The 72089-nt window shown below is 36.1% G+C and overlaps 2 protein-coding genes and 1 long non-coding RNA gene across 3 annotated transcripts; 1 reads left to right on the forward strand and 2 right to left on the reverse strand.

The window, feature by feature from the left end:
• Positions 1–22234: 22234 nt before the first annotated feature.
• Positions 22235–23613, reverse strand: LOC131026068 (proline-rich receptor-like protein kinase PERK14). Its single transcript, XM_057955843.1, has 2 exons — positions 23259–23613; positions 22235–23183 (listed from the first exon to the last, which is right to left on the reverse strand). The coding sequence occupies exon 2, from the start codon at positions 23180–23182 to the stop codon at positions 22235–22237; it is 948 nt and encodes a 315-aa protein (XP_057811826.1). The 5' UTR covers position 23183; positions 23259–23613.
• Positions 23614–28392: 4779 nt separating this feature from the next.
• On the reverse strand, positions 28393–28992 carry LOC131026069 (uncharacterized). Its single transcript, XM_057955844.1, has one exon. The coding sequence runs from the start codon at positions 28990–28992 to the stop codon at positions 28393–28395; it is 600 nt and encodes a 199-aa protein (XP_057811827.1).
• Positions 28993–54539: 25547 nt separating this feature from the next.
• LOC130987140 (uncharacterized) lies at positions 54540–55760 on the forward strand. The gene is made up of 2 exons (XR_009089585.1): positions 54540–54871; positions 55476–55760. It is a non-coding gene; the product is annotated as an uncharacterized LOC130987140 (long non-coding RNA).
• The last annotated feature ends 16329 nt before the right edge of the window (positions 55761–72089 follow it).

Genomic DNA, 72089 nt, shown 5'->3' on the forward strand with positions numbered 1-72089 from the left:
ATGTATATACACACACACACATACACACACATATATGTATATATATATATATGTGTGTGTGTGTGTTCTTTTAAAAAAATCATATATAAATGATAATGAAGTGTGGTTCAATGGATAAGACGCTTCCCGACCAACCTTAAAGTCAGCGGAACGATTCATGTATGCATGTGTTGTGAAATTAAAAAATTGTATAAATCAAAAAATTTAAGAGATGTTTTTTAGACGAAAATTTTACAAGAGTTAAGAAAAGAGCTTCACGTTTTTGTTTGAAGGTTTTAGTCGTTTCGGATTGATACCCTTAATTAATTTTGGTATTTTATTTTATTTATATTTAAAAAAAAGTTACTTTTAAAGAATTTTTATGCATTAAGAGATCCAAAAAAATATCAAAGTTAAAATGCATTATTAAATTATGTTGGCGATGACTAAATGTAAGTCGTTACTCATATATATTAGTGACGAAACTACACTTCAATTGTAACAATTAGACTAAAGGTGACTTAATTAGTGAACAATTGAATTAAGTTCAAATTTTGAATTACATATATTATAATTTTATTTAAATAATTTAACATATTTAAAAGTAGAATACAAAATTATAAATTTTTATTAAAATAAATTACAAAAACAATTAAATGCAAATATTTACTTAATTAATGATGACTTTGAAATGAAATTTAACAATAAATCACATTCATGAAAAATTTACTCCACTTCTCTGAATTTTCTGTATTCCTCAGTCATATGCAGATAACCTCCACGAAAAAAAGAAAAAAAACTTAGTATGGGCGATGCACGTCTTTTGTCCACCTTCTAAAAATGTACCTCTCATTTATACTCACCACTTGTTACTTCATCATTATAATCATGAACATCATCATCATATTGTACATCATCCCTATTAGCATCTTCACCATCTTCGTCGTGTCATAAATTGTCATAATTCATAAGACTATCATAATCGCTTAATCTAAATAACTCGTACATAACATGTCTAATAATATCCATATCATCTATGTTCACACAATGATTGTGATATCCAGAGATTGAAAATGAAATTCAACAAATTAAAAAATATATATATTTAGATTATATGCATGGAAAACTAAAAAGATTCATACATATTGAGAAGATTGATCAATTGTTCTATTCATTCATGTTACCAATTTAATTCACACCATAAAACTAGTCTGAATTTCAGTTCATTTTTTTAATTAATACTATCAAATTTAATAAATTGTTATTGAAACCACTTATTTACTTATGTACACAACAACAAAAATAATGATTTTTCCTTTAAATTTCAGTCGACAAGCAACGCGATGATATTTTTCTTTAAATTCTGGTCATGTTAAACTAAAAAAAAACGTGATGATTTTTTGCAATACTGCCAACAACAATGTGTGGCTCTATCAGTCAAGAAAAATACTCTCTCTCCTAAATCTCCTTATTTTGTCATCTTTGAGCTCGCCATCACTCCTTAACTTCATTTTATTTTAAATGTGCTCGAGTATTTTATTTGTAAAACAGAAGTTTGTATTGTCCATATATGTGATAAAAATTAGGTTTGCTTTTTTCCTTTCATGTTGCACAACAACCTAATCTTGGGATGTGATGGCTTGCGGCCTACGCTCTCGTTCTCTCTCTCGCGGCCATGATCTGCCATAGGGTTTTCCGCCGCCACTATTTTCGCCGTCTCCACTGTCACGCATCAACGACCGGCGTCTTCTCCGGTTCGGTTCCATCATGGCGTCTTCAACCTCCGGTTCGGTTTTCCCTCAGGTTTCAAATAATTTTGTTCGTCCTTCATCTCCGTTCATTTCGGATAGCTTTCGACAGCCGCTGTCTGTTGAATCCCGTGACTCCCACTCCGACGTTGTTGCCCTTAATATGTTATTTTCGGAGATTCAGCAACTCTCAAACCAACAATCTAGGGTTTCCACGATACAACATACTCACAGCGGAACGGTTTTGTCCGGCAAGTCGCCCTCTGCCGGAGCCTCCTCGGTTGATAACCTTCCGGAGACTGGTATCCCCGCCGTGCTGACAGGTCCGAAGGGAATGGATGATGCCCCGCCTCCCATAAACCCTAACCCTATGAGGGTTTATTTTGCCTCCACTGTTAAGGGACCTTCGGCTAAGCCGATCGATGTGCCGGCACATGAATTTGACGCCCTTAAGCCTTCTTTGATCGATGAGGAATATTGGTTAGATATTTCGCCGGATTTTCATCACCGACAAGTGCGTAGCTTTCATCATGCCATTCACGGACGCCTTCTTCTTCGTAAGGGAGACTCTCCTCGATTTGCTGATGATCTTAAAATGGAGCTTGCCCATCTCTGGAATCCATCTTCTCCCTGGCATATCATTCCTCTTGGCAGAGGATATTTTACGCTGAAATTCTCTTCCGCCGAAGACTCGGCCACCGCTTTTGCACAAGCTTCTTGGCGTCTTCGCTCGGGGATCCTGCACCTTCAAAAATGGGTGCCTTTTTTTGATCCTTACAAAGCTACCTCTTCTCTATCACAGGTATGGGTTCGTATTTTCAATCTTCCTCATGAACTTTGGCACCCGGAGGTGATTTCCGGGATTGCTAGGAGAGTCGGGGTTCCTATTTGCATTGATGGTCAAGCTGCTTCTGCTATGGTTGGTCATTTTGCTAGAGTGCTAGTTGAAATGGATGTATCTACCACTGTTCCGTACTCTCTAAATTTCCGTTGCGGTGTGCATTCTTTTGTGGTTGAGTTCGGTTATGAAAATTTGCCATATTTCTGTCGTTTGTGTAAGGTTGTTGGCCACGCTACTAACGAATGCAGGAAAGCTATGGTGGATAAAAAGGTTCCTGATCATTCTACGGATACTACTAAACCACCAACTGATGGTTTCACTAAGGTGAAAAATCGCAAGAATCAGCCCGACTGGAGGAAAGTTGTTTCTTCCAATCAAGCTCAGCGAGATTCTAGCCATAACTCTTGCTTGGACTTGGCTGCTTCTAGTTCTGGTGATGATAATTCTTTCAAGGTTCTTGCAGCTTTAGCTGCTTCGAAGGGCGAGAATCCTATTCCAGCTTCAACGCCGCCTTCTGAGAATGGTATTTTGGCTGAGGCTTATTTACAAACACCTGGTGAGCAGCATCAGGGTATCTCTAACCATGCTCTGTCCCAAGTTGTGCTCGAGAAACCGTCTGGGGCTGTGTCTCCCACACATGTTGTGCCTAATTCTAGTAGTGGCATACCCACGGCCGCTATTACGACTTCAGCATCTCTGGATGAGCCTGGCATCGTTCGCACCCCTGATCCGCTACCGAAGTCTGGTGCTTCAACCGTCCCTCTGCATGATGACTCGACTCATGCAACTGGCGGACAGCAACCTACACCTGTGGGCTCGGGGAGGCGTGATATTGATCAGGTTCGCCCAGCCTCAGACTCAACAGTCGAGTTCACTGAAGCTCCTACGGCCAAGCGAGGCCGAGGGCGTCCTAAGGGTGCTACTAAGAAATCCGTGAAAGGGGGGTTTCTGATACCTCTATAAAGCACAGGTTACGGCATCCTGATATTCAAGGCTCCAATATTAGTCGACCTTCGGATATATCGGTTTTCCAGAGTAAGATCCAAGAAGCCACGGCCAAAGGTCTTCCTCTTACTGCTTTTACTATCTCCACTCCCGGGGATGCAGCTGGTCTTGCGATGACGGCGGTCTCTTCTCAACGTTGGGGGGACATCATGGATTCTGATATTCATACGGAGGATGATGCTCTTGACTTTTGATTGTCATGGGGTTCCTGCTCTGGAGCTCCTGCACATTTCTTGACTCTGTTTTCCTCTCACGGTGTTTTTCCCTCTGGGTCCTCGCCGTTATAGTGTTTCGTAGCCCGTTAGTTTGCGTCTGATGTGCCTTCAACGGGTTTTCTTTGTTTTTTTTTCTTATTTCTTGTTTTTTCGACTTTCGTTTTTCTTTTTCTCAATAAAATTTCAATTCAGCACAACAACCTAATCTTGACCCAATTCAAAATATAACAACTCAATTTTGAGGTTAGTAAAAGTTAAAACTTTCGACAAATAAAAATATATTATCTCAAAACAATAAAATTGTAACAACCCGCTCTTTTATCAGTATTTAATTCCAGTATTGCGTGTTTATTTATCTATCTGCTAGTAAATGAAGCACCTTATGATTTCAACTATATTTCTGAATTACGTATTTTGGAGACAGAGTCACTACACTAGCAGTATGCATTTTTATTTATCTTCGCGTGTTTAAGACCGCGACGAGAATCTTTGAGTCAATGAATTATTATTACTCAGTTATAACCAACTTAGCGAAGTTGTGTTATTTATTAATCAAGATAGAGTTTTTTTCATGTTGTTACTTAAGTCGTGAATTATTTCCGACTTTGAAGCTAATTAAATCTACGGATTTAATTTAAGTATTAGAATGACGAACGAATTAAATCTACGGATTTAATTTAGCATTTTTCGATTTTAGCAAACACGAAACCAGTATTTCTAATACAGAGAAACCAACACTGAAGGGTTTTATTTAGACCTTTTATGTAGATCACATCACACGCCCACCCTACACCACTCTACGTCTGCCACATCCAAGATTTAAGGAAAAAAAAGGAAAAAGGGTGAGAAAGGTGTGCTGCAGCAGCTTTCCCATGCAACAAACCATGCCCAAGTACACCTAACATGTCATTTCAGCCACACTACAACCATGCTCCTCCCTTCGGCACTCAAGTGCACACCAACCGAGCTCCTAGTATAAATTCACTCTTCAATCCTTGAGCCACCCCTTTCTCCTTTCAACACTTAGAATTTTCAGCAGCAACAGCAGGAGGTTTCATCTCTCTCGACACCTTGCACGAAGGGGAGTAGAGCGAGATTCTTGCTGCCGACTTGAACAAGGTAAAAACTCGGCTTAATTTTCCACCCTTCGCCATGTTTCCTTCCACCTGTTTTGGCCTAAGAACAACAACCATTTCATTTTCAGTTTGCACCTCAACACTCAAAAAAATGAGAGAGAAACCATCGTTCTTTACCCGACCAAAGCACGCGATATATCAAGGTAACCTTCGACCTCTGTTGCTACTCCAATCGGCATGAATCACACTCGCAGAAATCATGTTTTATGGGCTGTAAACGAATGAACAAAAAGCTTGTTAAGTCACGTTTTTGTGGAACCTACAACTTGAAACCTTGATGAACGACGAGAACTTTGGCTTTAAACGTAGACGAACATGAATAATCACAGCATGCTCACATAGGTAGAGATTAAGGTCTGTATACGAGTGAAAATCGAGGCGAGATAAGGACGGAGAATTCTGGTTTTGGAAACTGGAGTCCCCATCGTTCTTCCCAGACCTGGAAATGCCAGACCAGAGAAATGGTCTCGCCAGAGAAGTCGTTCCTCGCCAGAGGAATCACTTCGCCAGAGAAGTCGTTCTTCGCCAGAGGAATCACTTCGCCAGGAATCACTTCGCCAGAGGAATCACTTCGCCAGAGGAATCACTTTGCCAGAGGAATCACTTTCACCAGAGGAATCGTTCCTCGCCAGAGGAATCACTTCGCCACAGAGCTGACCTCTAGAGCAGAAAGCGAAGAAGCAGAGCAGACCGCGAGAGAGAGAGAGAGAGAGAGAGAGAGAGAGAAGAGAACATAGGGTGTTTAAATCATTATTATTTTTCTTTCCCTTGCTTACACGAAGGGAGATTATTATATCTTTACTGGCAGTTTAGAACGCCCTAATGAGAACGAATCAATATAGTTAATTACTTGACTTCATGGGACGGAACCTAGTTGGGTTAATTGTTTAATAAAAAGGAATATGAGCCATGCATAATTACATTACGCATCCTCATTTATTTGAGAATTTCCTCGGACTAAGACCTTACGTTATTCTTTTCCGAATCAAGGTTGAACGCAAGAGTTTAAGGCTTAGTCGTGAGTCTCCACTACCAAGTGGGCTTTCTTACGTATAAACTAAAACCATATAGTAGAATTGTTAAGACTTTATGCTTATGAATTTGAATGATATTGTCAATGCCTAAATGCTTTATGTTTTGTTATTAATTGCCTATCTGATGTTAATCGAATTTGGATTCCGGATGGGACCGCAAATCTCTTCGGAATTAGTGTACACCCTTGTGATCGTGAGTTATCTAGCGGGTTGGCCGATCCTAGTGACCGTAGAGGGAGGCCTCCCTCTCGGCACGAGTTACTGATATGGTGATTAATGATATTAAAATGCCTGCGCGGGTTACTGATGAAAGAAATGATGTTATTTTTGGTAAATACGAGTCTTTAAAGGAAAACCCTCGTATCTTACTACTGTTAAGGGCTTGACAATAAAATATTATGCATGTATGTAAATTTCGGCAAGTGTCCACTAAGTACTCCCGTACTTAGCCCTGCATGTATTTTTAAATGTGCAGGTTGAGCTGTGATCGGGGACGTAGTGTGCAAGCGGAGCTTTTGTCAATCTAGGACGAGAACCTCAGAGTGGAGTATATGTCTTCATACATATACTCAAATTGTTGTTTTTCCGCTGCGAACACTGATTACGAAAAGATGTTATGTCATTCGTCAAACAATATGTATTATTTAACAATGTACTCGAACTCATTGAGTACCCTTTTTGGATAATATTATGTACGGTCCCCTTATGGCCTTCGTTAATATCTAGTTATTTCGATTGTTTCCCTTATACAAAGTCGAATCATCAAGAAGCTAAGCATGCCCCTTTTCTAATCCCGCTCCTAAATCTCCTCCCCTAGTCGCGGTTTCCCCGAATTTGCTATCCTTAGCAAGTGCGGTCGTGACAAAAATAATAATTAGAGTGAAGCACTACAAAAAATTCAAAATTAATGACGAAAATTTCATACTTAAATTGTAGAAATTCTTGATTAACGATGAAATAGCAGGCATCGAGTTATGCTTGATCATACGATTCACCTATGACGCAATATAGTCATTAATGATGGATAAAGCGTTGTTAAATCACAACGACGACCATTTTAGTGTCGTTTATTGACATTTTTCAAAAAAAAATTATCGTAAAGTCGTAGCTATATTTATTTTATTTTTTATTATTTATATTTCTTTGTATAGGAGTCGTTATTTATATACTCCCTCCGTCCCCAAAATAAGTTCCTCTTTGGGGACGGCACGGGTTTTAAGGAAAATGGTAAAGTGTATTGATAGTGAAAAAAAATATGTTATAATTAGTATTGGGAGTGGTGAAAAAGTGAAAAGTAAGAATAAATAAAGTATTATTAGTGGTGGGGTAGTTGTCCAAAAATAGAAAGAAAGAAAGAGGAACTTATTTGGGGGACGTCCCAAAATGGAAAAAGATGAACTTATTTCAGGGACGGAGGGAGTATTATTTTGTTATTTTTTGTCGTAAAGCCTTTGTTAATTATATAGAATATATTTTTTTTTACATTCAGTCGTAAAAGCGTTGCTAATAATTTCGTCATAAAAGCGTCAAATAATATATATTTATTTTATTTTCTGTCGCACAGTCATCGTTATATATTATAAATTATTTTTTTATTTTTTTAATAATACATGTTTCTATTCTACCTAAAATACAACATTACAATAAATTACAAAACCAGTACAATGTTTGAGCTGATGAACTAACAAACTAATAAGAACGTCTCAATAGATACATGTTACTGTAATAAATTTCTAAATGTTGCAACAAAAACAAACTAATAACAATATATAACAAGCACAAATCATGTATTTATGGATGGGAACACTCCACCAAAGTGGAGGGCGGGGGAACACCCCGATGATGACCGGAAGAGTTGCATGATTTGAGCGAGTTGTTGTTGCATCTCCAGCTGCCTAGTTTCCATTTTTGCATCCCTCCGTCATCGATCCTCCACCTTAGTCTATAGAGAAATCTTCAATTGTTGTGTCCGCTCTAACTCCATTTGGAGCTATACAATCTGAGCGGAGAATGCTGCTGAAGCAAATTGAGACGTGCTCATCGAATGAGACCTCTTCGAAATCATGCACAATCCTAGTCTGCGCCTATTCTAGTCTGGCGTCGGCATATTCCTATAAATTTGACTGACCTCATCTGAAGTGACATCTTATCTCTGAGTAGAGCGTAACTCCCCGACTCGCCATTGTATCTCGTGCTATATTTTGATTCACGATGCACAACTTAAAATGTAATAAAAATAGAAGTAATTAAATGATTAGAATAAAAAAATTATTTAACTTACGCCCTTGAGCCTGTGCCCTTCTGTCGTACTGTCATTTCTTACAGTGCATCCTCATGAAAGTATCGTACTGTGGAGTTGTGGTAGGAATGTTCTTCTCTTGAGCCTATAATGAACATATAGAGGTTCATAATTATATTAATGAAATATTGATTTTTTTTACAAAAATTAAATATGTTTGCAAAAACTTATCAACTTCTAAGCGTGATCAATAGCACTACAAGAGCCTCCATAGTGGATAAATATTCTTGTACCTGGGCTAGCAGTCTCAGATAGACGATTTTTGTTAGCCTACTACAACTTAGCCCTGAATTCAGGCATCGCCCAAAATTCCTTCCACTTTGTGACAACGTCTTTATGAAGAAATTTAGGAATATTCCTCATATCGATATTAATTTTACATCTTTGGATAAAATTTTTATAAACAATCTTAGCCTATGCGATCCATGTCCTATGAATGACATTCGAGCTCTAAACTTCCTCGTCCCATGTAAATGTTTTCTACAATATTTGAATTTGAAGTTAGTATAAATTTAGTGATATCTAAACATAATATTTACAATAATATGCCTTGAACTCAGTGTAATATACGTCTATAGAGGTGGACGATAAATTCTTCCAGTTGATGCCATTAGGATCAATGAAGCTTGAAGTAGCTCTACGTCGAATAGGGTTAGTCAACCTCATAATGCTGAATTATTAAGTATTGAATTTAATATTAGTAAATTAAATTAAAGATATCATTACATTTGAATTAAGTTGACTGACAGATATACATACCCATCTTCCAACCAACAGATAAGCCTAGCTACCATCAGGTGCTAAGATTGGACGGGTCGACAATGCTTGCATCTCAGGAACGTGGGTCTCAAGCTCATCATCAGATCTTGGCAAGGTCGCGCCTGAGTCGGTTTGATACGAAGCAGTACTACTCATCATCTTTCTAAAACAATCATTATGAAATTAGTTAATTAAGATGAAAACAAAGGTGTTCGTTTGAGAGTTTAATGAAGATTTAATGTCCACAAACATGTAATGAACAAATACTCTATATCATCTAAATCATTAGCTTCACCGATTATGTTTTCAAAATGCCTTCCTGAATTGCATCTACATCTTCATCTTGATCGTCTACAGTGTCTACCAAACCACCATCAAGATGAACGAGAATTGGATCATCATCTATTATTGTATGATGTACTTGGGTAAATAACTCATCCTGGAAAGGCAAAAACGTTATTGTTGTTGTTTTATTGCTCGAAACTTCTACAAGCGTCCAACCAATTTTGCCTAGTCACATTTCTACTTGGGTAAGTGCACTAATCAACTTGAATGGCTTGTGATGCTAGGACAAATGGTTCATATTTGTTGTATAAATAAGTTTGGTTGATGGAAACCACCTTAAATTTTCGATCCACCAATGTCCAAGTTGGAAAAAGGTCTAACCATTGACACTTGAACAAAGTGATTTGTTTGGTTGGTAGTCCATGATACTTCAAAATCTCAACCTCCAACAAACGTCCATAATAATCTTGTTGAACTCCACCTCACACTAAACCCTTCATGCAAATTCTGCGCTTGTCAGTTTTGTTTCTCGACCCATATTCCACTGTGTGGAATTTAAATCTATTGACATTTGCTCAGTGCCTAGTGAGAAAAGTTATTCTCATGGCCAATAATAAACTTTTGTGACCAAATCCGTGGTGAAACTATTGAAATTAATGTGTGAGAATGCAAAGAAGCAAAGACAAACATTGCTCAACGTGTCTTCTACCCTTGAAGAAGTTGGAATAGATTAAGCTCAAATAGACACCAAATGTTGCTCCAATTGCTACTTGTAATATATATATATATATATATACATATATATATATATAGAAACAATAGGGCCGAATGGCCTATTCAACATACAACATCAAATTTTGTCCACCATTTAAAAAAACATAAATTTTGGCCATTTTTTGTATGTCATGACTATTCTACCCTTCTCACTCTCTTATCTCTCTTTCTCATCTCCCACTCTCTCTCTCCAGCGGCTCCTCTCTCTTTCTCATCTCCCTCTCTCTGCTCCAACGGCTCCTCTCTCTTTCTCATCTCCCTCTCTCTCTCTCTCTCCAGCGGCTGCGCGACAGCGGCGCCGAGCTTGGAGAATTCGTCGGAGTTCTCGCGGCGGTGGTGGAGGAGATCCTCCCTCTCTCTCTCTCCAGCGGCTACCGCTCTCTCCTCTCTCTTTCTCATCTCTCTCTCTCTCTCTCCAGCGCGCGGCGGCGGCAGATCTGGTCTGATGAGGCGGCGGCGGTGGATCTGATCTGATCGTTGCGCCGCCTCCTCCATCGGCAGATCTGATCTCCGCCTCCTTCGATTTCAGCCATGGCAGATCTAATCTGATCTGTGTGCTGCACGTATGGCACTTATGGCACTATTAGTGCCATAAGTGCCATAAGTGCACACTTTCCTCTAGGGTTTAGATATTCCATTTAGGGTTTAGATTATCCATTTGAGGTTTAGATGATCCATTTAAGGTTTAGATTATCCATTTAGGGTTTAGATGTTCCATTTAGGGTTTAAATAATGTTGTTGTTTCTGTATTTGTGCTGCACGTATGGCACTTATGGCACTATTAGTGCCATAAGTGCCCAAAATGATTATTTTACTTGGTTTTATTTTGGATTTCCGTTGGCACTTATGGCACTATTAGTGCCATAAGTGCCAACGAAAATCCCAAATAAAACCAAAGTAAAATCTTGGCACTTATGGCACTATTAGTGCCATAAGTGCCTAACCCGACCCGGCACGCGACCCGCGTGCCTGATCCTACCAGGTCCGCCTCATTAAGGGTAAAAACGTCCAAATCAATAAAAATGGCCAAAATTTGTGTTTTTTCAATGTGTGGCCATAAATTGTGTTTTTTCAATCTGTGGCCATAAATTGTGTTTTATGCTTCATTTTGGCTACTTCAAAATTTTACTCTATATATATATATATATATATATATATATATATATATATATATATATATATATCTGTGTGTGTGTGTGTGTGTGTATTACAAGTATTATAACTTGAGCTTGAATCTTAAGTGGAGAGAGAGGAGGGGGGGAATCATATTGAACGACATGGTGTTGATGGTGTATGGGAGAGTGGGGGGCAGTTTCAGATCGACGGTGGGGAGAAAATGGCAAAGTTCGATGACATGAATTGAAGCGGGGGCGACGGTTCTGAAACGATGATGGGAAAAAGATGCGGAGATCAACAACAAAGCTCTGGGGGTGGAGGTATTGTTTTGTGTTTGATAAAATTAAAAGAGACTTTTGATGTTGAAGAGAAGCAATCATGGCGAGGTTGAACAACTACTTGTTGATAGAACTATAATATTAAAAATTTAATAAATATTAACGACTACTGCATGACAGAATACTAATTTGATAAATAAAATAAAAAATTAAATTAATTTTAGCGACTATTTAACGAAGATTTACTAAATTAATAAATAAAAGAAAAAAATAAATTAATAACGACAACTTCACGACAAAAAGTTAATCTAATAAAAAAATAAAAATAAATAAATTAATTTTGATGATTACTTAAAGACGTAATGTCAATTTAATAAATAAATAAATAAATTAAATTTAACGACATCTTAATAATGATTTATTAATTTAATAAATAAAAAAATTAAACTAATTTTAACGACTACTTAACGGTGGCTTATTTATTAAATAAATATAATAACAAATTAAATTACTTTTAACTACTAATAAAAATAAAATATAAATTTATATTAGATATAATGACGCTTTAACAATAGAATATGTAAAAATTAATAAATATAAAAAAATCAAATTTGATATATTTGTGTCGATAAATCTTCGTTAGAGCATCCACAGTGGGATGACTTGATAGCTTACTTGATAGAAGGGGGGACCACAATGAGTAAGGAGGCCACAGTGGGATGACTTGATCTTTTTAGTTTTGATTTTTGTATTTTTCATTTAAATTTAATTGCACAAATTTAACTATCACAAATTACTTTAAATTTTAATTGCATTAATTTTAAAATCCTAAAAATTACATAAATCTTAAAAACTTAAAAACATATCATAAAATAACTATTCCGGCCCTAGAGGTCCGAAACGTGCCCAAACATGCTCGATCAAATAATGTTGGAGCTGAGCATGTATCTGCCTATCTCAGAGAAGTGCATCTCTTTGCACACATTCCTTGAAACAAAGTGGGGTTGCTCGAGCACTCTCCGTCGAGTCACTGTCGCAGCCCGAAGACCCGACACTAGTGATAGTGGGGTACGAGTATCGATACGACTATTTTTTAAAGAATAAAAGATAAGAAGAATAGGTCGAACATCAAGCGGAAACTCACATCAAAGCATGCTAAGGAAAATATTATTAATTGAACCCAAGGGTAAAATCGTCAACGTCGTTGTAACTTTTCAATTATCAGGAATTTCACGAACAAAAACAATGCAGGTATAGCTTATTTTTCATAAGGAAACATAATATGCAGAGTATCGCAGCAAAAGGTGAACCAGTTACATGTATGGAGACACATAACCGTGAGTATATTACTTGATTCATATTCAAAGTAACTTCACATCAAGACTTTATCGATAAAAAGGAAAATACGATAAAGCAAATACGTCATCTAACGATCCCCCACCAGCACCAGACCAATCTCACTCCTCGCTTAGCCTGCACATTTAGAAATACATGCAGGGCGTGAGTATATAATACTCAGTGGGCAAACGCCGAAAAACAAGAAAGGCGCTCTTAGAGCTATAAGTTTGAAACTTGCCACATCTCAGCAATACACAGAAATAAGTTAGCATCAATGAATCTGTGCATGCAGTTTTCATAATCAACATCATAAATAAGTAACTGCGCAGTTTAAACATTCATCATGTATGTACCACATCCACTACTCATCATCAAAGGTACTGAGAAGTAGGCCTCCCTCTCAAGTACCGTGACCGGCCGACCCGAAGACGGCTCACAGTCACCTCTGTGCACAAAATCCCGCTTGTGGCAGGACCGAATTCGTCTCATCAGTAGAGGGTAACACACAAGCTCAACATCAAAAATTGGCAAGTCAAACAGTTCTCAAACATCATTTATCTCAAAACATTTGTTAATCTCATAACATCATTATATCATTAAATCATTTTAGAAAGCTCGGATAATATTTGTATACTCAAAATATTGCCCACCTGAAGACCTTACTCAAAAACTCCCGTCAAAGCGGAGTTACTTACTTCCTTGCTCTGCTTGTGTCTTCAGGGATCATCGTCATCATCGAAGGTTCATGTCAGAAAATGAATCTCGATTAGAAACTCATTGGCAAACTCTCATGCCTTAACTCATGCTCTATATTATATTCTATCTCCTTAACCAACTCTACATAAACTCTTCACTCATTTCAAATCCTTAAGTCCAAGGATAGGTTTCAAAAAAAATCATGGTTCTAAGTCTCGATTCATCTTTCATATAAGACTCGTCTAATCTCATTCAAACACTTAGGCAACATAAACACATAAGGCACATAAGAAAATACAAGCAAACATCAACAAAACATGCTCTGTTTTCCCACTGACTCAACTTCAAAATTTAACACGTTCTGACTCCGACATCCCCTGGATTCCAGACTCATACCAAAAGAAAGGTATTTGAGTCTAGTTTCATTTAAAAAAAAGTAGAGTCAGAAACTCCAAGTGGTTTGGGAGATATGACTGTTTTACTACAGCCTACCATATTCGGCAGTTTTGAGCAATCGAAAAGTTTGATTTTTCAAAAATAGTAAACGTTGTCAAACTGCGCTCAAATTTGGTGGATATCTAGCCCATACAGTAAGGTTGATACCATAAAATTTGGAAATCTAAATCACACAGGAAGTCACTGAAATGAATGACTTTGTCCCCTGTTCTCTGAAATTCCCGGCAGAAATGTGCAGATTTGGTTTTGCATTTTATAAAAATAGTAAATCAAGTCCAAATGACTTGAAATTTTACAGAGGTGCTCAAGACTCATGTAGGGACATTCTGTAAAATGTTCAAAGCTTTTTGACATCGACAAACCGTCGATCACAGTAGGTCAGTAGCCTACGAAAAATCACCAAAAATTCATTCCCAACTCTTAAATGCTCAAATCAACATTCCTTCAAAGAAAACCAATCAAAGCTCATCCTAAACATATATAACACTTAAAAACATTCAAACACATTATAAAACTCATCATACTCAAATTAACTCTCCTCTTTTACATCTTAACTCAAATCTCAAGGGAAACGTTTCAACAACGTATCAATCAAATCCTCTTCTCAATCTCATGCTCAAAAACACTCAATCATTCATTATTGACTCCATACATCATGTAACTCATTTTACACCTATATTTCCCTTTTTATCATGTAAACTAACTCTAGTGAAAAACTCATATATCAACATAAAATTCTCAACAAAAGCATGACATCTTTCACATAATGGTCATAGATCAAAATAGACCACATTTAAACAATCGATGACTTCTCAAATATGAAAACTCAAAAACTCTCATAAACTAACTCAAGTCAAAATTTTACTTAGCTTACATTAGACTTAATCAAACATATTAAAACACTAATATCATGCTCAATTTCATATATCTTAAGCCAAAACACTTATTAAACACATAGACAAGAAAGTCCTAATTTTTATTAAACTAAACTCTTTGAAATTTTATAAACTCACATGGATCTTTAATCTCATCATATATCTATCAATCTTAACCCATTTAACTCACATATAAACCATCAATTCACCAATTTGAGCATAGATGCACATAGCCCTAATTTTAGTAAACTAACTCATATCAAAATCATCATTTGACAACATATACTCAATTTACTCCATCAATCATCATCATATACATCTCATAGACTCATATACATCATCAATTCATCACCTTGATCATCAACTCAAAAATTCCCAAATTGGGGTAAACTAACTCAACCAAATTTTTACATCACAAAGCATAGCTTTTCAAAACACATGCTAATCATCACCAAACATCACATAGATCACTTTTCTCACCTCAAATCAAGGAAAGAAGAAGAAAAATTTTTGAAGGGTAAGATACCCATTTTTTTCGAAAATTTGAAGGAAAAGGGAGGGGGTGATTTTCTTACTTCAAACTCTCAAGAATACTCATGTACAAACTCATACATGTCTAATCTATGAATATAGAAATCACTTACCCAAGTTTACACCAAAAATCAAACTTTCTCTTTCTAACTTCAAGATTGAATCTCCATGGATCTTCTTGAATCTAAGGAGATGGAAGTGTTTAGTGTAAGATTTAGAGGGTGATTTGTGTTTTTGGTGTGATTTTGTGAAGCTCCGAAGGTGCATCAATGGAGGAAAAATGGTGGAAAGTGAAGTGAGAGATGAGGGAGAGGGAGAGAGATCGAAAATGGGGTGGAGGAAAGGTGAGAGAAATATTTGCAAGATATGAAATTGATCTTGGCTAAGATTTGAAAATCTTAGAGAATATATGCAATTAATGCATCTTCTCACTCTAATCTCTTCTTTCTCTCTCAAATCTCTACACTTTCCTCTCACTAATCTCTACACTCTCTCTAATGTACTCTCAACTCTCTACTCTCTCAATTCTATACTTAGCAAAATTTAGGCATATAACATATGGTATGGGTAATTAAATAAAGTGTGTGAAAGGTGATCAAATAAAATCACAAAACTATGGTAAAGTCACTCATTAATAAAATACCACATCATAATTATTCATGTGACCAAAATAATAATTATAGCACTCATATTAGTGCACTCACATATATATAATATTCCTCTTCGTAGGAAGAAAAATAATTTAAAAAATATTATGCTCGGAAAAATTTTCATAAACCGGCATCATTCGATTTCTCGATAAAAATAAACTGCACTGTCTTTGGAAACTAAATAAAAATTCCAAGTGCTAAGGTCTCAAAACAAAAATCATAACAACTTGGTCATAATGACACATATCACAAAAATCACATAATCATTCAGTCATGTAAATTCACATAACATCACATCAAAATAGTCGGCAGGCTCAAATAAGCTAGACGTCTCTCTGACCGACTCTATATATCTAGGTTTCTCACTCTTTCTTCCTCGACTCTATTTCCAACTCAGTATTCCTATTTTTCTTAATAGGACAGTCAATCTCTAACAATTCAGTATCCGGTAACTCTATTCCCGGTAGTCGGAAATAAAATAAAATCTCAGCTCAATATAATCAGCATCTCCATCTCAACTCATTTCTCAAATCTCATCATTCTAACTCTATCATCGGTTTACTCTCTCGTATCTCTATTTAAAAGACAATCTGTCTTAACTACTCATAAAAAAAAAAAAATAGTCTCGTATTTTGACATCTCGGTACTCTTATTAGTGTTAAGACACTATCTCACAACATGAGGAAAAGTACGGGGTGCTACATCCCACGCCCCTTAAAAAAAATTTCGTCCCGAAATTTGAGTTATTCCTCTTCAGGAAAAAGCTCTGGGTACTTCTCTTTCGTCTTCTCTTCAGTTCTCATGTTGATTCTTCTTGACTGTGATGTCTCCATTGGATTTCCACCAAAGGAATCGATTCGTCCCTCAATTATTGGATCTTTCAGTCCAGCATAGCATCAGGTCTATTTCTTCGTAGCTCAAAACTGGTTCCAGGGACACTTCTTCTTGATAGATGACGTGTTTTGGATTAAACACGAACTTTCTCAATTGAGAAACATGGAAAACGTCTTGGACGTTCGCGAAGCTCAGAGGCAACGCTAGTTTATAGGCTACATGGCCTATTTACTCTAATACATATCATAAGGTCCTATATATCTCGGTTTGAGTTCTTGTTAACTCGAAAACAACATGCTCCCCGAGATAGGGAAAAACTCACATACTCATCGTTTCTATCATCAACAGAATCTATTCACAATTACTCAATTGTTGAGTTTTCTTTTCTCGATTTTGCTAATCAATGCCATAATTCATGGCTAAGTGGTCTCACTTCTATTGTGGAAGTCTCTAATAGGTATAATTGTATAAGGTTGCCAAAGTGGCGCCTTCACGTGTTAACACGTTAAACATCCTTCTACGAATGATGCCATCTCTCGCTTCTTATTCTCCTATCAAAGCGTCGTTTCAGTCTTGGCATATCTTTATACTACCCACATGTGTGGCGTAAGGGGTGTCATGAGCTTCGCTCATAATCTCATTCCTCAACTCTTCTTTATCGGGTATACACACTCTCTTTTTAAACAAGAAGGCATTATCTGTCGTCTCTTGATAATTCTCTACTTTTTCGGTTCGAATCTTTATTCGCAATCTTTCCATCTTCTCATCCACTCTCTATGCTGTGACTAGTCTCGATCGTAAGTCAGGGGTAACGTTCAGCGCAGAAATTATTATTTCTGTCGTTGGTGGTGGTATTACTACCTCCAAATTCATCTTCTCGAATTCCTTGATTGGGTTCTCTTCTCGGGTAAGGAGAAATCCTAACTCTCCCTGATTCTTTCTGCTCAATGCGTCGGTTACAACGTTAGCCTTTTCCCAAGGTGACAATTTGCTCCTCGATCGTAATCCTGCACTAACTTTCATCATCTTCTTTATCGCATGTTCAGATCTTTTTGCTCAAAGAAATATTTGAGACTTTTATGGTCAGTGTATATCTCACACCGTACTTTGTAGGAATGGTGTCTCCAGATCTTCAAAGCATGCACTACGGCTGCTAATTCTAAATCATGCGTCGGATAACTCATCTCGTGTGATCTCAGTTATTGCGAAGCATACGCTATAACTCTTCACTCTTGCATCAGTGCACATCTTGGACCATTTCTCGATGCATCAGTATAAACTGCATACTCTTGATCCGCTTCTGGAATAGCTAACACTGGGGCTATAGTGAGCCTCTTTTTCAGCTCTTGAAAACTTTGCTCACATTCGTCCGTCTGACGGACTTGACTTCTTTCTTTAGCAGATGCGTCAATGGCTTAGCGATTTCTGAAAAGCCCTCAATAAAACGTCGATAATACCCTGCTAATCTCAGAAAACTGTGAATCTCGTGCGGTGTGGTTGGCGATCTCCGCTCCTGTACCGCTTGAACTTTTGTTGGGTCTACTTCAATTCCTCTTCGCAGAAACAATATGGCCGAGGAAATTGACTTCTTCAGGCCAGAACTTTCATTTGCTAACCTTGCTTAAAGCTTTTCAGCTCGTAATCTTTCTAACACGATCATCATACGCTCTTTGCGTTCTCGTTTACTCTTCGGGTAAATCAGGATATCGTCTATAAAGTCTAACACAAACTTGTCTAAGTATTTGCGAAAAATGCGGTTCATGTGATTCATGAACACAGTTGGTGCATTTGTCAAACCGAAAGGCATTTCTTCCAAACATCTTTGAGTTTATAGTAATGCCATATTGCACACGCGATGCCGTCTTTGGAAATATCTTCCGATCGTATTTTCAGCTGATAGTATCCCATCCTCAAGTCAATCTGTAAAAAGGTGCTTGCTCTTCGTAGTTGATCGAACAGATCATCGATCCGGGGTAACGGATATTGATTCTTCAACGTTACTTTATTCAGCTCTCGATAATCGATACACAGCCTCAAGTTTCCATCCTTCTTTTTAACAAAAAGAACTGGTGCTCTTCCACGGAAAAACACTGGGTCGAAAAGAAAATCATATCTGGATATTCTTGGAGTTGCAGCTTTAACTCTTGCAACTCTGTGGGGGTTATTCTGTTCGACGCTTTCGACGTCGGTACGGCGCTAGGTTCTAACTCGATCGTAACTCAAGCTGTCGATCTGGGGAAAACCCGGTAAAGTTTTAGGGAAAACGTTTTTGTAATCTCACACGACTGGCGCGTCATCAACATTTGCCTTGGATTCGTCTCTCTGGTTCAAAATATACAACGTACGCAGTTGTATCTTTTCTTCGCAAGTGATTTCTTGCTTGCAGCGCCGAGATAATCGGCGTCTTCTTCCATTTTCTCACAATACCAATGAAGGAAATTGGTTCTCGGCCAAATGGCTGAAAATATATTCGTCTCTCCGTGCATTGTATCTTCGTACGATTTTCTTCTAACCAGTCCATTCCTCACATTTATATCCAAGTACCACATATGCATCAATCTCAAATTTCTAATCTCGAGCTTAATCGATTCTAACTTAAATTCTAAGTTAGGGCATACGGATAAAACCGTAGTAATTCTGCCTATGGTGTGGCTACTCTGTAGAGGTTGTGGAGCAAGCTCTATGTTCAGTGTCGAACAAACATACTATGGCACATTTTTCAACTCGCCTATATCTGATAAAATTCTTCTATTCTTGTCCGGTGCTTTCTGCTCAAGCGCGAACAGTCTCTGGTGATGCGGTTGATTTGCCTGCGGGGCTGGTAGTTGCCTTCCTGACTGACGTGGTCGATAGGCTGGCTGTCGTCGCTGTGGTAGAGGTGGCGGTAGGATTCCTTTCATCGTCTTGAGTTGCGGCCGAAACTGACTCGGTCGTCATCCGCTTCCACTTTGCTAACGATTCGAACACTGTTTCGAGTAGTGCCCGACCCTTCCGCAGGTGTAACAGCTATTCTGTCTCATCTTGCATTCTCTCAGATGTAATTTATTGCTCTTTGACAAGGCGATAACCCTCGCGGTCCTTGAAAAAAAAACTGCTGCTGGGGCAGCTGGGCCAATTATAAGGCTGTTCATCTCAGTTCTGATGTCGCGGTGGCGTATTTTGACTCCGCCACGGCTCCTTGGGAATCTTGACTTCGGTCGTCCTATTTTCTCTTTTCTTCTTGCCCGCATCCAGGAAAGGATGGATTGCACATTTTCGTGCTCAAAATCGTTCGGGGTGCTGAAGCTTAAATCACGTTCTTTGGCTGTATGACCAGTTCTATATCCAACGCTCTATTTAGTGCTTCAGTAGACATAACCGCACTCTGACTCGTTACATCGTCTCGTACCTCTTGTCTCAAACCTGATCGAAACAAAACTGACATCTTCTCAATCATGATCGAAGCAATTCTAACATTTTTTCGTTCATCTCTCCTCGATATGTGGCATACCGAACCAAGTCGCGAAACTGACGTTCGTATTCAGCTACGGTTTTATTGCCTCATCTCGTATCATCAACTCTATTTCTTTCTTTATTCGGTTTCTCTTTCTCGGCATAAGTCTAAGGGAACATATATCAACCTTAGAACTAATTCTCATAACTCACGAATCATAAGACTCTTACTCAACATCATGCTATTTTCTCAATTCTCATAACTCATCGTCAAAGACATATTTCATGTCTATCAATGCAACATTAGCTCAAAACTCTACTCAAGCATAGAGACTCTCTGGTCATCGTCATATAGACATATAAGAAAATTTTCTCTTTCGAGAACTCTTACTAATTGCGGGGCGTAACGAAAATAAAACATCCCCTATTATTACGACGATGCTACATCTATACTAGTCGTCATCCCAGTCTACTATCGTGGAAAACATTATCTGCTCTAACCCATCATCTCGATCTTCTTGAACCTGCTATTGCCTATTCTGGCTTAGCATCACTTCTTCTCGTCCTCGAATTTGTTAGCTTGTTGCATACTTGGCTAATATAAGAAAATCCATAATCGAAAAGTTGTGCTCGTCCCGTAATAATTATATTCTATGGCTGCTCCCATATATCGTGTTTTTTTCCAAACACTCTTATTGTTATACCATCCTAGTTACCTAGACATTCCTAGTTCTTGTCGGATGTGGTAGGGTAATAGGATGTGATGAATAAAAATGCTTGATTTTGAACAAGACGAGCTCAAGTAATGGAATGATTCCATAATAGCCAGTGCTATTTCAAGGATAATGAAGAAGTTACAATCAAGGCAAGATCAAAAGCTAGAACACAATCTAGAATTAAACTGAGATATAATATGATTGGGGTAAATCAATACTGGGAGTAAAAGCAATCCACTAAGTGGAAAATGAATGAATAAATTGTCCACTGTTAAAGCAGAGGGGTAAGGATTTCCAACACAAACGGCTCAGGCTCAAATACAGTGGATCTGGAAAAATTTCTTAATAGCAAATAATTCATCTCCTGTTGGAGTTCAAATGGATGCAGAAAAATTTAAATACGACCAAGCGGGATAGGGACTCCATAAGTCTACTCTCACGACTACTCTAGCGATGAAACGCGCGGTCCCGGTGAAAGTACCTCTATTTCAAAGTACTATTGGTCAATAGTATCTATGCATCCCATGAAGTCTCCATAACACGTTCGTCCTATTAGGGTCGTGTCCCTAAATCGCGATGAAAACTCTAACTCTCGTCGTATTATCTCAACGGTTGGTTTCTCTGTTCCTTTTCTTCATCTTCTTCATCTTCTTCTCGGTTTATGTTTGGTTCCCTCTTCTTTTCGGGGGTATACTACAAAAGGAAAAAGAGTTATATAACTATCAATCTCTAAACTAACCGTTCGTCTTTACAAAATACAAATCCTCGTTTCTCATTTCACTTCTATATCTCATTTGTGATCTCAAAGTTCTCAAAACTCTCATCCAGTCTATTTCTCGTCTATCATCGTTCGAAATCCTCATCAATCTCTATTTCTCATTTTTCATCATGCATCAGCATCATCATCATTCTCAAAGCTCTGCTAAAGATAGTGAAACTCACTAATCATAAACATCTCTTGTATATATATATATATGGAAAATTGCCTCTCTATCGAGGTCTTTTACAAAAGTAAGGTCTTATGTACAAAAGCCCTAACTCCAAAATGATGCTCTAACTATACAAGCATCATACATACTAAGCATATATAGATCTAGGCTATACACACATACACACTATACTATGCTTCTCTACCTATATATATATATAACAACTATGCACCTATACATATATACGCGCCTGCGAGACACACGTGATCACTAGGCATCATCTCTCGAGATCCAGCTCGTCGCCTCAATCAATACGGGCTGTCATAATCTGACTCATCCACTATCGGAGTATAGACAGGTGTCTCAGGAATAGGTATCCACGTATCAACTCCATCGGCAGTAGTCTGACGCTGCAGTGGCTGGGTCCAACCATAGCCGACCGTCATCTCGGGAGTCTCCTCCTCGGGGTCCTCCTTATCACTATCGGAGCGTGCCGGCCGAGATCCTCCCTCCTGATCGTCTCGGTACGGTGAATATAAAATCGGGTGCATGTACGTCTGGAAGGCCAAAGTGCCAAGCTCAGGCAGCGGGGCAACCCTCGGATATGGATCGGAAGGAACATGCTGCGTCTCAGACTCAGTAGAATCAATCGGCTGTGTCGACTCAACAGGTGGCAATGGCAACGGTGTCGTCGCCGGTGTCAAATCCCAAGGCGGGAAATCAGCACTGGGAGAAGGAATAAGTGATACAAACGCAAACGGATCACGCTCAATCCCAGGTGAGTACGGCTCGAAAACCATCGGCTCTGGATCATCAGACTCGAGAGAAACTGAAATCGGATCAGCTGGGGGTAGAGGTGCCATCAGAATCGGCTCCTCGAGAGGTGGAGGCACAACAACTAGCTCCCTTCCCTGGGCTGGTCCCTCAAGCTCTCCATACGGCGGTGAAGGCGGATCGCCATAACCAAAATAACGGTGGCTCAGCGTCGCGATGAAGCCACTAAGGTCTCCGTACCTGATGCCCTCCAACCAGGTAGTATCTACGTACTGGGGCACTAAAGATGTCGCCCAGTCTCGCCACAAAGGTGGCAGTAGTGGAATCAAAAGCGTAATGGCCTCCGCGCCATCGATCCCATAGGGAATAGCCCTCCTCCATCGTCGGTGATAGTGTGCCAGAAGTTCACCCAAGGTGTCATCCTCGTCCGGGATATACTCCCTGAACCATCGCTGCATCGCTGTCTCGATATGACTCGGCATCCTGTAATATAAAACATCATATCCATTAGAAAATGGATGACGAAACTTACTTGGTACATCTCAATCAACAACATACTCGTCCTCGTTTGGTACGGTGGGGCATCGGCTATACTAGCCTCAACATTCCTCCTCATATTCCACATCAACTGCCTCATATCAGATTCCATCATCTCAAATAATTCCGTCATCAAAACAATTCATAACTCATTAGTAACCCAAACTCAGCTTTTAACAGAAAAGCAATAAGAAACAACATCAACCTCTTACCTCGTTAAGCCGGAGGAGATGGGGTGCTGGGGTTTCGTTTCAAACTGACTCTCTCAAACTAGCCTAAGAATTCAAATTAGACTAGTACTCAAGTTAAAAAGATACCAGTAATCAAAGGTTCAACTCAGTCAAGCAATAGACTCAGAGCAGATGACCTGCTCTGATACCACCCTGTCGCAGCCCGAAGACCCGACACTAGTGATAGTGGGGTACGAGTATCGATACGACTATTTTTTAAAGAATAAAAGATAAGAAGAATAGGTCGAACATCAAGCGGAAACTCACATCAAAGCATGCTAAGGAAAATATTATTAATTGAACCCAAGGGTAAAATCGTCAACGTCGTTGTAACTTTTCAATTATCAGGAATTTCACGAACAAAAACAATGCAGGTATAGCTTATTTTTCATAAGGAAACATAATATGCAGAGTATCGCAGCAAAAGGTGAACCAGTTACATGTATGGAGACACATAACCGTGAGTATATTACTTGATTCATATTCAAAGTAACTTCACATCAAGACTTTATCGATAAAAAGGAAAATACGATAAAGCAAATACGTCATCTAACGATCCCCCACCAGCACCAGACCAATCTCACTCCTCGCTTAGCCTGCACATTTAGAAATACATGCAGGGCGTGAGTATATAATACTCAGTGGGCAAACGCCGAAAAACAAGAAAGGCGCTCTTAGAGCTATAAGTTTGAAACTTGCCACATCTCAGCAATACACAGAAATAAGTTAGCATCAATGAATCTGTGCATGCAGTTTTCATAATCAACATCATAAATAAGTAACTGCGCAGTTTAAACATTCATCATGTATGTACCACATCCACTACTCATCATCAAAGGTACTGAGAAGTAGGCCTCCCTCTCAAGTACCGTGACCGGCCGACCCGAAGACGGCTCACAGTCACCTCTGTGCACAAAATCCCGCTTGTGGCAGGACCGAATTCGTCTCATCAGTAGAGGGTAACACACAAGCTCAACATCAAAAATTGGCAAGTCAAACAGTTCTCAAACATCATTTATCTCAAAACATTTGTTAATCTCATAACATCATTATATCATTAAATCATTTTAGAAAGCTCGGATAATATTTGTATACTCAAAATATTGCCCACCTGAAGACCTTACTCAAAAACTCCCGTCAAAGCGGAGTTACTTACTTCCTTGCTCTGCTTGTGTCTTCAGGGATCATCGTCATCATCGAAGGTTCATGTCAGAAAATGAATCTCGATTAGAAACTCATTGGCAAACTCTCATGCCTTAACTCATGCTCTATATTATATTCTATCTCCTTAACCAACTCTACATAAACTCTTCACTCATTTCAAATCCTTAAGTCCAAGGATAGGTTTCAAAAAAAATCATGGTTCTAAGTCTCGATTCATCTTTCATATAAGACTCGTCTAATCTCATTCAAACACTTAGGCAACATAAACACATAAGGCACATAAGAAAATACAAGCAAACATCAACAAAACATGCTCTGTTTTCCCACTGACTCAACTTCAAAATTTAACACGTTCTGACTCCGACATCCCCTGGATTCCAGACTCATACCAAAAGAAAGGTATTTGAGTCTAGTTTCATTTAAAAAAAAGTAGAGTCAGAAACTCCAAGTGGTTTGGGAGATATGACTGTTTTACTACAGCCTACCATATTCGGCAGTTTTGAGCAATCGAAAAGTTTGATTTTTCAAAAATAGTAAACGTTGTCAAACTGCGCTCAAATTTGGTGGATATCTAGCCCATACAGTAAGGTTGATACCATAAAATTTGGAAATCTAAATCACACAGGAAGTCACTGAAATGAATGACTTTGTCCCCTGTTCTCTGAAATTCCCGGCAGAAATGTGCAGATTTGGTTTTGCATTTTATAAAAATAGTAAATCAAGTCCAAATGACTTGAAATTTTACAGAGGTGCTCAAGACTCATGTAGGGACATTCTGTAAAATTTTCAAAGCTTTTTGACATCGACAAACCGTCGATCACAGTAGGTCAGTAGCCTACGAAAAATCACCAAAAATTCATTCCCAACTCTTAAATGCTCAAATCAACATTCCTTCAAAGAAAACCAATCAAAGCTCATCCTAAACATATATAACACTTAAAAACATTCAAACACATTATAAAACTCATCATACTCAAATTAACTCTCCTCTTTTACATCTTAACTCAAATCTCAAGGGAAACGTTTCAACAACGTATCAATCAAATCCTCTTCTCAATCTCATGCTCAAAAACACTCAATCATTCATTATTGACTCCATACATCATGTAACTCATTTTACACCTATATTTCCCTTTTTATCATGTAAACTAACTCTAGTGAAAAACTCATATATCAACATAAAATTCTCAACAAAAGCATGACATCTTTCACATAATGGTCATAGATCAAAATAGACCACATTTAAACAATCGATGACTTCTCAAATATGAAAACTCAAAAACTCTCATAAACTAACTCAAGTCAAAATTTTACTTAGCTTACATTAGACTTAATCAAACATATTAAAACACTAATATCATGCTCAATTTCATATATCTTAAGCCAAAACACTTATTAAACACATAGACAAGAAAGTCCTAATTTTTATTAAACTAAACTCTTTGAAATTTTATAAACTCACATGGATCTTTAATCTCATCATATATCTATCAATCTTAACCCATTTAACTCACATATAAACCATCAATTCACCAATTTGAGCATAGATGCACATAGCCCTAATTTTAGTAAACTAACTCATATCAAAATCATCATTTGACAACATATACTCAATTTACTCCATCAATCATCATCATATACATCTCATAGACTCATATACATCATCAATTCATCACCTTGATCATCAACTCAAAAATTCCCAAATTGGGGTAAACTAACTCAACCAAATTTTTACATCACAAAGCATAGCTTTTCAAAACACATGCTAATCATCACCAAACATCACATAGATCACTTTTCTCACCTCAAATCAAGGAAAGAAGAAGAAAAATTTTTGAAGGGTAAGATACCCATTTTTTTCGAAAATTTGAAGGAAAAGGGAGGGGGTGATTTTCTTACTTCAAACTCTCAAGAATACTCATGTACAAACTCATACATGTCTAATCTATGAATATAGAAATCACTTACCCAAGTTTACACCAAAAATCAAACTTTCTCTTTCTAACTTCAAGATTGAATCTCCATGGATCTTCTTGAATCTAAGGAGATGGAAGTGTTTAGTGTAAGATTTAGAGGGTGATTTGTGTTTTTGGTGTGATTTTGTGAAGCTCCGAAGGTGCATCAATGGAGGAAAAATGGTGGAAAGTGAAGTGAGAGATGAGGGAGAGGGAGAGAGATCGAAAATGGGGTGGAGGAAAGGTGAGAGAAATATTTGCAAGATATGAAATTGATCTTGGCTAAGATTTGAAAATCTTAGAGAATATATGCAATTAATGCATCTTCTCACTCTAATCTCTTCTTTCTCTCTCAAATCTCTACACTTTCCTCTCACTAATCTCTACACTCTCTCTAATGTACTCTCAACTCTCTACTCTCTCAATTCTATACTTAGCAAAATTTAGGCATATAACATATGGTATGGGTAATTAAATAAAGTGTGTGAAAGGTGATCAAATAAAATCACAAAACTATGGTAAAGTCACTCATTAATAAAATACCACATCATAATTATTCATGTGACCAAAATAATAATTATAGCACTCATATTAGTGCACTCACATATATATAATATTCCTCTTCGTAGGAAGAAAAATAATTTAAAAAATATTATGCTCGGAAAAATTTTCATAAACCGGCATCATTCGATTTCTCGATAAAAATAAACTGCACTGTCTTTGGAAACTAAATAAAAATTCCAAGTGCTAAGGTCTCAAAACAAAAATCATAACAACTTGGTCATAATGACACATATCACAAAAATCACATAATCATTCAGTCATGTAAATTCACATAACATCACATCAAAATAGTCGGCAGGCTCAAATAAGCTAGACGTCTCTCTGACCGACTCTATATATCTAGGTTTCTCACTCTTTCTTCCTCGACTCTATTTCCAACTCAGTATTCCTATTTTTCTTAATAGGACAGTCAATCTCTAACAATTCAGTATCCGGTAACTCTATTCCCGGTAGTCGGAAATAAAATAAAATCTCAGCTCAATATAATCAGCATCTCCATCTCAACTCATTTCTCAAATCTCATCATTCTAACTCTATCATCGGTTTACTCTCTCGTATCTCTATTTAAAAGACAATCTGTCTTAACTACTCATAAAAAAAAAAATAGTCTCGTATTTTGACATCTCGGTACTCTTATTAGTGTTAAGACACTATCTCACAACATGAGGAAAAGTACGGGGTGCTACAGTCACTGCTAGACGCTCCGTGTCCTGCGTCGTCATCTCTCCAATGGGTAGCTCCTTCACCTTCGTTCTCCACAATCATGTTGTGGAGAATGATGCAACACATCATGATGTTCTTGAGATGCTCGACGTACCAACTCCGCGTCGGACTTTGAATGATTCCCCATCGAGCTTGAAACACTCCAAAGGCACGTTCGACATCCTTCTATGCCGATTCTTGCATCTTCTTGAACCTCGCCTCTTTTGGATTGGTCGCCATCGATGGACTCTTGACGAAGCAACGCCACCCCGGATATATGCCATCGCACAAGTAGTAGTCGATCTGATAGTATCGCCGGTTGGCCTCAAAGATCACCGGCACCGACGTTCCTTCCAAGATGTCGGAGAACATGGGCGACTGGTTGAGAACATTGATGTTGTTATTCGAACCGACGACACCGAAGAAAGCATGCCAATTCCACAAATCGTGGGATGCAACGGCCTCCAAGATCAAGGTGGGCTCTCCTTGATCACCGCGTGTATATGCGCCATGCCACGCCTTTAGGCAATTCTTCCACGTCTAATGCATATAATCAAGACTCCCGAGCAGCCCGAGAAATCCGTGTCGCACCTCGTGCATCTGAAGAAGGCATTGGACGTCCGCCGTCGAAGGACGTCGAAGATACTCGGCACCGTATGCCCGGACGACAGCTCTGCAGAATTTCTTTAGGCATAGACGCTCCGTCGTGTCGGCGACGTTTAGATACTCGTCGAAAGTATCCGTACTGACGCTGGTGGCTAATTGGCGAATAGCCACCATGCATTTCTGCAAAGGCGTGAGAGAGTCCCGGCCCACAGCATCATGGCTCATCCGGAAGTAACCATCTTCACCTTGCATAGCATCGACGACGCACAAGAACAACTCCTTATGCATTCGAAAATGCCGTCGAAAAAATGTAGGTCCGTACATCGGATTGTCGTTGAAGTAGTCTTGCATAAGACGTAAATGGGCAGCCTCACGATCACGGTAGACGTAAGACCGGTAGTGAATAATACGTTCCGACTCCGGTTGGGAGATCATTTGAGCAATCAATTGCTTCTGCTTATTGATCTCATCGACGATTTCTTGCGCAACCCTGTCGGACGAAGACGGCGAAGTATCATCGAACCATTCGGCCATTTTTTGAGGAAGAGCAAAAATTGTAGTAGAGAAAGATTGAAGGAGAAAATATTTTGGATGTGAATGAATTTGAGAAATGACGGGTATTTATAGAAAGGGAAAAAAAAAGTTGAAGAAAACGGCTAGATAGCCGTTGGAAAAAAAAAAAGTTAAATCGACTATATAGCCGTTGCATTTCAAAATTTAATTTTTTTTAATAGGCGGGTGTGGTGCACGCGGTGAGATAGAATGAGATCAGACCTTACTCGAAAAATCGGGTAGGCCTCGAGTAAGCTCGGCTTGCAGTGGGATACTCGATCCCCAACTTACTCAAATAAGTGGGATCGAGTATTTCACTGTGGATGCTCTTAAGACCGAGAAATTACTGGCGGCTTCATTGGCATAATTAAATTTAGTTGGAAATTTTAATTTTTCTTCTAGTAAAATAATCTAATATACAATACTTTTTTCCTTTTCGAATATTTTAAATTAATTTGGTAATTTTTTTACACTATTCACCTAATTGGAAAGCATCCGCATTCTAAAGTGGTTGAAAGAATCAAAAAAGTCGAAAAGAAATAAAATACTTACTAGTTTTCAATAGATAGGACATACTGCAACTAGATCATGACAATATTAAATTTCATGACAACACAAATTTTATAGCAAATAAATATCACCGAAATCTAGAGATTACGTGTAAGTTGAGAAAACAAAAATGCGCGCCCACGCACACACAAAAACGGGATGAGATCCAGTGTTCCATAATTTTATGTGTGCCATTATATTTCATGCTTATATACATTATTTTAAAAATATTTTTTGTAAAAATAAAATTTATTATAATACTATAAATTATATCTAATTTTTATATCAAAATATTAAAATTTTTAAAAAGTATATACCATGACTTTGATTTTATCAACCTATTATTAGCTAATAAAAGTGAAATTTAAATGAAAAAAAATAATTATATACTCTAAATTGATGGAATAACCCCTAATTAATAATCACAAAATTAAAATAAAACATACAAAATTGAAATTGAAGAAAAAATATATTAAAAAAAAATTGAAAGCGGAATACAAAGTGAGACATAGACATTTTATACAATATTTTTCATACTTGTTTTTTTTTACATTAAAAAAAAAAGAAAAAATATCTACTAATTTTTGAATTGTACTTTACTGCATATAAATATCTCATTTACTTTTACTTTTCACTTTTTTACCACTCTCAATATTAATTACAACACATTTCAATCACTTCTAATACATTCAACAATCTTTTTTTCACTACAATCCACTGAACAATTTTTTTTTATCATTTTTCTTAAAATTCATGTCACTCTCTCCTAGAAAGTTTTTTCATGGATGGAGAGAGTAACTGTAGGGTAAATCTATTTGGATCAAATTGATCTGGATTAATAAAGATAAAATAGTCATAATATTAAAAGTAAAAGTATATTTCTACTCCTAGTAAAAGTATACCTATATATACATATTAAATTAAGTTTAAAATTTGTATTATATATACTACTCACTCCGTCCACAAAAAGGAGTCATACTTATTCATTTTTTGGTCCACCAAAAAGAGAGTCTTATTTCAGTTTTTGAATCATCACACCATATCTCATCTCCTATATTTAACTATAAATTGTACTTTAATTCTATTTTAACTAATAATATACCTTTATTCTATTTTTTTTGTACTAACACTACCCCTACAAATTTTACCTTTATTCTACTTACAACAATTTTAACAACTTTATTAAAACTCGTGTCTACCTTCAAATGGAACTTTTTTTCGTGGACGGAGGGAGTATAATTTTAATTTAAATAATTGAACATATTTTTAAAATAAAATGAAAAAAAATTATATATTTTAATCAAAATAAATTATCATTATTTTAAAATAAAAATATTCATTTAACGTTGACTTTTAAAGAAAATTTAATGATAATTTTGTCAAAATTCTTAGTAAAAATACAAATATTTAATGAATTTTTGGTTCCCAGTATATATATATATCTTAAAATTATGAAATATAAAATATAAAAAAATAAAAATATTATTTTATATTAAAATTGAATATTTATTGCATCTGATCCGAATCAAATTGATGCAAAGGATCACACCTTTAATAGATTGAAAGGAAAAAAGGAATCATTCTGCATCAATATTAATTAATGATATATATATATATAGAGGGAGAGATAAGAGACATCTTTTTGCATTAGTATTTTGTGCATACTTATGAATCTATAAGAATAGGAATATAACCACATTATTATATATGAATATTATTGTGCATAAGTTATGAATTTATAAGAGTAGGAACATTATTATAGTATACCACTTGTAGGATGCGATGAAAAATCAATTGTCATTTCATAACAGAAGGTTTGGATATGATCGGTGATAAGGTAAAAGTATTTTTAGATGGCCAACCTATCATAATTAAATTGTAAATAGGGTTAATAGTGTTTTATGTCCCGAACTTTTAGCGTTTTTCACAAAGTGTCCCGAACTTTCATTTTCTTCTAAAGAATCCTGAACTTTCAGTTTTTTCCATAAAATGTCCTATTATACAAAATTGGGTGACAAAAAGATGAATTATCTAGCCAAAAGAAATATTTTGGGGACAGCCATTATTGGAAAATCATATTAGAAACCACCATTATTGGAAAACGCTGAATGTTCGGGGTTTTTTATCATCTTTCTGTCATCGAATTTTGTATAGCGGCACATTTTATGGAAAAAATTAAAAGTTTAAGTTTTTTTAGGAGAAAATGAAAGTTTGGGACATTTTGTGAAAAATGCTGAAAGTTCGCAACATAAAACACTATTAACCCTTGTAAATATTAAAATTAGAAATGAATAAAAAGCATAATACTGTTTAACTCATATCATAATGTACCAGAAAATATTAAAAATAAAATAGGATCACCACATAATATTTATATTCTATGCTAGTAGAAGTAATCTTCCATAAATTTGTTTTTCTCATACGCCTTAATATTAATATATCAAAGAACTAAATGCTTTTTACTAAAATATTTAATTTTAGTAACAAAATCAGTAATTGCTATAATAATTAAAGCAATTCAACATAAAAATTAAATCACAAGAGTCATCTTCGAAATTAGCTTAGAATTTAAAACTCAAAACTTGAATAATAATAATATTATTATTATTAGGAGGAGGAGGGGATTTTCTCCTCGATCAACCCCTGAGTGCTTGTTAATAGTCTTGTATATTATTATTAAAAAAACATATAATATATATAACATAATTTTTTAATAATTATAGCATGCACATTAATTGCTTAACATTTTACAATGATTGTTATACTCCCTTTTCTGTGTATATAATATAATTTACTACTTTTTTTTTAGGACATCCATAAAATTTTTTTAATTTTATTTTTGGACTATACCCCACTACTTAATTATAATACCTCATTACTTTTACTTTTTACTTTTTCATCATTCTCAATACAAATTAAAATAACACAAGTACACAACAATAATTACAACATATTTTCACTACTGCAATATGCTCAACAACTTCATCTTAAAACTCATGTCACTCCTCCTATGAAGTTTTATCATAGAAGGAGGGAGTATTAATTTATTAAATTTATGTTATTTTTTGTCACGTTTCCCTTTCTTAGTTAATTTTTCAATTCTAAATTTGAATAAGTTGAAATAAGATTGTGAAGTATTAGTAATAAAAATTAATTTTATTATAGATAATAACATTTTTTAAAAATGTGTTGTACTTGTTTTTAAATCAATTGAAAGATAATACTCCCTCCGTCCCAATTCAATAGGTTACAGAATTTGGAAACAAATGTTAAAAAATGAATAGTTAAAATAAAATATGAGAGAAATAAAGAAGAGATGATTATATGTAAGGTACAATGACATTTGATGTAAATAATAAGTTATGTGCGGATATTTGTTATGTATTGCCTTTTCATTTTAAAATGTGGCCTATTGAAATGAGACGTCCAAATAAGGAAACATGACCTATTGAATTGGGACGGAGAGAGTAATTATTTATAATAGCAAGTGACTGAGCCATAATCCTAAATTCAAGATTTCACTTTAGTCGAAAAGACGCATTATATTCATTACTTAAAAAATTAGCTCGGGAGCTATCACCGATAAACCTTCGTATAAGTATATTCAGGCTTCATAATTAAATAAGTTCAACAATTTATCGATAATTTATGAATATATAATACTCCATATATTTAGAATTGAGAGAGAGGCTTAGATAGCTCTGACTCTAAATATGAGTGTATAAAAATCTTGCAATGGCCGACTGGTTATAAGTTAATTTGTGTGTTTAATTTCCTACTAAAACATTGTTTGAAAAAAAATACTCAAACTGAAAAAATAATATATTTTGATCATTTTAAACTTTCAAAATTCAAGGAAATTAATCTTTTGCCCAAAAGAAGTTCAAATACAGAAACCGAAAACCATGTGAAAACCAAAATGGCGTAAATATTTTATACAAGTATATATACGTAATGCAAGAAAAGAGTTGTGAAGGGTTGTGGTTTTTACAACAAAACATTTTAGGTGATGGAATCCATATCCAAAAAAAGCTAAGATTTCTACTTTTAGCCGTATGAGAACAAGTAAATTGCGGGTTTTGGGACTTGAAATTCGGCCTAAATTTATAGCCATTCAATTTGCATGCAAGCCACTTGTGCTCTCTCTACGTAAGTATACTTATCATAATTCAAATTTTAATTTGCACTCTTCCAACTTCAACTCTCACTATTTATTGCCAATGACGAATGCTTCTGTTTCTATACTCAAGATCTTGATATTTCGAAAATGGCCCCCATCAAAATCATAAATTTTAAATAAAAAGGAAACGATTTATAGTAATGACTAGAGAGTTTCTCCTGAAAGAATATCCTAATCCATAAATCTTATCATTTCATGTTTCACTATTTATAATTGAAAAGTGTTTACATTTTCTAGATCCGTGTTTAATCTTATTAACAAGCCTCGGTGAAATAATAGATAATTTTATGGGAACGCTATGTCACGATTCAGTCGTGAGAGAAACGCTTTGACATTATTAAAATTAATTCATGGTGAAAAATAGGGGTATTATCGACAATTATTAAAATGTAGTAGAAAAAATAATTGGTAAAGTATGAGTTATTTTTTCATAGAATCAACTTTTGAGATAGTCATATTGAGCAATGAAACTCAATATTTGGCCTCTCATCTAAAAACCACAAATTTTGGCCATTTTTATGTTTAAGAACTGTTTTGCTCTTAATTAGGGCGGACCATGTTAGGGTTTGCGCACTGGTTGGGCTTCGGGTTCGCCGGTTCTGGTTGGAGTGTGCGGGTTATGATGGTACAGTTGGTACAAATGGATAAATTATATAAAAAAATTACCATGATTTGTGTTTTTAAGATGGATGACCGAAAATTGAGTGTTATTGCTCAACATGACTATATGAGTGCATATTCTCTTTTTCATAAATATTGTCTCACACTTTCGGTAATAAACATATTAGTATCCACTAAATTGAATTTATTTTCAATTTTAGGATCGTTCCACTAATAGTAAATCGAGATATATTGCAGTGTTGACAATTGAAAATCTAAAAAAAAATGGCTTTTGTTTGATTACAATTTACATACTTTTTGATTGCTAATCTGTTCCGAAAGAATAAGTACGTCCTAAATTTGAAGATGAAGTAAATTTATTCATTGCTAACTAGGCATTATCGAGAATATAGGATATATCAAAGATAAATGCATACTTTCATATCTTCTTCTTCTTCTTCTTCTTCTTCTTCTTCTTCTTCTTTTTTCTTTTTTTTTTTTTTGAAGCCTGATATCTTCCTTTCTGCTATTATTAACAAAATCGTAAATGGGATGGCCGCTTAGTTAATTAGGTATACATGACATGCACATTTTACATCTTTAAATACAATATTATTTCACGCACTAAATAGCAAATTTGCAATAATACAATGCTGTTGGTAAAATTCTAAAAGTATTGATTAATATCAAAATCCTCTAAAATGATGATTTGTAATATAATTAGTTTATAGCTTACTTGTTCGGAAGCTATGTTTGTTTTTACAGGTACTAAGTTAAGAGAGAATTCAAGATCAAAGTTGAAGTGCATGAAGATTAAAGCCTACTGATCAACTTAATTGATGAACAAACACTTATTAGGAGGGGTTACTTTAGAAGATTAGTTTTAATAGATATAGATAGTAAGGTTAATCCATTATTTACTCTGATGGATTAAAAGTTTTGAATATCCCAATGTTCTTGATTATTTCTATTATTTAAGCTAGTTTTCGAATTCCCATATATATACATTGTTTCTGTAGTAGTTTACCTTGAAATAAAATTATTCTTTTTCCATTTACGAAAATCGTGACCATGCATATACAAACCCATTTTAACCAAATAGTGACTCAAAGTTGAGTAACTTGAGTCAGTATTCCTTTTTTCTTTAATTGGGAAAACTTGAGAAAATATTGTAATTGTTGCAATTATAGTAGATTTTGACGATCGTTTAACAGAATCGACACAATTGAAATAATCTCTTCGAAATGGATTGTAACTAATAAATAATTTAAAATCCCTAACTTTCCTGCAGATACTTTATCCCACAGTTGGTTACTGCAACCACACACACACACACAGAGTGACGTACATAAAATTGGCATTTTGTAAATGTTCCATATTAGAGTTGTGGAGAGTAACATGTTGGTGTGATGAGATGAGGGCCCTTTCTGTTTTATTTTATTTATTTTTCTATTTTTGGGATTTGATTAGATTTGGAATTTAATTTGTGAAGAAATAGAAGTGGAGAGAACGTGGTCGTATACTGCTTCTCTTCGATCAATATCCATAAAAGCGGGTGAATCTGCGGTGCGCTTTTTTGTGAAATCGACACTCGATATTTTTTGCGTTTTTAATTATTTAAAATCAACTCTTTCTCTCCCTCGTTTTAAAATTTAAATCAGCAATTAAGTGTCTAATATCTTTATCGAAAAAATTGGTCCGCAAGACACAACAATCATTTATTACAATCCGACTTACAATGTTCGACTCTTAATTTCTATCATATATATATATTTTTTTTAAATGTGTTATTTTATTAACTCAATAACTTATGTAAGATTGAGAGACAAGTCAAAATTCATTTCTAAATATTCATAATTAATTAGTATTTGCAGTTTTAAATTACAAATAATATACTTAAAATTTTATTGACACATCTTACTATGCGAGCATTTTTCTTTTTATTGATTGCGTGTTGTTAGGTTCCAGAGGGTCACTGAACTGGTATATGCGGGGAATACACCAGTAGACTATTTTTAAAACTGAAGTGAGCATCAACTGATATTGAAAAGTGTAGACTGAAGTCAACAGTCAAAGAGATTTAGGAAAGGGTTTAGACTGATACTGAAAAAGTTTCAGTATTTGATTTCAGTTTAGCAACAACTCAATAAACTGATAATCCACGTAAGGTTTCAGTCTAGAATTTGAAATCAGATAAGTGTTATAAATCTTACTGACTATCCAAGGATTTGTCAGTTAGACTGATAACACCAGCAGCTAAAATTAAACTTTAAGAAATAGCATTTGATTAACACTTAGTCAGTTTTAGGTTTCTCTTTTCAGTTAAATAGTTTCAGTTAGATAAAGAGTTTGAACACAACGGAAGAAAAGAAATAACTGAAAGCGATAATCAACACAACGAATTTTACGTGGTTCGAAAAATGAGTTCCTACGTCCACGGCCAACTAATCAAACTAACAAATACTCTGGGCTTGTGCTTACGGTGCACAACAAACCTTAAACTAAAATAGCAAAGGTTTCAGTGCCAATACACTGGATTAGACTTCTCGTCTCCTTCTCAACTCGCAGTTGCTATGACAACACACGTCTAGCTTGCGGAGGCCAAGAACTCTTGAGTTCAGACAATAGTCTAGAACTCTCTCTCTCAAACTCTCTTTTCGCTCTTTTTGAAAAGGGTTCGAATACCAACTAGATTACTGAGAACAGGCTCTCAGTAATCGAAGCTTAGGCTAAGGGTTTACAATGAAAATGCCTAAGAATGTAAGAGAATTTTAGTAATCAGTGAACTAATATGGGCTTTAGATATTCTCTTCTTCAATTCAAACTTTGGTAAGCAGTGAATAGGCTGAGTCGCAAATTTGGCAGAGCTTCAGCTTGAGTGTTTGAATCGGTGAAGATTGAAGATGATCATCGAGCTCTATTTATAGGCGAAGTTTTGAATAGATCTGTTCGTGAGATGGTCTTCAAGATTTATGTCGTTGTGAGACAAATTTGAATCTTCGGCTGAGGCTTCAATCTTCAAGGCTCCTGATTGGTTGAGGATTGGGCGTCCTTAGCAGTAGGAGCATGACGTTTCTGAAAAACACGAAATAGGAAAGCTCTGCTCAGACGAGGACGATCTTCGTATCAAGTGCATTTAATGCAGCTGTACTTGGCTTGAATACGTGGCTTGTCTTCAACTTAAGTCTTCAGTCCGAGCAAGAATGTCTACTGATACTTGATTCAAGTATCAATCCGCTTTTTCCACGTGGCAAGCACAAGTATTCAGTAATAACTGCGTCTTCAGCGAAAGTTTCATCCTTCAAATACTTCAGTACTTTGTCTTCAGCCTTTTCAGTTCTAATCTTCAGTTCAAGCGTCTTCAGATCTTCGATCTTCAGTCTAGCAGTCTTCTGTCTAGCTAGTAAACTGAACTCTAACACATGAGTTCAAAAAGTTCTAGTCTAGACAAGAAAAATCTAAGGATTTTGGTATCATCAAAACAAGGACAATGATATTTCATTAATTTCCCAATATGTGTATTTAAATGAGAAACAAGAACAAGTAAAAATGCCTTAAAAAATTAATTACGTTGCAACATGAACATTTTTTAGATGCAAAAAATAACATTCGGATAAGAAAAACTGACATCCCATTCCATGCAAGTTTATGAAAATATTGCATAATTCAAGGGGGAAACTCGTGTGAGACCATCACGAATCAAAATTTGTGAGGCAGACGCCAGTGAGACTTTGTTTTAATGACAAAGTTGAGGCACTTAAAGACTCAAAATTTTACTTAATTTTATATTAATAAGAATTATAATATTAGAAAAGAAATAATAAAAGAATTATGATATTATATAATAATTGATAATTTTAAAAAGGAAACATACAAAGAATCATAATGTACATACATTAAAGTCATTTTTCACAATTTAAAAAGTAAAACTTAATATTTTATAAAATTAAAAATTTAAATTGAAGTCATTCTTCCAATACAAGTCGCGCTTTATCATTGCGATTGCGAGCTAATCAAATAATTCGTATTCAATTCGATATACGAATTTTGATATTCGTATTAGATAAATATTCGATTCGAAATATATATATTCGATTCGATTCGATTAGTATTCAAATACGAATATAAAATCACGATATTCGATACTACTCGATTTGTTTACAACCCTAGTGTTGTATTCCCGTCTGCGTGTAGTGTTGTATTATTTGGTGTTGAGGTCCCACACGCAAGACGTTTCTCGCCTGTGTACGGTGATGTTTTCCCACCGTTTGAGTGGTGGTGAGGTCCTGCCTGCGTGCGGATTGCATAAGTAATTATATTCAAATGTCTCTTGTAATTAAAAAAAAAATGTGAGGCAGACTAATTATGATGAGATTTAAAATATCAATAAATTTATAAATATATCTTAAATATGAGTTTATATATATATATATATATATATATATATATATATAGATCTAGATGATCTAATTAAGGACTGAAAATTATTTATATTTTATATTTTAAGAAGTGTTTTTATTTTAGCACTTCCACATATATATATATATGTATATATATTGTTATGAATTATGATCAGACGGCTATTGGAGATCATATCGTGGATTTTTTCTCTTCTTTGTTTTCGACTAGCAGCCATACTAATACTGATATTACGGCAGTGGAGGCGGTTATTGAGGAGATGGTTGAAAATCGTTATAATAATTCGCTCATTCGTTTGCCGGATGAAGAGGAAATTTCTGCTGTGGTTTTTCAGATGGAGCCGAACAGCTCACCAGGGCCAGATGGTTTCTCGGGTAAGTTCTTTCAGCATTGTTGGTCGATTATTAAAGTGGATATTTGGTGTGCTGTTCAAGCTTTTTTCAGGAATTCTTATCTTCCTCAAGGCTGTAATTCTAATACCTTGGTGTTGATCCCTAAGAAAGATGTCGTCAATTCGGTCTCGGATCTGAGACCGATTGTTTTGTCCAACTTTCTTTACAAGATTATTACTAAGGTGTTGGCGTCTAGACTGAGTCAGGTTGCTGCTGTTTATGTTTCCCGTCATCAGTTTGGTTTTATTAGCGGCCGTTCCATTCACGATTGTATTCTGATTGGGTCGGAAGGAGTGAACTGTATGCATCGTACGAGCCGTGGTCAAAACATGGCTTGCAAGATTGACATCAAAAAAGCTTTTGATACTCTTAACTGGGACTTTCTGCTTAACGTTCTTCGTGTTGCTGGCTATGATCCAAAGTTCATTAGTTGGATTGAGATTCTGCTTCATTCGGCTAGGATTTCTATTCTGTACAATGGTCAGCTTAAAGGCTATTTTGCGTGTTCAAGGGGTGTTCGTCAGGGCGATCCTCTTTCTCCGATTCTTTTTGGAATCGCCGAGGATATTCTTGGTAGGCTCTTTGCAAATTGTGTTAGCGCGGGCACCCTTACACCGATGCAAATGAGACAGGGAATTAATTTTCCCACTCATCTTTTATATGCGGATGATATTCTGGTTTTCTGTCATGCCACGGTCACGAACGCTCATACCATTCAGAAAATTATGGAGTATTATGGTCAAATTTCTGATCAAATTGTTAGCCAGGATAAGTCGCAAATTTTTTTTACGAGCAAAGTTCCATCTCAGACCTGCAGGGCTATACGAAGAATATTGAGGTTTTCTCAAGGCAATTTTCCGATTTCTTACCTTGGGGTTCCTATCTTTAAGGGCCGTGTGCGTGCTTCATATCTTCGACCGATACATGATCGTGTGATCAACAAGTTCGCGAGATGGAAGGGATTACAGTTGTCGATGGCTGGGAGGATGTGCCTGATCAGGTCGGTTATCCAAAGCTCCCTGACGCACTCCATGATGGTTTATAGATGGCCGACAGCTCTTATTAAGGAGCTCGATGCGTGCTGCCGTAATTTTCTTTGGACTGGCAACATCAAGCAAACGCCGTCTTGTTCTGTGAGTTGGAAAAGGGTCTGCTCGATTAAGGAGGAGGGCGGTCTCGGGGTAAGGTCGTTCGAGCTCATGAATAAGAGCTATCTCATGAAAATGGCGTGGAAGGTGGTTGGTGGGCGTGAGTTCGGATATGATTTAATTAGAGATAGATATCTCGATCGCTTTGGGCGTAGTAAATCTCTGGTGGCTGCTTCTACTATCTGGATGAGCTTACGTGAGGAAATTGATGGTTTGGTGGCGGATTCGTACTCGTATATTGGTGATGGCGCTTCTACTTCGTTCTGGTATGACGACTGGCTTGGGTATAATCTTTTGAATAAATGCGGTATTCCACATTTCATGCTTCCGTTTCTTACTCAATCGGTGGCAGATTACTTCTATGATGGGGTCTGGCATTTCACGCAAGCCTTTGTTAATGCTTTTCCTGAGATAGTGTGTGATATTTTGCTCACTCCTCTGGGCACTGACGGAGATGTGCGTTTCTGGAAACCCTCGTTGCACGGGAATGTCACTACTGCGCTGGCCTTCAACAAGCATTGTCATCATTTTCCGAAGGTGTCTTGGGGTTCTTGGCTTTGGGAATCCTTTGTTCCGATTCGACGTTCCTTGATATGTTGGCGTCTTCTTCATAATAGAATGCCGACTTATGATCGCCTTATCCGCTACGGTATGATCACGCCTAACGTTTGTTTGCTTTGCTTAAAAGGAAGTGAGTCTCAGGATCACCTTTTCTGGAATTGTGAGCGTGTGAAGAATATTTGGGTAACGTTCCTTGGGTGGTTCAATTTCAATCAAGGGTTGCAAGAGAGTGATATTCATAGTTTTTTGGTGGTAGCTTGGCAGTATAAACTTAGTCCCCTCATCGGTAATTTCTGGAAAGCGGGTATCATCACGGTCATCTGGGCCATTTGGATGCAGAGAAACAATTGTATCTTTGATAATCAAAAGTTCGAAGCACGTCGTGTCATCCACACTGTGAAAGTAGCTTTCAAAGAGATTGATAATAACTTTGCTAAATTAGGCTACATGTGGAATTCTTGGTCGGATTATCTGATTCTCCGGGCAGTGGGTGTTAATACCAGGAGTGCTCCTCCTCCGGAGTTTGTGGAGGTACATTGGTGGCCACCGGTGGCGCCGTGGATCAAAGTGAATACTGATGGTTCAGCGACGGGAACTCCGGGCACTATTGCTGCAGGTGGGGTGTTTAGAGATAACTGGAATGTGGTGCGTGGTTGTTTTCACTTCAAAGGTGGCTCGGGTTTTGCCTTTGAAGCAGAGCTACTGGCAGTTATCTCGGCGATTCAAATTGCTCACAATCGTGGATGGCACAGACTTTGGATTGAAGCCGATTCCACCTACGTGATACTCATTCTTAATTCTCGTTCTTTGAATGTGCCTTGGCGTTTTAAGGCGGCGTGGAATAGGATTTTAAAGATGTTAGATGATTTCTCGCTGCAGGTTTCTCACATCTTTAGAGAAGGAAACAAGGCGGCCGATTTAATGGCTAACCAACAACGTTCGGAAGGGTGGTGGCCGCACGAGATTGAGGAGATTAGGGCTGCGGTTCGTCTTGACATGGATTCGCATAGCCATCTGCGTAAGAAACGGTAGTTGGGGCTGATGTGTGGATGTTTGGTTCTAACCGCCCGTTTAGTTTTTTTCGTGGGGTGAGAGCCGGGCTAGTTTGGGGACGATGGTTACGCCGGAGTTCCGGAAACTTTCCCTTCCGCTCTTCCCTACTTTCGTTTTGTGTTTAGACGAGTACTCTTTTTCCTTTTCACGGTTTTTTCCCTCTGGGTTTTCAGTGAAAATGTTTTAATGAGGTTCGGCCCTTAGTCTGCTCCTTCTGTGCTTTCAAGGGTTTTTTTTAGGTTTTTTCTTTCCTTTTTTTATATAAAATCGTCATTTAATAAAATAAATATATATATATATATATATATATATATATATATATATATATGGAAAGGCTACCTTGAGATAACATCTTAAAATAAGAAATAAGAACTAAGAAAAATGTATGAATTTTATGTAGAACACAATGAATTCGCTGTATAAAGGTATGAATTGTGAAAAATAAATTTTTGCTACTTTTGAGATTCGAACTCAGGACCATGAATTCATCCAACAAGATGATGAATCAATCGTAGATCTTGATGATTTAAAGACTGAAAATAATTCTTATTTTATATCTTAAGTAGTGTACTTATTTTATCCCTCCCCTATATATATATATACTTATCTTACTAAGTTTGACATGTAAGACGATATTCAAATAAATTTGTTTAATTTAAATGATAAAGATAAAATATATGAAGGAGTAGGGGGATATATAGAGAAAACTTTAAACAGGAAGTATATCCGTCCTAATTAAATTTCAATTGTAATTAATAATCATAATTGAAATTAATATATTAGAATTTAAAATTAATAAATTATAATTGAAAATTATTACCTTCCATCTTCAAATAAGTGTCACAATGTAGAGTTTTCTTTGTTCACTTTTAAGAGTCATATTGTGGAATTTTAGAGTAAAATTGAGCTAAACTTTATCAATCTATTCATGTCTTAATATTATAATTAAATAAAATTTTAAAATTACGAAAATTAAAAATATGCATGTAAAATTATACTCCCTCCTTAGTACGTGTAGTTTTATATATCATATGATAGTTATTTAAAGATGGAGGGAGTAATCAAATTGAAGTAGATACATGCATTGTATATTTGTACACTTGAGTATACTCAAATTAATTTTTACGGGTGGTGGTGGTGGTGGTTCTAGTTATATATAGGATAAGAAAATGTTAAAAAAAAAAAATCGTTTGCATAAAATATAATTTCTTTTGGCACTTTAAAGTCTGAAATACTCTTACTTTGGAATTCAATAATTTATTTTTCTTTTACTTTATAACTCTAGTAAGCTATGGTTGAATCTCATATATATTACGCATATCGAAAACCCTAATCATAGCATCAGAAATTGACGCCCAACCCTCAATGCTCATCATTATTCAGCTCAACAAATTAAAGGTTAGAATTCCATCAAATCTTTCAAGTTATTACTCAAATCAAGCCAATATTTCTCTCTAGCTAACCTAACTTTATGCAAAGCTTTATTTGTAGAAATTATCGGAACTTGAGTCGAGTGGCAATGGATCTCAGACCCGATCAAATCGTTGTACACAAATTAAGTTGCGCGACAATTCAATACGTTTTGTTGCACAATAAAATGTATTCAATGGCTGAAGACAGTGAAATCGTCGCGTCACAAAGTTAAATAAATATGTTGGATGGAATATTCAGTGTCAACATCGTCGACTTCCCGGCCCATCATAGTGTCGATTGCCTTTATTTGAAATGAGAAATTTTGTTCGGCGATTCCATCAAATGTAGAGCAGATCAAGACGGATCCATGGTGGCGAGAATATACAAAGTAATATTATCTATCAGAAATAGTTACCACGACTCAGATAAGGTATTTTGTGTGAATTATATTTTGTGTGAATTATTATTATGCATCCATCCATTCCTTTCACAACAAAATCGAGGAAAAAAATTAGCAAATCAAAATCCAGAGCTCAAATCATAAAATTTAACTCACCCATAACTTTTTTCTACCTAGCTCTTAAAGAAACATCCAAAGTCATGTCTCAATCATCCAAATATTCTCGGGACACTTGTCAACTTTGTTTCAATCAAACAAAGTCAAATGGTGGAAAATTCGTGATTTAGAAATTAAGTTTAGCTAAAACATGTGTTTTTTATTCGGATTGATTCCTTAATATGAGAAAGTTAATATTAGTCATAAGATTTAAAATTTTAATTAACATTACAGATTCATCCTCATATTTCATCATATTATTATTATTATTATTATTATTATTATTATTATTATTATTATTATTATTATTAATTCAGTAGATTAATACAAACTTTTAATTCATTAAATTTGAAAGTCAATGTCTACCAAGGTGTACGGACAATTAGCTTGGCAGAATCATTAATCAGTCTTTATAATTAAAAAAACATTTGCGTGCTTAAATCAGTTGACTTCACTAATTAATTAAAGTTTTCGAAAGATAGAATCTAGGCCATGACAGGACAGAAGGTATTTATAAGAATAACATACAAATTAAAAAATAATAGTATAATATATTTTTATCCTCCTTTTTATTAAATTAATAAAATAAGGGTTGGTCTCCTGTGCGGTTGACCGCATCCCATGCGGTGGATTATTTTTAATGAGCATAAGATATACATTTGTTTGTACAGATGTATACTTATGTAATAGTACAAGTTCACATAAATAAAAGTAACATTTATCGTGAATAAATGTAATAATTTAGAAATATTATACATTTCATTGTAACAATAATTATTTTTTATTACGACACTGATTACTCGACCAAATAGTTAAAAATAAAAGTATTAATGAGTGAAAATAACTAAAACTAAAAGTTCTTATGAATAAAAGTAAACATTATTGTGAAGAAATATAAACTTTCAAATCATTCGCATCGTATGCGGTTGACCGCACGAGAGAATTTGCCATAAAATAATAATGCAACATTCCATTCTCAAAAAAAAAAAAAAAGATGCAACATATATTCCACCCCATGTAACCTATATTTTGACATCCCAGCATTTTCCCATGTATTATTTATGTAAATTTACTTTTTTGATTTTCCCAACACGAGCAATATTAATCTCAAGCCCACATGTCTTTATTATTTTCCTTATGCACATTCAATTTTAATGAGTCAAATGGATGTCCTTAATTTTTTCTTTTAAAAAAAGCGCAATATACATAATTTATAATTCATAATTAATATATAAAAAGAATAGGGATGGTTAGTGTGTCTATAAATGAAAATAAATAGGACGAAATGAATTTGGAAGTAAAATGATGGTAGAAAGTAATTTAGTTATAACAATTGCTAATGAAAGATGGAAGAAAATACTAATACTTTTTTCTTGCGACTTCAATGAGATTATAATTTCTAAATTAATTTAGTTATAACAATTGCTAACTAGTAATTAATTAAATGCACATATTGAATTAAATTTGTTATCTAATATAGGAGTACAATTTAAGATATTTACTGTTATTACTAAATCACTTTATTCAATAAATTTTGCGACTTTTGTCTCATATATGGACGCTTTGAGGAAATTCAATCATCCTTCCAATAGTTTTAAACTTTTAACATTTTCCGTTAAGTTGTTTTATGAATTGTGCTTAGTGCATAAATTATTAACGAGCTTTTGCAAAGTTTTATAAACTATTCTATGATTTACGTATTTTATACCTTTTAATTTTCAAATATATTTTTTTATATCCAAAAAGAAAATCTTATGTTTGTTCATATCATATGGAATAAACCTTTTCACATGAGTTTGCTGATTTTTTTTATTGACTTTCTAAAATTTAATTAAAAGCTTATTTTTCATGTGTTTTTTAGAAATAATCTCTTATAAATTTATTGTCACTTTTTATTTAATTTTTTATTCTTGTCGTCCTGTTAATATTGAGAAAAAAAATTATTTACTAATGATTTATGGCCTATTGAAGATTTAGATTGTTAAAATGAAAAATAAACAAGAATAGTTTCATTTTAAAAAAAGGTTATTAGTGCCCACTTTGGATGAAATTTGGTTTTTAACATGAACTTTAAAAAATGTCAAATAATACATATGCATGAACTTTAATTTGTTTGGAATTTATCACGAAGTAAAATTTGCCCCAAATTCAAACTAACGTGACATTGACGTGGCAAATTGAAAACAAATTAAAAGTTCATATATTGTTTGACGCTTTTTAAGTTCATATTCAAAATCAAAATCCGTCCAGTACTGTTGATGTATTTGCATGCCAATAGCTATAATTTTAATTTGTCACGCTAGTTTCAATTTGACGAAAATTTTACTCCGTGATAAATTCCAAACAAATTAAAAGTTCATGTATTATTTGTCATATTTTAAAGTTCACATCAAAAAAACCACAATTCGTCCAAAATTAGTTCATTTACACGCCAACAACCCTAAAAAAAATAAACTTTATTTAAGGATGATTGATTATTTCGTGAAAGAGTGGATGAATGACTAATCTCAACCTCATGCAAACCGACATTTCTTTAGAAATGTTATGCATAATAGAAAAGGCATATCAACCTAACATTTGAAATGAACATATATAAAAGTCATTCAAATTATATTTTCATTTTATTTTGATGTACCAATCATCACCGTACCTATTATTAGTGAAACACGCTGCGTAACAATCAATTCATTCTTTCCGTAATTTGCTTTAGATATTGGTTTTATAATATACCAATCCCATGTGCCACACAAAACCAATTGGTCTTGTTGCAGTTTGGGAAAAACCAGATCAAATTGTATAATAATATTTGCCAATATTCTAATAATAAAAGCAAATCTTATCGATCTGCATATATTCATTTTTTGGCCGAAAACCGTCTTTAAATATGACGACTACATGCATTTAATATAAACTACGTTCCTTCAATGAAACAATTAGTAACAATATTTGTTGTGGAGGTGGTTGCAGCACGATTATTTCCGAGAGGTAATGTCATCGAACTATCGATATAAAATCCATTTGCATTTTCTTATTTTAGTCCATATATAATTTATGATGGTTAAAATGAAAAGTCACAACGATACATAATACTCCCTCCGTCCCACTCCAATAGGCTCAGTTTCCTTTTTGGGTTGTCCCACTCCAATAGGCTCAGTTTCCTTTTTAGGTAAAAAAATTGTACTTAATTGGTGTGGACCACACCACTTTACTACCACTTTTCTACTAAAAAGTAAGTTTTCTTAATCTTCGTGTCCAAATGAAGTGAGCCTATTGGAGTGGGACGGAGGGAGTATAACGCTGATAGACGATTGGATTTTTCCCATTGAGTTTTCTCCGTAGAGGTTTTAACGATAGTAAATATTAGTCTTAAATATATAATTAAATGAAAAGGTTTGATAGGGTGAAATATTATAATCCCTCCGTCCCACCTCCATAGTCCCTTATTTCATTTTTAGATGTCCCACAATATAGTCCACTTTCCAAAAATTTTTTTTTACCAAAGTAACCTTATTTAAATATAGTCAAACATAGAATAAATAAGGGCAAAATTGAATAATTACATGTATTTTGTATTTTTTTAAGTACTATTTGAATTTTTCAAGCACTATTTATTGCATTTTCTTAATATGTGTGAAAAAGTGAAGTGGATTATGGAGGTGGGACGGAGGGAGTAATAATTAATTAAGATTGTACTATTACAATTTTATCTGTATTTTCTTTTTTAAAATTAAAATGCTTTGAACATATTCATGAATATGGAGTGCAGATAAGTTAAAATAAAGTACATCATGTATGATGTAAAATGTGTAGAGAGAGGCAATGGAATCCACCCCGGATGGATGTGAAAACTCCATGCCTAATGAAAAGACCAATTGAATCCAAAATCTATATAGTATAAATGAAACAATAAAAAAAAAGTAAAAAGAAAATAAAATCATAGTTCCTTGCCCCACAAATCTTAATAATTCATTTATTTGTTTACAGCTAATTTTTTGCAATTTGTGGAGTGGAAACCACTCATAAAATCACCTTTCTTTTTTATGTTACCAAACCCTTTTCTGAAACAAATATAACATGTTTGGAGTTCATTAGGCTGCTTGTCTGTATGATTTTGGTAAATAGTTAATTCGCTATCAAAATTTTCTTTCTTTTTGTTTTTTCCCTTTAATGCTATGAAAAAAGTACAATTTGATTAAAGAAAAAGATAGTACCACTTACACTTTTTTTTTTTTTTAATCTAAAATTTGACCTTATCGAGATATTCGGTGGGGATGATGTAATGAGTTTGTTAGAATTAATTATTTTTTTAAAGAAAGTCTATTTTAAGAAAAGAGTATCTCAAGTCAAGCAGTAGCTATGGCTGAATTTATAATACTTTATCCTTCCTTTCATTTTGTTATATAGTACTTATTATCTTTTTACACATATATGAAATTATTTTATTTTATCTATATATTGTTTTAATTTACATATTATCTGCATCAATATTAAATAAAAATAATAAAAACAATTAATACAATTTAAATTTAAAAATAGGCTATATCTTAAGGCATTCCAAAAAAATATAAGGGATTTTCAAAATGGGAAAGAGAGGTTACCATTTTGATATTTTGCTTTTTTGTGATAAGGGCGACCTACATCACCTATTAATTTATTGTTTATTTAGGGTAGTCTACATGCAACCTAGCTACTAAGATATTGCAAACCACATAAAAGAAAAAATAATTGAACTAATTAAACTAACCACTACAAATTCCAAATATGAAAGAGCAAATACTTCTATCAACAGCTTCGTAATTGAGATACCTTAATTACGTGTATGCGAGGTTAAGGTCGGCTAAAATATAAATATATCTTAAAATATAAAATTAAAATTATTTTTAATTCTTAAATTATCAAGATCTACAATTGATTTATCACTATATTAAATGAATTCATGTTCTTGAATTAAAATCTCATAGGTAACGAAAATTTTATTTTTCGCAATTAAGACATTCACACAACAAATTCATGCGTGTTCTACATAGAATTCATACAATTTCTCGATGATTAAATATCAACTGTTAGATTATTATTAGATCAGTGATGCAAATCTATTCATATTTTATACTCTAAGAGTGTGTTCTCTTTGATGGAAAAATATGAAAAACAATATTTTGCCCATTTTTTCACTAGAATGTGATAAATTTTTTTTATTTTTCTCCCTTATTTTCTAATGATAAACTCACAACTAAAAAGAACACGCCCTATGGGTGTGTTCGCTTTTTATCTCTCTAAATAGAGGGATAATATAATGAGATATAAATTTATCACTTAAAGTGGAGATCACATTGTTTAAATCTTGTTTGGTTTGAATGATGATACATTTATCCACGCCTCACAAGGTAGTATAAAATTATGCCACCCTCCCTTAGTATAATATTATTCATTTTCCAAGGGAAAATGTGCTGCCCGAAAATTTATATCATTTGTCCAAATTTTTTATTATGTTTAAGCAAACGATGTATAAGGTGATAAATAGTATCCCTTCTTTATACCTCAAAGCAAACACACCTTAAGAGTTGTTTTTAGCCTAATCCTCTATGTGAGCTAATGTATATTCCCTCCGTCTCACAAAAACATGAACATTTTTCCATTTTGGGGTGTCTCACAAAAACATGAACATTTCCTTTTTTGTACATTACCCCCTTACTTTGTACATTACCCCCTTACTTTTTTGTACATTACCCCCTTACTTTGTATCCCTCCTTTTTATACTTATTCACAAAAAAATCATCATGGCCCACCATTACTTTTTCTTAATTAATTCATTACTCTCACAACACTTTATAAAGTGGGACTCATTTTTCACTCACAATAATTTCCAACTAACATTTCCTAAGATCCATGCCACTCCCAATTGTTCATATTTTTATGAGACGGAGGGAGTTTGTCTCATTTATTTTGAAACATTTAATGGGTAAGGACCACTTATTTAATGTATGTAGAGAAGATATGAATCACATATTATTTTTAAAAAATATTATTATAAATAGGACATATTAAAAAAAAAGTGTATCAAAATAAATGGAACAAAAGGAATATACATAGGAATATATACTTACATTACGTATAAGGCTAAATGTGTTTTCTCCCATTAAATTCCTCGCCTTTTATTGCAAGCATGATTTTAGAATAACTCAATAACTTCCTTATTAAATCTAACATACTCATTAATCTTAGGTACAATAATCAAGAAATAATTATGAAATTAATTAATTATGTATCCATTGAAATTTTTTATCAGTTAATCTATGTATACATAATATGTATATACATAATACCCCTATAAATTTCTACTCTTTTAGTATTCCTTTTCTATCCTCATTCATCATTTATGGTAAGTATATATTTAATCTAAATCTACTATTTATACTATATTTACATCATCTAAAACCTTCCAATTTTGTTTTTTGACATAACATCTCAACTTTAGTGATCACACAAGTGAATAAATCTATTTTCCATATGCATGCAGGATATATATAAATAAAATAAAATTAGTGAGTCATGCAATCCTTTTATTATTCTTTATTCCAACTTTTGCATTCCATTTTTTTTAATCGAAACTTTTTAATCAAAAGGAAAAAATAAATTGAAATTAATTAGTAAAACATAATTAAACTTAGTGAGTTATTTAATAAATTAGTACAATATATTTATGGGGAAAAAAAATCTTTAATTATTATGGAAAGATAGAACTTTGACTTTTACTAATTTACCTAAATTATCGGATGAGGTTAAATAGGTAAAATACTATATTAGTTAATTAACATTAATTAAGTATTAATCATTAATTAAAGAAAATTACTAAAATATCCTATTATGTATATACATAATATGTATAAATAGCACTACTCATTTTTTATTCGCTAATTTCTTAATACACTGCAAGTATATGTGTATAATTGATTGATTACAATTAATTATACTATCCTAAAATGTCTTTCTCTATTTGGAGAACAAATAAAGATTGGTTTGGTTTAACGCAAAGAAAATAAATAAACAGAGAGAAAATAAATCAAGTTGACAGAGAAAAACTAATGGAAATATATTATCTCAAGGTAAAAGTTTCAACAGATTCAGATAACCTAATAAATTCAATTCAATAAATCAAGATAAATTCTTCTAAGACAATCTCAAAGCTAGTTTATACTCATTCTCGTGGTATACAAACAGTTAATTACATGCAAGGCTACCGTCCTTGGATCACTCTTAAACATGCAACTCCAAATAGTCCTTAGGATTAATGTCCTCACACTTATCTCAAGCCCTCACGCTAATATTGACAAGTGTGTTTTATGTTCTTAATTCAAGTAATAATTATCATCTTCCGATATCAAATATAAACCTAAAAACATGCAAAATTGGTGGCCAATCAATTAAGCAAACAACATGTACAAGAACATAAAAATGATAAATTAAATCTTGATAAGTTGAATCAAAGAAAGTTAAAAATTCAAATTTGTTTACTACCTAAACCCTAGGATAAAAAATGTTCTAGCCACACATAGACATATGAACTAGGATAAAAATATCAAAGGAATAGATGAATATTCAACAAATAAACCATAAGGAAATCTGTGAATCTTCAGTTCTTGCTCTTCAGGTCTTCTCCTTCTGTCTCTCTCAGCTCTTAAAAAAATTAGAATAATGTAAAAGTCTCTTCAATATATTTCTGAGGAGTATTTATATGCAATAGGTCTCAAAATATCAAAACCGTGTAGAATCGAAAAAATAGTAAAAAAAACTCAAAAAATGCGCAAAAATTGAGCAAACACGTGGCCTGAGACGCGGCCACGCGATCAGACCACGTTCGTCGCCGAATTGCCCGCGGTCAGGCCCGTGGCCACGGTCGGGACCGCAGGATCCTGACAGTTTTGCGCAGCGATTTTATTTTGGCCAGTTCTCCCTCGTCCGACGTCCGATTTTCGATCCGTTCACGCTCACGAAATCGTATAGAGATGAACTTAGTAATAAGTTTTCGACAATAAACCAATATATATTCAAATAAACCATAAAATACACAAAATTCTCATAAGTAAGCATCAAATATGACACATGTTTATCATTTTTACACGTACACCAAGAGGCAAAAATGCATGTTTATCATTTTTACATGTGTACCAACGTTTTTTTTTTGTTTTTTTTAAAGAACAATCACTTTCATTCCAAGTCATTTGTGGGCTTTACAGATAATTTGTAGTTGTTTTATTGCTATAGAAGTGTCCCTTGGTACTCTCGTTTTCCTTATATATATGACAATACTAATTTCTCCTAAATAAATAGTTCATCGACTTAAACATTAATAACTCCGAATCATGAAAATGGGTATTTTCCCCTTCTTCTTTTTTTTTAACAATTGATCGGCCTAAATTGTAGATATATAATGCTAGTTTTATAGACTACATAGATCAATAGTATCATTCAAATTTTGTGTCTTGGACTACAAGGATACGTGAATAAGTTACTATAAGGGTTAATTACGTGAAAAATCATGAATTTTGGTGCGATTTCCAAACTTTCCATGAACTATTTTTTTAATATTCCCTGAATTTAAATGCCTGAACGGTTTTTCCACGGTTTTTACCTCCGGTGAAGGTCCGGTCTTAGCTGGCGCCTACGTGGCAATACCGAGCTGACATGGCGCCTATGTGGTAATACCGAGCTGATGTGGCGCCTACTTTGTAACACCCCGTTTCCTCGTAGCTATATTTAGAGTATTTTTTAACTTAGATTTAAGAAGATTCACGCCGGATTGAGAAAAAGAATTTATTTTAATTCCAACGAAAATGATTTACAAAAGCATTTGTAAATTTAATTATTAAATTTATATACATTGCATATTTATTTAATTTAACATTCAAGCATTTTCACGAGCTTTTAATTAGCAAACCCTGAAGTAGTATTACAGTTACGACAATTTTATCCTGAGGAATTTAAATTGTCCAATCATAGCCGCCCACCCTATGCCTCATAGCCGCCCACTCTACAGCCCAATTCCAGCCCCAAAAGTCAGGCTGTGTAGATCCCAACTTTTCCACCAAATCAAATGCAGATCCCAACTTTTCTACCAAATCAAATGCGCCATATTAGTTTGACATTTCCCACACCCACCTGCTCCCTCATTTTTGCAAACTTAATATAGCTGGGTTGATCCGAGCTTCCATCTTCCATCCTACACAATCATCCAACATATTGCATCTCTCTCACAAGAAAATCCGAAGCTCAAGAATTTCAGCAACTAAGCATATACAGAAACTGATCCAGCAGAATCCTTATAAAGGTTTCACTTCCAAATTCTACTCTATAAATTGTAATGTTTCCTTTCGTTCATTCACAGAGAAACACATATGCATACATTCATTTATATATATATATATATACATACTCATATATGTGTTTAAGCAAACATATCAAATGTTTTACAATGATGAAAATCGAAAATGAATAAAAAGAAGAAGAAAAATAGTCTTGAAGCTTTGTCTTGCTTTGATTTCGAACCTTGATGTGGTTGTTGGCTGTATGAGTCGAGATGAGGGATGCGGCGGTCCTCGCTGCTGTCGGCCGGAGGGAGCAGAGGGTAGGGTGCTGAGACGGCTATGGCAGCTTGCTTCATCTGCTGCTGTCGGCCGGAGATCTGAGGGAGAGGCGGCGAGGCAAGGGCTTTGTCGCCGCTCTGAGCCGGGTTTGGGTAGAAATGAAGGCGGCGTCCTTCATCGACTAGAGGCGGTCGGCGATGGCTGGTTGCTGTCGTCCGTCCGACACAGAGTGAGAGGAAGAGAGGCAGGGGCAGGTCACGGCGGCGGTGCCGCTGCTGCCCGGCCACGGCTGGAGAGAGAGAGGTGGTCTGGGCTGGGTATTGCTGAGGGTGTCCGCGACGGTGGCTCGGCTGCTGTTGCCGGAAGGCCGAGAGAGAGATCGCGAGGGAGGTCAGCAGCGGCAGTCCACTTCTTCGGCTGTCGTCGGGCGATCTGTGAACGAACGGAGAGAGAGAAGAAGGTGACGGTGAGGGTGACCGGAGACGGCGCTCTTTGCCGGAGATGGGCCTCGGCGGCCGTGAATTCGGGAGAAAGAGAGAGATGGTGATGGCATGTTTCAGTGTGTGTGTGCTGTCGTGAGAGAGAGAGAGAGAGAGAGAGAGAGAGAGACAAGGGGGGGGTTTAAGGATCGAGCGGCCGGCGACTCTACCGCCGCCGGAGAAGGAAGAAGGGGGGAGGGGGAAAGGCTGCTGCTGCGCCGCTGAGGTGTGTGTGTTTGCGTGTGTTTGTGTGTGTGGGTGTGTTGAAGAAGGGATTTAGGGAAGTTTGGGCCTTAGAGAGCTGGGCCGAATTTTGTAAAGGAGTTGGGCTGAGATTATTGGGCCTGACTTAATTATTAATAGCATGGGCTGTCCCTTATACAATCAAGTGGGCCGATTTCTTTTAATAGTTTGGGCCTTTATTTTAATTGCTTGGGCTGCGAAATTTTAAAAACTAGCCCTACATTTAATTATTTTGGGTAGTCCATAATTTAATTAATTTGACTATAATTAGTTTGATTAATTATTTTAAAGATGATTTGCATAATAATATTATATTATTATTATGTGCATATTTTAAGTGATTACTTATTATATGCTAAGCATGACATGTATTTGCATATGCATTTTTGCAAATAAAAGTACTCATGATTTAAATTGGTTTTCATTAAATCAAATTTTCAAAAGAAAGTCGAGTAAGAATATTGTTGGTGTTCTTAACTCAAGAATTTAGTTTTCAAATATTTATTAAATTTTGAAAACCCGGCTAAGTGAATCATAGGATGATAAGCACTTCACCATGACTTAAGATTAGATTGAGAAAACCTATTAAGAATAGAATTTCTTGTAGGCTTTATGAACCAAGGGGATTAGCGCTGCTTTCCCAAGACGAGTTTATGTGATTATGATCTTCAGGCTTTGCCTATCCAGGTGGGCTTACTTTCCAAATGTACAAAGTATGATTGAGTTATTAAGCTCTAAATGTTTCAATGAACTGCAAATTGTTTATTTAATGTAATGAAAACTGTTTATCCAATAAAATGTTTATGTGCACTCTGCTCCGTTTAAGGCTCGCAATTCATGAATCGATCGAGGTTCTCTCTTGACCTAACACGTTATTTGAGAATTGTGTACACCTATTAGCTAACTCGGTGGGTTGATCTCCATTCGGGCACTAATCATGTATGTATGAGGCGTTATAAGGGTGCTCGACGGGATGTGTTCCGGAGCATTGGGTCCCAAATGGGAACTTGACTGGGTTACGCCCTCAGTTCAAGTAAGAAGGAGAAATGGATCCGTCGGTGGCTAAAAGGTCCGGGATCACAGCGAGTAACGGAAAGGGAGTGTGACATGTGCGCACAAATGAAAGAAATTATTTTTAACATGCTTAGAAGTTATTTCACTTTAAAACCTTCTAAGTTATGTCAAGTATGATTGGATAAACTGCCTTTATTAAAATATGAGATGTTTCAGAAAATGCATGCCCACTAAGTACATTAGTACTTAGCCCAAAAATACTTTCAAATGTTTTCAGGTTGGCTGGCCGGTGCTGACGGGACGGAGCTGAGGCTAGAGTTAAATTCCTATGTTAGACTTCCGCTGTAGCAATTACTCATATCAGTCTTTTGTTTTCCCAACTTAAGATCTTTATCATAAATTTCAAATGATATACCTGACCGAGCTTAGACTCTTTACTATTAAATTTATGCCAATGAATGTCGGTTGTCAGAAGCATGAAACAAAACTTGTGATCCAAAGGGGCATAGCCCGACTTTCTATCCTATTTCGGGTTTTAACAAGGTATTTCCCTTGTTTATTTCTATGAATTATTCACACCTCGATTATATTTATTCCTTCAAGAATTGGGGTGTGACATACTTGGAAAAAAAATAAACAAAAAAATAGAAAATCGATCATTTTCCTCCCCTTCCTCCAGGTCGGCCGGTGGACCGCTGCCAAAGGACCGTCGCTGCCTTCCTCCGGCGAAGCAGCACCAAGGGCCACCACCTCCACCTTCCTCCTTCACGACGATCACCTCCCTCGATCTCAGACACGAAGGCCGGCCTCCGCCAAAAACCTCACCCCCAAACTGCCGCTGTTGTGCTCACGCCGTTCCAGACCTCGTCCACTTTCGCGAACCGTCCACCGCAGACCTCCACCGCTGCCGTCCACCGTAGACCTCGCATCATTCCAGAAATTCTTCTTCTCCCCAGACCTCCACCGTCGCCGTCCACCACAAACCTCGCGCCGTTCTTCTTCTTCCCCAAACATCCATCATCGCCGTCCACTTCTTCTCCCTAAAAAATTCTTCTTCTTCCCCAGATCTCGCACCGCCGACCTCACACCTCACTAGGGTTTGCACCCCCTTTCGCGCGGCGCCACCACCCGACCTCACGCCACCTAGGGTTTGCGCCCCCTTTCACGCGGCGCCACCACCCGACCTCACGCCACCTAGGGTTTGCGCCCCCTTTCACGCGGCGCCACCACCCGACCTCTCGCCACCTAGGGTTTGCGCCCCTTTCACGCTGCGCCACCACTCGACCTCGCGCCGCCTAGGGTTGCGCCCCTTTCGCGCGGCGCCACCACCCGACCTCGCGCCGCCTTTCATTGCTCTGGCAAGATTAAGGAATGAGAGATTTGGTAAACTAGGGCTCTGCAAAACTGAGGGCAGGGCCGCAGGGGCGGTCCGGTGGGTGGCTCTTCGCCGGAGTTCAGAGAGGAGAAGACGGGGGCTAGAATTTGAGGTAAAACGACGTCTTTTTACGCCCAACTAAACGACGTTGTTTTGGTTCCCGTCCGGCGGTGCCATATCATTTTTCAGGTCACTCAAAAATGCCATGTCAGCACTCAATTTGGGGATTTTCGAAAATCATGGAAAAATTGTTCAGACGATTACATTCAGGGAATTTTTGATAAAAAAAAAATCATGGAAAGTTTGGAAATCCGACCAAAGTTTATGATTTTTGGCGTAATTAACCCTTACTATAAATAAATAAGTGATGTGTTAATTTAGTGATAGAGTAATTAATATTTAAAGTCAAAGGTTTGAAGTTGGAGTCTATTATATCACGATCTTTAAATTTACTGTTGGTATTATCAAAAAATTTACTATAAGCAAATAATACAGTTGCAATATGCTATACTAGCTAGTAGCTATGTAGTAGTAATTCGTTTTCTTGATATATACGAAAAAAATAGTTAGACGTGTCTTAATGGGATTAGTGATCAAGTATAATTAATGACATTCATTTGTGTATAAATAGATAGGTATGTGTATCTACATATTTTATTGGATGACAGGCGATTTTCTGACTTTAATTGAATTTAATTCTATCAATTCTTTGTTTCCTAGATAATAATGATATAATGTCATTAGATTAGACTCATTAATTACCATATAATATGCTTCTCGATATATCTTAGCAACTTTTGTGTTTTTTTCTTGCAAAATGGCTTATTACATTAATGCTTACGTGCAATTTAGAATTTATTTTACGTGTTTATCCTTTGGTCGCATTAGCATACCTTTCTTTAATTGAGGCCACTTTTTATACTTTTTTTACATATACTTGATAATTAGTTAGTGTCTTTATATGTATTCTCATAGTCTGGTGATTTTATTTGATTATATATCAAACAAAGCTCAAACTGAAAACTCAAACTTATACTGTAAAATTATATATACATCATGACTTGTGGTTTAATATTCGAAATGGCGCATTGGTCACATTGCAACGAAGTAATTTTTATCGAAGTCGGAATCAATATGCATGAGACTAAATTCATGACAAGTAATTGGTGATCGAACCAAAAAACAGTAACCAATAGATCTCAATATTTTATAATGTATATTAGTCTATCCAAGACACCCACAAATCTTATCTTCGTAATAAAAATCCTTAAGATCAATCATATATATATATGCATTAATTCAAATGAGTTTAGGTGTTTATCATGTAAAATATGGACCATTTTCAATCTTTATATCGTGAATGTCTACGGCAGATTTATCACTTTGACGTACAAATTTATAATTCAGTGTTCAGATCCCCTAGGTATAGCCAAAAAAAAGTTGAATTAGTAACTTTTTACAGGCAATTCATGATAGTATCATTGGGACGTGGTAAATACATTAAATTTAAGAGTGAATTCATATATGTATAACATTGAAAAGGACAGTAGAGTTGGAATGAAGCACGTAATAAACAAGAATATATGCCAGCTAAGCAGCATATAAATTGTAGTAGTTTGAAAAATCCATGCAACCTCTGATTTTGATGTACGTGACTAGACCCTTCATTCTAATTGATATATACTATATTTATTCATCATTTTCTCTTTTCCACATAATTGAAGTTCATCTCAAGAACTATATATTTGTAGAAAGGTATTGATTTTACGAAGATTCTATAAGTGCAATGCGAGAATTTAATTAAATTAATTTGATCGGTGTGTGAAAAGGCATGAAGATTCTAATTTGATCGGTGCACTATATTGTGAAAATGTGCAAAACTGAACTTTTGGAAATTGAAAGAGGAAACTGGAGAAACAAAAAGATTAAGGTTTCAAACTCTTTGATCTCATAATAAATTTTAAATACGAATTGAGAAGCAACTTACATGCATGCCTAACATTAACAAAAAAGGTTAAAGAGAGAAAATTATGGTTTTAGATAATAACATAAATAAGCCCATTATCTTTTTAGTCAATCAATTGTTAGATAATAATAATAATAATAATAATAATAATAATAATAATAATAATAATAATAATAATAATAATAATAATAATAATAATAATAATAATAATAATAATAATAATAATATTGAGGGCATTAGTAATTATCAATTTAAAACCATGCACATATAAATGCATCCTTCCATTATAATGCAATTATTAGTAGCAGTAGCAGCCATTCATTCGTGATGATGTAGGAATTCGAATCTAAATCTTGTATCATTTTTTTTTTGAAGTTAAATCTTGTATCATTTCAGTTGCATATAATTTGCCGAACTCCTCGAAAAATTTGCAAACATCTTTGTTGGGTTTGAGCTGAATTATATCTATCAAACATCATGACCAAATTTTCATTTAATTAAGTTTAAAAAAGGGAATTTTTGAACAAGCAGATCACTACAACTTAGCTTTGAGAAAATAGATGATAATTTATTCTGAGAAGACCAATTCAACCTTTCAAAATTTAATTTGAGTCTACCACACAACTTCTTAGAATTCTAAAAGTATAATTGCAATGAGAAATTATTATTAAGATTTTAATTTGGGGGTTATATGGATAAAATAGTATACAATTGTTAATATTTTTATAATTATTTTAAATAAAGGACTACTAATAAATAAAATAAGAGGTGTGTAAAAAGTTATCCAACATTGAAACAACTTGAAGCCCAACGTATCCAAAAAATTCACAACTAACCATTTTTTAAAAGGAAGCAGAATTACATAAAATGGGCAGACAGAAACGGCCCAATTACATAATGAAATATATAGTGCTGTTTGGATTGACATCAAATTATGGTATTTAAAATAAAATTTGTGTACTTTACAATCAATATTGAAATAATATAACTACTATAATATATATATATATATATTATATAATATATATATATATATATATATTATTTTAATTATAATTATCATCATGCATCGCACGGAGAACAAATCTAATGAAACTGTAAGCCTAAACAGCGTACAATACAAGACTTTGAATATATTGTTCTAGCGCGTCAAATTTATACATAAAACTCGTTCTAATATATATATAAGGAGTGGATCATGTAGATCCCACCCCTTATAATAGTATATAGATCCTAACTAAGGACCGCATTATGTGTACATGACGCGCTAGGAGAGTGACACGTGACGGATGCCTTCCAAGGTAAAATACACAAAATGATAAAATAGGAATAAAATTTTGGAAATTATAATATATATATATATATATATTTATTTACCAAAAATTCATTTTTTTTTCACGACTTTCGTCAAAATTATGCATGTAATTGAACACCAATATGCATAAAGGTAAACACAAATATGCATGACGCTAGATAGAAATATGCATGGTCCGTATGTGACCCATCTGAAAAAGTATGATCCGTCAAATGACCAGCAGCGAGAGCTACCTGACGATATCGCATAATACTATGCATATAGTTCAACACGAATATGCATAAAGAAAAATATAAATATGCATACCGTTACACACAAATATGCATAGCATTATTCGACGGCGAGAGACACCAGAGGGTTTGCATACTGATACTTTCTCATGCATATTTCTATCCAACGTTATGTATATTTAGATTTATGTTTATGCATATTGGTGTTCAATTATATGCATAATATATATATATATATAGGGAGAGGTTCAAATAAGAACCACTAAATAAAATTAGAACAGAGAACCATTTTAAGCCATTCGATCATCAAGATCTACGGTGGATGCATCATCTTGGTGGATGAATGCAGATCCTGGGTTCGAATCCTCAAGGGAGCAAAAATTTTATTATTTTCGGATGCATTAAATTTAATAGCGAATGCATTAATTTATATAGTAGATGCATTGATTTTAATGGTTCTTATGTTCTCACGATAAGTGTGGTTCTCACTATAACCGCACCCTATACATATATATATATATATATATATATATATTAATTTTTTTAATTTTTGAAATGATTATTTTACCCGTCCGTGTTTTTTTCCTTGAAATGCTTTGGAAGGTCTCGGGAGGCTGCTGCCACGTGCCGTGCTTCTAGTGAGCCACGTGACCCCATTATGTGGTCCAAATTTGGACCTATGTACTATGAGAGAGTGGATATTATAGGATCTCACCCCTATATATATATATATATATATATATATATTCTCGAATAGGGGGCGGTTATTCAATAAACCACCCTTATTTTAAGAATTACGAACCAGCAAAAATGCATGAATTTTATGTATAACACGCATGAATAAATTGTATAAAGGTATGAATTGCGAAAAATAATTTTTTGCTACCTTTGGGATTCGAACTCAGGACCATGAATTTATCCAACAAGGTGATGAATCAACCGTAGATCTTGATGATCTAAGGGCTGAAAATGGATCCTAATTTATATTTTAAGAAGCGTTTTTATTTTAACCTTCCCCTTCTCGAATATATATATATATATATATATATATATATATATATATATATAGGGAATGACTATTGTGAGAGCACCTCTTAAATTAAGAAATAAAAACTAGGAAAAATGTATGAATTTTATGTAGAATACGTATGAATTCGCTGTATAAATATATAAATTGCGATAAATAAATTTTTGCTACCTTTGAGATTCGAACTCAGGACTATGAATTCATCCAACAGGATGATGAATCAACCGTAGATCTTGATGATCTGAGGACTGAAAATGATTCTTATTTTATATCTTAAAAAGTGTACTTATTTTAGCCTTCCCCGCTTTAATATATATATATATATATATATATAGGAAGAGGTTCTAATAAAAACCTCTGTTAAAATGAGAACTAGGAACCTAATCTTGACCTTTTAAATATTAGATCTAATGGTTAGGATTTAGTCAACAAAAGAAACTGTGCATCTATTATATTTTACTGTGCACTTAAAAAATATGCAATTTATGCAATTGAAACCAACAATGCAAAATACTCAAGCAAATCGAAATTGTGCATCTATGCAATTGAAACTGTGCATCTATGCAATCGAAATTGTGCATCTGTAGTTTAATCTCAGCCCTCTATTTTATTTAAATCAATGGCTTTAAATTGGTTTCTAGTTTTCATCTTAAGAGGGGTTTTTATATTAACCATACCCTATATATATATATATATATATATATATATATATATATATACCTATATATATATATATATATATAGATATATTGGGGAGGACTACGGTATAAACACTTCTTAACATATGACATACGAATTATTTAAAATGTATGGATTTTGTGTAGAACACATATGAATTCACTGTGTAAATATATGAATTGCGAAAAATAATTTTTTTACTACCTATGAGATTCAAATTCGGGACTATGAATTCATCCAGCTAGGTGATGAATCAACTGTAGATCTTGATGATCTAAGGGCTGAAAATTGTTTCTTTTTTATATTCTAAAATGTGTTTTTATTTTAGTCCACCCCTATATAAAGCACTTATGAAATGTTATCAACGTATCAAAGTTTATCGAATTAAGAAAAACAATTACCCCGAAATCCTGAATTACACATTTTTTTCTTGATACCTCGTACATCCTTGATCAGCTCTTAACTACGTACTTATTCATTCGTCTCAAATTTGATAATTATTTTGAAACTAAATGTGACATTCAATAATTAATTTGCAACTAAATAGTTAGCTCATTTTCAGCTCCTTTGTATATACTTACTTTTTTTTTTCTTTTGAGTCTAGTTCGATAATAAAATAATTTAAAAAAATGTAAAAAGAAATAATAAATTCTAAGAATAGTGTAAAATAATCAAATTAATTTTAAACCAGATTTTCACAATATTCTTTATCAATCAACTTCAACTCATATTGGTCATGATTCTCTCGATTCAATAAGTTCAAATGAATTGGTGTAGGCCAAAAAAAAAAGGGCAAATGGTTTTTAATACCCACTTTTATAATACATCTATCAAATCTACCCACCTATATAAAACATCTATGAAAAATACCCACTTCATTGTGAAATACTCCCTCCGTCCCAGCCCAATAGGCTCGTTTTCCATTTTGGGACGTCCCAGCCCAATAGGCTCAGTCTTAAATTGGAAATAATTAGGATCTTCTTAATTTTTAATTAAGGAAAGATATACCCTTTAATTTCTCACTCTAATATTCATTTCTCCCCACACTCTCTCTCTCTCTTTCTCTCTCTCTCTCTCTTCGACTTCCCCTCCCCTCTTCAACAGCCAGAACGTCGCCGCCGACACCAGAGCTCCGGCGACACTCTCTCTCTCTCTCTCTTCGACTTCCCCTCCCCTCTTAAACGGCCAGAGCGTCGCCGCCGACACCAGAGCTCCGACGACACTCTCTCTCTCTCTCTCTTCGACTTCCCCTCCCCTCTAGAATCCGGCGAAAGCAGCAGCAGACGGAGCCTACCGGCATCCCCCTCAGATCTCGCTTCCCTTTCGCCATTTCCATCACCGCCGCCCCCTCCCCCTTCTCTCTCTCTCAACAACGAGCGGCGCCACTGACTCTCCAGAGCTCCGGCCACACAGATCCGCCGCCGCCTCAAGACTACAGCCCCTGCTGTGCCGCCGCCGCCTCTCCTTTGTCGGTGGACGGTTCGGAGCCCCCACCGCCGCCGTTCTCCGTCTCCACCGCCGCCTCTAAGCTTTTGATTTAGGGTTTTTTGATTTGGTAGAAAGTTTCTGAAAGTTTGATTTCTCAGTTCTTGATTTAGGGTTCTTCATTTGCAAATTCGATTAATTGAAGCATTTTGATTGTTGCTGAATTTCGATTGTTGCTGATTGTTTGATTTTTGATTGTTGCTGATTGTTTTGATTTTCTCAGTTCTCTGATTGTTTTGATTTTTGATTGCTGATTGTTTCATTTCGATTGTTGCTGAATTTGCAGATTCGAAAGTTTGATTTCTCAGTTTCTGTGAAGCATTTTGATTTAGGGTTCTGTGAAGCATTTCTCAATTTGATTAATTGAACAAATGTGATTAAGGAAAATAAGAGAACACTTAAAACATTAATTGTTGGTGGACCACACCATTTACCTACCAAAAAGTGACTTTCTTAATCTCCGTGCCGAAAGCAACTGGGCCTATTGGCCTGGGACGGAGGGAGTACCTTTCTTACCCCTAGGCTTAATCTCTAAAAATAAGCTTAATTGGTATATCGGCTGGAAACTTTCCTCGTGCCCGATAGGTTACTCTGTAATCTGGGTCTGGACTGTGAGACAACGCCACGTACTGTTAAGCAAAAAAGATTAAAATTGAGTCTTGTTCAAATTGATCCCGCGCTTCTCAAAATGGTATCAGAGCGGGTTTTTATAGAGGAATTATATAATTTTTAGTTTATTTTATTATTAACCCATGTGGGAGGAGACTCCATTAAAAGTTCATGAATCCGGACGAGTGTCCGAGATGTGTACACTACAGGAACTCTCTCCAGAATCTGGAGATAGAAACCAGTCGCCTATTAGGCGATCTCAGATGGAACAATCGAGTCCTCGTTACCAACCTACGACGAGGAGGAGATATCGAGTTTATTCGCGAGGTCATCGCGAGTATCCAATTCTATCATGAGCACCTCATGAGAATGGCGGCAGCCAGAACAAGAATTGAACAAAACATGGACGAGGACCATCAGTCACACGATTGATGGAACAGAAAGACAAGGCGGGAGTAGCTTATCCGAGCTACCACAAGATCGAGCCAGACTCTTCCGACAACGTCAACTTGCGGGAGATTCAGAAAACGGTGGAATATTACGGCAACAAGCTGTATGAACTACCGATGGAGATAAGCAGAATATCACTCAAACAAGAGGAAATCCTTACCCTCTTGCGTGATATCCAGAAGAGAATGGAGGAGATCGAAAGGCGAAAACCATGTTCCGGAAGAATTCGGAATCAATGGTCCAAAGACCCGACGAACCCACTCCTATTTGATGCAGCGCCCAAGGAGTTGCAGCCGGAGGACATAATCCGAATCATGAAAGGCAAATATCATGAATAGCCTTGACAGAATCGGATTAGAAGATCTACAAGAGTTAGCAGAATCTTTTGTTAACCTCAATATGGTGGATCTAAAGATGAACCAAGGAGATGAGGGCCCCAAAATTGAGCCTCAAGGAGAAGAATCGTCAGGAAAAGGGATAGCCCAAGACGATGCAAGCCGGTTCCAACGAACCCGACGACGGAGGCCTCAGATGCAGAATACTCCTGTTGGGAAAGTCACACTGGAACCAGTCCATCCATATGGATTGATCCTCAACCTTGACGAAGCCAGCTTCAAAGAATGGGAGGGTCTCATCGACGAATGGGCTTCATCATTGAAAGTCGTAATCGCTACAATTGATTACGATAAGAAAGAATTTGCCAGAGTCTTCGAAGCCAGTTTGGCAGGAATGGCAAAACAATACTGGGACAAACTTGAGGTTCCAGTAAGGGAAGAAATGTTTAGTAGTACATCCATGTATGACATCATCAAGGAGATTACTAAGCAGATTAAAATCCATTTCTTAGGAATGGGTTTTTTCGAAGGATCCGCAGAGGAGAAACGCAAGAAATATCAACAGGCACTACACAATCTAAGATTGATGGTGCTGGAGCCAAAAGCTCTCGATGAATTTCTGCGACTTTATACCCTATATGTACATATGGGGGAAGTTGAAGATCAGACAGCCATGGACCTCTTTTTCCCAAAATTTCCAAGTCCATGGAGGGAAATGCTCATCAAGGAGTATGTTTCACCAGGAAAATATCCCCTCGATAGTGCTTCAAGGAGGATGTCTTATGTTCATAAGAAGCTGTCCGAATGGTGCCAGAAGGCAGCGGACCAGAGGAACCTCAAGAGATTGAGGAGACTCAACAAGAGATCCCCATTGATGTGCGACAACATTGATCTTCCAACAGAGATTGGTGCTGAGTTGCTATATCAAAAAAGGAGCCGAAAGAAACATAGGTACCAACCCTATGAGAGAAGGTCCAGAAGAAGTTCTTGGAGGCCAAAAACTATGTGGACCAGACAGAAGGCACGCTCCTACAAATCAGGCCAACGGAGCGGACCCTCAAGAAACCGATTCTCAAATCAAAAGAGAATCCCGGCGAGAAAAACTTTCAGGCGTACTCAGGCCAAAGTAAATGAAAGTTTCAAGGATTGCAACTGCTGGTCGTGCGGTGCAAAGGGGCATATTTCAACCAATTGCCCAGACAACGAGAAAAGGGAGATAAGAAGATTCGAATCCACACCGGATATCGAAGACGCTGTCTACCACCAGAAATTGATACCCGTGTATCAATTTGAAGATATATCCTCTGATGAGAGTATATATGAGCAAGAAGAAGTCTTTAGTTCTGAAGATTCGGAGATGACCGATGGATCAACCGGAGCCGAGTCAGACTAAAGAAGAGCACGAGGTTCACCACACCCAGAAGGAGGATCAGAATGGATTTACTAGCCATTTCCTGATTCCACAAGAAGAAGTGGTGAAGAAGCTCGTGAGAAAACTCAAGAAGGAAACCGAAGAGGTTCAAACCTACCAAGGGTTTTCTAATGGAAGATTGAATCGAGTTTTAAATAGCTTGATTCCAACCAAGAGGAAGCATCATGTCTATTTTGGCGTCACAAGCCAAGAAACGGCGCTTCCAATTGAGATCACAAGTAACCAGGTGGAGATCCAGCTGGTTCCGGCCGAAGATATTAGGCAGGATCTCAAGAAAATGAAGCCAGAAGTCGCAAGTACGATGAAATGGATTCATATTGGAGCAATTCAGTTGGTGATCAAATCTTCCCTCTTCCCAGGGACAGACCAACCGATTGACGTCGCACTCTGCGATAAAAGGGTCAAAGATGCCAGAGAATCAGTTCTTGGAGCTTTTTCAGGCAATCTCTATGCCAAGAAGATTATAACCGAGTTCTACCCGCAAATCGCTTATAATCTGCAAGATTCATCCTTCAGCCGAGCCCTGACTCTCTATCAGGACTACAAAAAGAAGGAGTACATGACAGATGGAAACAGGCCATACTCACTGACTTATCAAGTCTCGTATGCCCTATCAAATTCCCATCATACAGAATTATTTCTGGGAAAAGAATTTATTGAAATCCCAGAGATATTCAAGGAAGTAGCCAAGGCAGCCCCTCCAAACCGAGTGGAAATTCCCCGGATCAGGGAAATCGACATCGATGTTGGAGACAAACCGGTGCTTAGCCATACCCAGAGTCTCAGACTGGGAGCACCAAGGCTATCATTCCAAGGAAATAGGTTAACTTCAGGGCCTATTACAAGAAGTTTCTCTCAGTCATACGAGAGAAGGGCAATCCAGGAAACACTTGCTCCGGACATGAGAATCAAGTTCAAATGTCCCGAAGGATGGAGACAGGTTTCCACAAGATTTGATACAACAAGCATGGAAAACAAGTTTTCTTGTAGTATGTTGTATTATTTGGCGAATCCAGGCGACAACCGATACATCGGAACTCTGGAGGTTGGAGGTTTTGAAATCCAGACCGAAGGCCAAGCCGGACAAGAAGCAGATGTCCTGTTCTTAGGACGAAATTTCCTTGACAAATACAAACCATGGTCATGGAAATCAGGAGGAATGGAGATCACCATTGGACGCCAAAGAGTGATGATCCAATGACCAGTCCATTTTCGATATACATCTCTGTAGGGATGTTATACGAGAAATTCAAAGCAGAATATTTTGCTGCTTATGTGGATTCGGGAGCAGGAATCTGTACAGCAAAACGAGGAGTCTTTCCAGCAGAAGTGGAAGAAGATCTACCTCGAATTGCAGGAAGGGATTTCTCCAAAAAGATTTTGCTTCTATCAAAAGGAGTAAAGCAAACGGAAATATTGATCGGCGGAGCAGGACAGACACCTTGGTATAAGGTCAAGACTCCACCAATTTATTTCCATGATACCGGCGCAGATATATTATTTGGGAATAATTTTCTGCAAAGCTTCAAGCGGTATATTCAAGACAATGAGGCCAGAAGGCTAGTGTTCACAACCAATTGTGATCACAAGATCATTGTACAAAGGCTCCAGGGAGCTTTTCATCGTTCGATGCCAATCAAATTCCGCAGCAAGCGTGGTGATGATGGCAGACTCCGGAGACCCCAAATGAAGGATCAAAGGAGATTCGGAGAAGTTTTGCTCAAATGCAGAACTGAGGGATTCCCAAATCTCTCTGAGGAAGAAACTCAAATCCTCAAAGTATCCCTGATATCACATAAAGATATCAAGGAAGAAGAACAGGTGTCCATAGCCGACGTCAAAAGGAGAATCCAGAAGTGTTACCACAAGGATCCTTTGGCATGGTGGGACAAGAACCAGCTCAAGGCTACCCTGAAAGTTAAAACTGGAAAGGAGCATGAGTTTGTTAGGTTCAGACCTATCCTGATGAACACTCAAGATCAACAGGATATGAGGAGCATAATCAAGGAACACCTTGATTTGAAGCTGATCGAACCAGGGAAGTCGCCCTACAGCAGTCCTGGATTTCTGGTGAGAAATCATGGGGAGATCAAGCGAGGAAAGCCAAGATTGGTCATTAATTATAAAGGGATTAATGACATTCTTGAGTTTGACGGATACTTCATCCCAAGCAGAGAACACCTCATCAACTGCATTAGAAGTGCAAAGGTATTCTCAAAGTTCGATTGCAAATCGGGTTTCTACCAGATTCGCATGGAGGAGGGAAGTAAGAAGTTCACAGCTTTCTCAACTCCACAGGGAATTATGTCTGGAATGTCATGCCAATGGGGTTAGCCAACGCGCCTCAGATATTCCAAAGAAAGATGGATAATCTCTTCAAAGATTATTCTTCGTTTATGTTTGTTTACATTGATGACATCCTTATTGCATCAAAAAACATTCATGATCATGTCAGGCATCTGGAGATCTTTGCGGATGTTTGTCAACAAGAAGGACTAGTGCTGTCAGAAAAGAAGGCAGTCATAGCCACCCAGAAGATGGAGTTTCTGGGGATCGAGATCGATGAATCTGGGATAATTCTACAAGATCATATTGTGGAAAAAGTCCAGGGATTTCCGGAGGACCTCAAAGAAAAGAAGCAGCTCCAAAGCTTTCTCGGAGTTGTCAATTTTGCAGGGATGTTTATCAAAAACCTTGCAGAACATAGAAAGATCTTCAGTCCACTACTGAAGAAAGATGTTCCATTCATATGGAAGGAAGAACATCGGGAGGGTATGAAGAAGTTGAAAGAGATTTGCAAAAATCTCCCGAAGCTTTCAGTACCACAAGACGAGGATAACTTAGTCCTCTATACAGATGCGAGTGATTTCTGGTGGGCAGCTGTGCTCACAAAGATCACCCCTTATGGAGAAGAACCTTGCAGATACTGTAGTGGTCTTTTCTCCGACGATGAAGCTGTGCGATGGCACATCAACGAAAAGGAATTCTTTGCAGTGCGAAAGGCGTTTAAAAAATGGCCGCTTTTCTTACTGGCTAAGAAATTTGTTTTGAAAGTAGATAACACTAACGTTAAAGCTTTCTTAACAAAAAAGATTGAATCTAAGCCTGAAAAATCTAGATTGCTTAGATGGCAAGCAGAATGTCAATATTATGATTATGATATTGTCATCTTGAAATCTGATCAGAATGTTATTGCAGATTTCCTTACAAGGGATGGAGCTCCCTGAAAGGGAGGCCATCGAGGCAATACAAGGGCAGCTCTTCGAAAGCCTAGAGCTGCTACAACAAGAATGGCAGAAGTGTGTTCTACACACTAAACAAGCGGGGAAGATACAAGCGGCTGACGAAGCCCAAGTGTCCAACCAAATCGATGTTTGCTTCATGAAGATGTTCAATCTTCAGGAGGTACTCAACAAGCCGCTCTTGCGCGCTGTCCGTGAAAATCGGGCTAAAGCAATGCTTTCCGTACAGGACGGATTACCTGTAGCAGGGGATTCAAGTACCCCTAGCACGAGTCCTAAGGCGCTGGTTTTACAGCCAGAGCCCCAAGGAAAAGATGTTGTTAAGGGGTCACACCCTGAATCAACATGTCAACCCTCCACATCTGGGGTAAAAGATGAAGAGATCAATCTTAGGCCCATGACAGGCCAAGTTAAGGTTGATACTAATTTTATTGATATTTCTCCCTCTTGGCAGTTGTATCAAAACAGGTGGGAGAAACTTCTCACAAGGAAGGGCATTAATCCGGGAAATTGCCGGGTTGATGTTGCAGGAAAATATCCAAGAGTTTGGACGACTCCAGGAGCCAATCCAAACGACATCAAGGAATGGTATGAGTTTGGGGCTTTGGCCTCAGTTTATACCACCTCTCCAGCCTTCAACGAGATCAGGGGTCTACCTAAATGGATCCAGAGAACGGTGTTTGAAGCCTGGGAGAACAACGAGTCCCTTAAACGGGGAGATGTTCTGGAACTGTACTTCTTCAGCGCAGCACCAGAACCTGTTGGAAAAGGAACTCATGAAGCTTTCCACTTCATCAAGCTTCGGAGACCAGATACGGGGGCCTTGAACTGAATCAAAGTTCCCGAATTCAATGCCGCAATCGTCTCAACATTTACGGAGGAGCAAATCTCCACGAGACGAGCATGGGGTCTATGGGTCTGTCTCACAGAGATGGACAAAATGAAGTCCAGATTCAAGTTCTTTCAAAGTTCAGATCTGGGCACGTTCCTGGTTAACACGATGACAGGAACAACAACCGAGTTTGCCGAAAAATCTTTCGAGAAAAAGAGGCAAACGATTTGGGGAAACAGGATAGCGGGGAGCCAGGAGACTCGTCGCAAATTCTGCAATATGGCTCATTTGGGCCAATGGATCGAGAAAATCTGCGATCAATGTTCATTGCAGAAGGAGCCAGAATTCGGCAAAGGTTTCTTCCCGAAACCTGACAGAAAGAGGTTCCGGTCTGACGAACACGACAAGCATCAGACTCCAAAGGGGAGGACCCCTCGGGCACCAAAAAAGTAAGGTGGCCGACAGAGCCAAGTGAATCATGTGATTCACAGCAAGGATCGGACCCACAAAAGAAACGACAAAAGTGGGTGGAATGACAGGAGGACCACTCACCAAACGCTCCAGGACAAAAGTGAGTGGAAGGAAAAGCAGCCGGCCCCTACCAGCATTATCACAAAGCGATAAAGCAAGGGTCCAGCACCATGTGATGACACCAACAAGTGTCGGCAATAATGGCCAACAAAAGAAGGTGGATGTCACATTCAAACCAGCTGGCCATGAAGATAGCATCCGAGGCCAACCACCAAGCAATAATAGAGGGTATCAAACCTCTATAAAACCACAAGTGCTGGAGAGAAGAAGAGAATCCGAAAATCACACAACATTTTCACACACCACTTCCTCTCTCTAGAAAATTATCTTTGTAATTTTTAATTTGTTTTCAAAGTTTTTCCGTTTTTAGTTTAGTTTCCTTTTTATTTTATGTACACAAGGATTAGCTACTATGAGTAGCTAAAACAAGTTAGTCTCCTCCCTTGGGGAGTATTTTATGAAATAAATTAAATTTTATATAATCCCTCTATAAACACTTAGTTTTTGTCCAACTATTCCGGGTTGAGTAAAAATATTTTCTTTATTTTTCCAACAAAGTATTTAGTCGGCACTTAGTGAAGGGGAAGGGTTGCAACCATCTCTTGCGAGTGCGTGGTTGGTGCGTGCCGGGGAGGCAGACGAGCCGTAAAACGCAACAAGACCGACTCCTGAAGAAGACCAGTCGACAAAGGTATAATGTTGGTTAAATTTAAGATTTATTTTGAAGTGTTTACGGAAGCATGTTGGGCCTGATAAGGTCTTTTTAGACTATTTATAATTTGAACATGATATTTTGATAAGAAATTTAGGATTTGCTAAAGGGTAGTTTTGGCATTAATTATGAGTTGGATATGGTTGATATGTGTTTTGTGAAAGTGGGTATTTTTGATAGATAAGTTATGAAGGTGGGTATTTTAAATTTTGACCAAAAAAAAAAAAGAGAGCCAAAAATCTCACATTCAATGTAACTCTTGATATATATCGCAGCCAAATGTGATTACTTGCATTGTTTATATCCACATGCGTGTCAGAGTCATGCAGGTCTCATCATATTGTTCTACATATTAATAAGAAAAATAATGCTTTTAATTAATTAAGATCATAACCATGCAAAATTTATTCTAAGTGCTGAGATGAACGTCAAAGCTGTTCTTTTGGTGGGAGAAACATTTTAATAATTTGTTTATAATTCCTCAAGTCAAAGATGCGTATATAAAATCTTTAGATTAATTGGCGGTGCAGAAATTAAAGGTAACTTTATACTATATATCAATATATTAAATTGTCCTTTGGTACAAAATTATATATATTTTACTTTGAAAGGAATATTAGTTAAAGTATGTTTGAGTTCTATGAATTGAATATTTTTCTGAATCCGTGCACT

The sequence above is a fragment of the Salvia miltiorrhiza genome, chromosome 5 (assembly GCF_028751815.1).
Source record: "Salvia miltiorrhiza cultivar Shanhuang (shh) chromosome 5, IMPLAD_Smil_shh, whole genome shotgun sequence".
NCBI lineage: Eukaryota > Viridiplantae > Streptophyta > Magnoliopsida > Lamiales > Lamiaceae > Salvia > Salvia miltiorrhiza.

Coding starts and splice junctions, on each gene's coding strand:
- LOC131026068 (XM_057955843.1), bottom strand. CDS start 23,182: ATGCCGAGTCATATCGAGACAGCGATGCAGCGATGGTTCAGGGAGTAT.
- LOC131026069 (XM_057955844.1), bottom strand. CDS start 28,992: ATGGCCGAATGGTTCGATGATACTTCGCCGTCTTCGTCCGACAGGGTT.